Here is a 67281-nt window from a genome sequence, read left to right on the forward strand (position 1 = left end):
CAAACAGGCCCCCCACAGCTTGCTAGAGCCAATTTTCACGGCACTCCGCTTTCGCTTCATGGTGTTCCAAACACCAAGTTTCTTGATGTCGGTTGCAGGTGAATGTTGGTTGGTGGCTCTAGAAAGTCAGGAACAGCCTTGTGGGGTGAAAGAAACAGGCTTTTCTTATTACTTTCTCTCCCCCAACTCCCCCTTCCCACACTGTGGTCCTTGGAAAAACCGCTGGAAGCCTCGGAAAGTCTGGGCTCCTTGCTGGTCGCCCTTCCTCTCCCCAAGACGATGGCCTCCCTCTTTCTCAAGGGCGCCTCCAGTGTGGCTTTGGCCCTGTGTGTCAGCCACCAGCCTTGCTCTCCGCACACTCTTTCTGGATTAGGGAGAGTCAAAGGCCTGTGAAATGTGAAAAACGCGGGAATCCTGCTCTGCTTGGACACAGAACACACCAGTTTCTCTGGGGTTCACTTGCTTCTGCTTAGAGGTCTTTAGAGAAATCCCCCACTCGCCTGGAGGCCTGCTCGGGAACTTTGCGGCACTGGCTCAGGTGAGGGAGGAGCGCTCTTCGCATGCTCAGAGGCACCTCTACATACTTCACCTATTCCTGGCCCTGTCCTAGCGTTGGAAGAGCGGCTCTGGAAGGGAGCCCACAGCCCCCACATCCAGAAAGGAAGCGGTGCCTTTTGCGGGCGCCTGGACTGGAGGACTCCCAGCCAGATTTCAAGCTGAGCCGAGGGTGTGGCATCCAATCACAGCGGCTGCTGGCCGGGGCTCAGCCAATGGGGACGGGGGCCAGGGCATATATGCCGAAGCCCCCCGGACCGGACTCTCGGGTCACCTGTTGTGCTGGAGTGAGACAAGGCAGCCCCTGGGAATCTACAGGCTTTGCTTCTCCCTGTCAGGTAACCCCTTCCTCTGGTTGGATTTGCAGCGGGAGGGGGAGGGAACAGTGGGCAGCAACAGGTGGTGTGCTTTTGCTAGCACTTCAGGGGGAAATTTAAATGACTTTTTAAAAAAATGCAGCCACTGATGCGCTACGCTCTGTTTCAGTAAAACAAGGGTTGTGGTTAGCTTGGATGGCGCAGCGGAGAACGAAAGGCTCTTCTAAGCGGGGGGTTTGGGATAGTCCTGAATGGCGACAGTGACTGCAGAGCTTGCCGTGACCTTGTGATCTCCCTGCTGCTTGGCCATCAAGGGTGGGCACAGGGAGGTTGGAGACCGGGGGTGCCTGCAGAACCCCAATTTTCCCCTCTGCAGACGCTCTGTGCAGCGCCCACCCCCTGCCTCCGCAAACTCCTTCCCTCGCTCCCTGCCTGGGGATGGGGCACCGGGCTTCTCTCTGGGCTGCAGGGAGTGCTGACACTTTACAGAAGCAGCCCCTGGAATGCAGACTTAGCTTGCAGCCAAAGTGCTCCGCTGCGCCATCCGAGGCAATCGGGGCCCTTTTCTGGACAAAACCGGCCGCTATAAATAAACTTGCTTCCTAGGGGCTGGCGGCTAAAATTATCCCCAGCTTCCTACTGGTGGGAACTGGATGGGAGTGGCCGAGCCTGCACCCTTCCCAGTATCCTACGCCCTTGGCACCCAAGATGGTCTGCATGGTTGCTGCCCTCTGTGTCAGCTGACCTCTCCCCTGGTTGACCTTGGCGGTGACCCCACAGCTGCGGCTCAAAGAAGGAGCCCAGGATTTAAACTTGAGTGGGGATCCAGCTGGGGATTCAGCCCCTCTCCTGCATCCTGGGAAGCCTGTCCCTTTTGCCAGGAAAGTGAGGGGGTGTGTGGCTGGCTTTTCTCGGATGAGGAGGAGATGCCTGGAGGATCTCTAAGCTCTAGCCTGAGGAAGGCTCCACCATGCAGAGCCGGGCCACTGGGCTTTGCTGGCACAAGCTCCTTGCCTCCTGCCCATGTTGTCCAGGGCAAGCGGGGGATCAGCTCTGGACAGCCTCAGGTGTTGTTGGCCCCCAAACAAGTGGAACAACTGGGATGGCTTCCCAGGTGGTGACAGAGAGAGACTCAGCCTTGCCTGGATGGGTTGCACATTTGGTCCACGAATGAAAACTCTTTGTACCTCGGGAGGGCTGGCGTTCCAGCGAGGGCAGGGCTGACACCTTATGTTGGGTAGATGCCAACTCTGGCTGTAGAGCTTTAGGCAGGGCTCCAAACCAGATGGTGTCTGAGACCCCCCCCCCCCCCCGATGTTTCTGTAACTCAATAAAAGGCAATGTCTGATGTCCCAAATGCCATCGCCAGAGCCTCTGCCAAATGCAAGCAAGTAAAGGCAGGTCTGTCCTGGAGTAAAATATGGAACTTGGCAAAGCATGAAGCTCTGATCCATTTCCTTTTTAAAATATCCCCATTCTAATTGGACTTTAAATCTCATTCTCTTGCAAGGTGAAGCTTACCCTGTGGATTTTCCCACTTGAGGCCTTCCTTTCATGTCTGGTAGAGAAAATATTTTAAGGTGATGACCCCACGTACCTCTTCCCCTCCTCCTAAGCCCAGCAGCTCCCTCTGCTCTCAATACGCCTTTTTCTGGAACCTTCCATAATCCTGGTACCTTTTCACAAGCCGATTTTGAGTTGGATGATGCTTTTCTAACCGCAAAGAAATTCCGGCACCGCTCTGGATCTGCTGCCACGGCGCCAAACAGTTTCCTTCTTTCTTTCACTCTGCCTTGCAGGAATCGCCCACCAACTGCCACCATGCCTTTCGGGAACACCCACAACAAGTGTAAGATGAACTACCCGGCGGAAGAGGAGTTTCCTGATCTTTCCCTGCACAATAACCACATGGCCAAGGCTCTCACCTTGGAGATCTACAAGAAGCTGCGTGAAAAGGAGACCTACAGTGGCTTCACCCTGGATGACGTCGTCCAGACAGGCGTTGACAACCCAGGTGGGCCCGGCCTTCCCCGAAGAGAGAACATTTCCTCCCAGGGCTGCTGTGGCTTCACAGACATGGCTGTGCAGTTTTATTGGCAACAGCCCTGAGGCGTATGGCCACTGGCTTTGCTTTCAAAGCAAAGCACCAACTGTGCCCTCCGGTCCCCCCTCCTCTCCTGCAGCAGCCCAGCTCGCTCCCCCCTCTGGTGGCTGGCTGGCATAACATGGAACAAGTTGGTTGCCGGTTGCCTGTGGGTGAAAGTAGGGAGCAGAGGCCACATTGGCTTCTGTGGTCAGCAGCAAGGCCCTTACGGTGCAGTGGCCCCTGGCTGCCCCGGTGGGGTTTTGGTGGGGAGAGGAGAGCTAGATGGCAGCATGCGAAAAAGTAAAATGCATTCCCAGTGGTTCATTTCAGTCTTGTTATTCAAATGTATTCAAAAAGTTGATTGCATCCAGACATTTGCGGTGAATCGCTGAATTGGATAGATTGATTCTGGGTTTCAGGAAAAGCCACTGCTCACTGAAAACGTTAGAAATGATCCAGAAGCTTCTGACTTGATTGAGCAGTTCGAATCAGCTTTCTAATTGAGTTCAGGAAGTTGATTTGACTGGGGAGCTTGACTGCGTCCCCTTTGACTCTCCAGAGGGGATGCCTGCCCTGTGTCCACCCTTGCTGCCCTCCTGTTGCAGGACTGGAGGGAGATCTCATTTCCTGGAGCACGCCAAATAGTGCAGCACAAACGAGCGAGGGAAGAACGATCCGTGGCATTCATAGAGGGAATTGCATGTTATTTTAATTTTATTGTCATCATTTTTACTGTGACATTGTAACTGCCAAGAATGGCAAGACTGCATTGGGATTAAAGTCAAATAAGCAAACACCTAGATCCTGCAGGCTAAAGAAAGCTGCTGCTGTGCATGCCACAGAAAATGCCCCTTGAGTGCTTCTGCTGCACACTCTTCAAGGAGGCCTCTCTCCTGGCCCCCAGAGAATTAGGCAGTTGCCAGAAAGAAACACAGGATCGGCTTTTCGTTCCCTACAACGACGGCTGCGTTTCTGATGCAGATCTCATCAAGTACAACTAATGGAAACAGCCCATGTAGACTTATTTCACTAGGTGCAAAGTCTGGGTATAAATGCAGTCGCTCACACATTGCATTCAGCATTGCAAGAAGAGATGTGGAATCTTCTTTTTTCTTCCTAATTTTCTTCCTCCTTACAACTTGTAAACATTCTGGCGTTGGGCAAACGGAAAGGACAGAAAAATGGTCAGTTGCCTGAAAAGAAGCATTGCTAAACTGGGTTAAAAGGTTTGAGGAAAGATGTTTAGCCTGATAAAAGTTGCCAGGATCCAGGATGGCAAAGTGCAGGCATGCAGCTACTTGGGTACCTTCCGGGGGAGAAATCCTTGCTCGGCTTCCCATCGATCTATGCCAGTTACCCTGCTGGTTGTCAGCTAGCGATTAGCACATCCCTCCCCCCTTGGCCCAAACTGGTTCCAGATGTGTTGCTGGCAGCTGGAAGTGAACTGATGACAGGCAAGAGGTGACTCCAGGCCTGCCAGCCCCCTAGTCTTTCAGGGCCTCGGATCCCACCTGCTGAAAACCCCTCTGCCTTGCAGGCCACCCCTACATCATGACCGTGGGCTGCGTGGCTGGCGATGATGAATGCTATGACTGCTTCAAGGAGCTTTTCGACGTTGTAATCCATGACCGTCACGGAGGCTACAAACCAACTGACAAGCACAAGACCGACCTGAACCATGAAAATCTGAAGGTGGGGGCAGTGGGGGAGGTGGCTTTGCCAGGGGAGCATCAGTGCAGCCCTGGCCATTGGCAGGGGGAAAAGATCAAGTCTGCCTGCAAGGCTCTCTGGATGTACCTGGGTAGCCCCAGGCAGGAGCCCTCCAGGTATGTCCCAGGGAGGGGACAGGTGATTCAACAGACTGGGACTCCGTGGCCCAGCCTACCGGGACCCCTCCTGGGCTGGGGAGGCAGCAAGGTCTGTGTTGGGAGAGAATCCCTGACTCTGCCTTTCCTGCAGGGCGGTGATGATCTGGATCCCAACTATGTGCTCAGCACTCGCGTGCGGACTGGCCGCAGCATCAAGGGCTTCTGCCTGCCTCCCCACTGCAGCCGTGCAGAGCGCCGTGCTGTGGAGAAACTTGCCATCACTGGTAGGAGGGAAAGAATGAAGCGGTGGGGGGGGCGTGTCTGCATAGCCCAGAGTTTCTCACCCTTGGCCACTTTCAGATGCGTGGACTTCCACTCCCAGAATTCCCCAGCCAGCATGCTGGGTCCACACATCTTAAAGCATGCTGGCTGGGGAATTCTGGGAGTGGAAGTCCATGCATCTGAAAGTGGCCATGGGTGAGAAACACTAGTGTTGCCAGTTTGTCCAAAATGAGTGGGTCTCTACCCAAACTTTGGAGGAGTTTAGTTACCCTGTTTTCCAGGTTCACACAACAATACACCCCAAGCCCAAGTGAACCCTGGCCGGTCCACCATTGGCTGCTGAATGCAGGGCCAGGTCCCACCAGAAGGCTAACTACACAAAGCCGACCCACACTAGCTGGGTCTACCAGGTGGTGTGAGCCCAACAGAGAGCTTCCCCAGCACTAATGCTCCTCAAGAGGGAGGCTTGGGTTCTCCCAAATATTTCACATGCCCGTCGGGTGACAGTGCCCATCATTTGCCAGTGACAGAACTCAGGTCTAAGCCAGGAGGCCAGAAGGGAATCAACTGTTGGGATCAAACCTGAGGAGTGTAAAGTTTAGATCTTTCGTAATCCCATTTGAGAATGGATGGAAATTGATTCTGGCATCCAGTAGTGTTTGGGAGACCGTGTGACTGTAGTTTGAGCCAATGCCATGTCGAGCCTTGTTGCCAGGATAAAGCGGGGAGGGGAAAGGGGTAGGCACACTGGACATGTTGGCCTTTGCTAAGGATGGTCTGCGCTGCGTCCCCCTTTCTCCCCAGCCTTGAACAGCTTGACCGGAGAGTTTAAGGGGAAGTACTACCCCCTCAAGAACATGACCGATGCAGAGCAGCAGCAGCTGATCGACGACCACTTCCTCTTCGACAAGCCTGTCTCCCCACTGCTGCTTGCTTCAGGGATGGCCCGCGACTGGCCAGATGGCAGGGGCATCTGGTAAGCGGGTCCCTGCCAAGCCCCGGGTTGGCCCACTTGGCCTCCCTGCAGGGGACTGGCGGGAAGGGCAGCTGGGGAACCACCCTGCACCTGGGGTGGACAAAGGGCCGGGCAGCCGTCTTACCTCCCATGGCCCAAATGGTTTCGGTTTCTGAATTCGCTCCCAGTCTGCCCCTGCCCTGAACGCAGCAACTGAAAGCTGTCCTGAACGGTTGGTCGGAAGTCGGGGGGTGGGGCAGAAATGATCCCACAATAGGGCAACCTGGATATAGTTCTGTGTTGTCCACCTAATGCCGATTAACCCTGGACCACAAGCAGGCTGGTGGTGCTGAGGCCTCTGCTCCTCTCTCTCAGGCACAATGACAACAAGACCTTCTTGGTGTGGGTGAACGAGGAGGACCACCTCCGCGTCATCTCCATGCAGAAGGGCGGCAACATGAAGGAAGTCTTCCGGCGCTTCTGTGTGGGTCTGCAGAAGGTGAGCAGCCGGGCACCTGGCCGGGGGTGGTGGTGGTCCCTCCTGGTTGGCTCTGGGGTGGTGGTGGGCGGCACAGGAGAGGGCATCACGGAATCAAGGTCAAGGTCACCACAGGGCCACCAGGATGCTGCTGGCCAAGGTGGCTGGGTGGCCAAGCAGCATCCTAGTGGCTCTGTGGTGACCCCAAAAGTTCTGGGGAGTGGGGGTGGTATGACCTGTGGCTCCCTCCCATGTCAGTGGTGCGGATGGCGCCAAGACCCATTCCTCAGCCACCAGCACCGCTCGGCAAGGAGGTGCCAGACTCCCACTGGGAGAACCAGACCTTTTGAGTGCAAGGTTTGGGAACCCTTGCTCTGCTGCTAATCGAGTGCTGAACTCTGCTCCCTGCAAACCTTCTCCCTGACAAGATTGAGGAGATCTTCAAGCAAGCTGGCCACCCATTCAGCTGGAATGAGCACTTGGGCTACATCCTGACCTGCCCCTCCAACCTGGGCACGGGCCTGCGTGGCGGCGTCCACGTCAAGCTGCCTCACCTCAGCAAGCACGCCAAGTTTGAAGAGATTCTCAAGCGGCTCCGTCTGCAGAAACGCGGCACAGGTCGGGGGGTGGCAAAGAGTGTGCACAGGATGTGGCATGGAACAGGGATGCCAGTTTAATTTGGGCAAAGGGATGGCTTGCCAGTCCTTCCCCACTGTCTGGAGCTCAAAATAAGCATACCAGATGTTGCAAAAGAGGACTGGGTGCTCTGCTATTTTGCAGCCTATTGCAGCACCCCCCCCTCACCATTTCATCCTGGGGGGAGGAGGAGGAATCCGTGGATTTAATTCTTCCCCAAGAGCACTCCGTTCCACCTGCACCCAATCTTCTAACATTTTTGTTCTGCTCTCTGCCTCCAGGGCAGCTTAAAAGGCAGCATGTTTGCCTGCGTTTTTTAGCCAGCCATCTGTGCAAGGAGACCCACATGACAGCAGCTGGCATTTGTGCCCAATGTGCCAGGAAACTGGTGCATCTCTTGTACCCTGGACAGGAGTCTGGCCAAGCTGCCAACTCAGCTGCCATCCCCTGGATTGCTCCAGCCCTGACCCAGCAGCATGCTTTGGGGTCCCCAAGGGGTCTGCCCTTTGCTGGAGAGGGGGAGCTGACTCAGTGGGCGCTCTCCTCCTCCCCAGGTGGTGTGGACACTGAGGCCGTGGGTGCCATATTTGACATCTCCAACGCCGACCGCCTGGGCTCCTCCGAGGTGGAGCAAGTGCAGCTGGTGGTGGACGGCGTGAAGTTCATGGTGGAGATGGAGAAGAAGCTGGAGAAAGGGCAGGCCATCGATGACATGATCCCCGCCCAGAAGTGAGAGGCCGCGCACTGCCACGCCAACCCTGCGCGGACTGGGGCCTGGACTCCAGGGGTGGCCCCAACCCTGACACACTTGGCGGCAGCTCCCAGTGCTTCCCTCTCCCCCCACAAGGGCTGAGGGTGGGGGCGGCTGCCCCTTTGTCAGCTGGGAAGCTCTTGTCATCGGAGCCGCCAGGGTGAAGGAGTTAATAAAGCTCAGAAGTGGCCCCAGAGCCTTGCCTCCCCCACAGCAGTCCCTGTGCTTTTCTTCTCGCCTGCTGGGGGATGGGGCTGAAATGGCTGATGGCCGCCCAGAAGACCAGCATCCCTGGGCCGGCTAAGTTCCTTGGATTTCCCAGGGGTGGCACAGCTTCGAACCCTCCGCCCAGTGCCCAGAATCCAGCCAGCTGCCCTGCCCACCCACCCCCGCGCAACCCTTCCCAGGCGAAGCCCACCCAGCTCCAAGGGCCGAGTGCAGTGTCTGGGTGGCGCTCTGGCACAGGCAGGGGGCGCTGCAGAGGGGAACGCCTTGCCATGAGGCGGGGGGATGGTCCCGAGGGAAGGTGCTTTTATGAACAGGGATTGGAGACCCCTGCTCCTGGAGCAGCAGAAGGCCCTTCTGTGATGATTGCGCATCTGCCCTGGGGGAAATGACCCTACTTCAGGAGCAGAGGGGCTCCCGCTGCTTTCATCTCAGCCCGGGGTCTCTCCAAAGCAGGGGGCTGGTGTGGCTGAGCAAACCTCTCCCACGGGAGCAAAATGGGCTGGTCTTAATGCTGGCAGCCCTTGAACAGGGTCCTCTTTCCAACACCCAGTGAGAGACCGTGGCAGTGGCAGGGCCTCTCGCACCCAGGGGCCACAGCGTCTGCTCCCAAGCAGGAGGAACCCGGCGACCACTGCTGAGACAAACCAGGGCCCGTCTCAGCTCGGGTCCTTCCTTGTTTGGGGACGAATGGAGCGAAGGAAGCCAGGAGGGTTTCTACATTTATTAAGGGCTGGATACGGACTGTCATTCTGGGCTGGAATAACTTACAGTTGTCCCCAGGCGAAAGGGTGGGCTCTTAATATCTCTACCCAGTGATACAGGGCTAATGGACTATTATTTACAGGGGGTCTGTACAGATTGGGGGGCACCCAAAGAGGCCAGATTTGAGAGGGGAAGTCACAGCAGGGGCACCCAGTAAACAAGGTAAAGCGGGATGGAGGGAAACCCACTTAAACTTTTCCCACCAGAGCTGCCAACTCTCCCAGCAGCAGCAGCCCACCTCTCGGGCATGTCCGCCAAGCTCCACCCAGCCCCCCAGGGCTGGACGGCACTATCCTGAGCCCATTCCCCCAGTGCGCTCCGTGGCTCTTCCACCCCCTGTGCCTGGTCCCCCTCCGTGGCTCTTCCATGCTGTCGGGGCACCAAACTCTCAGGCTTGAGAGGTGCCCAACCGCCGCACAGAACACCCCTCCTATAAGGAGCTGCACCAGATGCTTCTTCGGCAGGCCGGCATTGCCAACTTGTGCCCACCCCAGGGAGATCACTGGCTGTTGGAGCGACCGATCCCCAGCTCTTCAACCCACCCCAGGAGGACCAGCCCCCTTCTGAGTATGGTCTCAGCACCAGGCTTCATTTTCTTCCAGGCTTCTGATTTTGTTTTCAGTCCAGCGGTGGGGCCTGTGTGGAGGTGGAAGGGCGGGAGGGGCCCGCCTGCTGCTTGGGATCTCGCTGCACTGCAGACAGTTGGACAGAGGGCCTCTGGTGCCAAAATGCACAGCTGCCTGTTGGTGCAAGGATCTCATTCCCACTGGGGTGACCAAGGACTTGGCACTGCAAAGACCCAGAGTGCCTCTGCCAGCCGGATGCGCACCCAAAGGACAGCTCCCCCCTGCCTACGGCTCGGCTCAACTACACCACTCTTTCCGCACTCTCCCCTGGCATTTGCTCCCTGTTGTCCTGGGGGGTCATTGGATTTCTTGGGTGGGTAGGAAGCAGCTCTCCCTGCCAGCTCTCCAGCCAGAGCAGAGCCGGACCCCCAGGGCCAGCCTTTGCTGGTGTCCGGGAACAGGAGGCAGGACGCCCTGTGGCAAACCCCACCCCCCTCCCCCTCCCCGGCTCCATCTGGGGAGATGAAAGGGTCTTGGCTCCTGGAGCTTAGTTGCCAACGAAGAAAAGGTGGGAGAGAATGACTGTGGTTTATGGCAACAGCACGATGGGCAGGGGGTCCCCTTTTGACAATGGATGAGGAGGAGGCACAACAGGGCCTTGCCCACGTTCCTGCCCCACCCCCAACATGACTCTGGCAAAGAGAAGGCAGGCCAGCCTTCCCCCACCCGAGAAGGGGCTGGAGAAGCAGGCACCCATCCCTGCCAGCCCCCTTTCCCATCCTCTCACCTGCTCCCCAACCCTAGCACCACTGACGGCTCGGCAGGTGCCTCCCGGGCAGCTCCTGGTCCTGGCTGGCAGCAGAGCTGAGCCCGAGGACCACCCAGGCCCTGGAGGGACAGGTGGGAGGGCAGCGGGGCCCTGTCCTCGCCCCATGAGGTTCCCCAGCCTGGGGGTCAGTCAATGCAAAGGAGCAGCCCCACCCCGCCCCAGCCCACCCCTAGAGTTGCAGCTGGTCGGTAATTTTGGCCACCAGGCCACGGAAGGCCAGGGAGGTGCCGGCTTGCCGTCGGAAGAGCACTCCGTGCAGCCCCCCCAGCCGCTGCAGCCGGCAGACCTCCACCTCGAAGCAGCAGAAGTGCTCGCTGGGACTGTTCTCATGGGTGCAGGAGAGGACGAAGGGCTCTGTCTGGCGGCGGCAGCAGTTGGCAGAGTCCGTGGCCTGGCAGAGGGCGGCCAGGATGGCCTCGGCGGAGCGGGTGCTGGTGAACTTCACATTCCAGGTAAATCGGAGCAGCCGGGGTTCTGCTTCCTTTTGATGCCAAGGTAGATTGCGACTGCAGGCGAGGAGGACCAGAGAGGCTTCTGAGTTTGCAAAAGCAGGACATGCCCAAGAGCATCCCAGAGGAAAGGGGGACCCATCTTCACTTTGGTCACAGAGATCGGTGGCCTTCACAAGACATGCGGAACCCAGATTCAGCACAGCTTGCGAAGAGGGGCGTGTTGAACTTTGATTAGGGTTTTCTGACCCTGGCTTAAGGCATTGTTAACCCAGCCCATCTTGTGACCTTTTATTGTTATTTATTTATTTAAATTTATTGGCCACCCATCTCCAGTGGACTGCAGATATTGGACTAACCCAGAAAATAATTTAGGTGAACAAGCCCTAAAGAGTTCTGGACTGATTCGTAGATCAGCGGCAAATCCAGCCACCTGTCCCCCGCCCCCCGTGCCAGCACCACCAGCAGAGCCACACACACATTTCATATTGTACAATCTTTTGCATCCCTAGCCAGCTGAATTCTGCATCTGAAGTGATTGTGCAAAATCAATGCAACTTGCAAGTCAAGACTTCCTGCTGCTGCTGCTGCTGCTGAGGGAACTGAAGTGCACCCCCAGCTCCCGATTATCTCCACTTTGGCCCTTCAGGATTCTGGAAGACATCGCCTGCCCTGCAGACAGACCCCTGTCTCAAAATGGGGCAACCCACCAGGGACTCACCTTGTGAGCGCAGGTCCCCTGATTCTCTCAGGTTCGTCTGCGACCCTGACGGACAAAAGACGGGGACAGCAATAAAGGCAAAGCGAACGTGGGGAGAGGGCAGCCAGCTTTTCCTCCCTCCCCTCTGCTGGATGGGACGCACCCCCTGGCTTCATCCCAGGAAGTGTTACCTTCACCATTAGCCTCCGGGCCCAAACCCTCCACGAGACGCTTGTCAAAGGAGACTGGGACGCAGGCCTCCTCAGCGGGGCCCCCGGGAGCGGCTGTGCCATTCAGAGCTGCCAAGGGGGGCAGCCCTGTGGCTGGGTACCACCCCAAAGCCTGCTGCCCAGAGAGTATGGGGGAGGAGGGCCCTGCCATGGCCCCCTCCCTTACCTGCCAGTCTTCTACAGGCAGAGGATGGGGAGGCTGCAGGGCTGTGTGCCTTGTGGCCAGAGCAGAGCAGCCGAGGCACAAGCTGGCCGCCTGGGAGAGGACGGGGAGCGGGCTGGACTTTTGCCCGGGGCTCCATGCTCCCTGTAGGCAGGCAGGCAGGCAGGCAGGCAGGCCCCTCGAGCTGCAAAGGCAGCACCTGGCAAGAACCGTCCTGGGACCGTCTAGCTGCAGGGGCTGGCCTGCCTGCCTCCCTGCCGATAGTGTGAGAGGGTCCGGGGTGCTGGCACTCATGCCCTCAGCTTGCCCGGCTGCACACCTGGCCTGGCTCTTATCCAGCCTCACTTAGAGCTCCCGGGGCAGGGGAGAACACGGGGCTTAGCTCCGACCTGCAACATAAGGAAGAGAGTGCTTCTGAGTATGTGGAAAAGGCCTTCCTGTGCCTCCAGGACGGTGGAGTGGGCAGAGCGGGGCCCTGGTCTCCTGCAGCAGCAATGACGCGCCAGCCGAAAGGCGTCCACCATTTTGGGGCAGGTCGCTAGGGCTCTAACCAAGCAAGGAGGAAGCAGGGGAGGGGGGAGTACAGCAGGAGGGGGGGAGGCAGCAGCGGGCACGAGGGGGAAGCAGCCAGACTTACTGATTTTAGATCCTTGAGGCACTGAAGCACCCGAGACGCACCTGTTAGAATTCTGCCGCTTAGAGGGGTCAAGAGTGACCCTGAAAACAGAGAGAAGCCAGAGTGAAACGGGCGTGGAGGGTGGACGGGCGGGCGGGCAGGTGGAAGCAAGAGGGGTTAGTGGGGAGAGCCGGTCCTGCCTTGCAGCTGCAAATGCTCTGGGTCAGGAAAGGGGCAGGCAGAGCCCAGGACGTGCCGGGCAGAAGCTCCCTCCAGCTGGCTTCAGTGAGAGGCCCCTCCCTTCACCTCAGACCTGCACCAGCAGCATCCCCCCATGCCTCCAGCTCAGTGTGCCCAAAGCAAATCTCCAACTCTCCTTTTCCTCCAAAGCAAACTGGCAGAAGCCCCACCGTCCAACCCCCGTTTTTCTTCTGCGGCCTGGCGTGGGAAGCCTGCCCCACCCTGCCCCGCCCTGCCGATCCCCACTTAAACGCTCCTCCACCCCCTGGCTGGCTGCCACAGGGACCAGAGCAGCCTTCCTCTTGAGGGGGCCCCCAGGCTCAGGGGTATCTGCTCTCCTTCTGCCTGCCACCTGTTCCTCATTCACGAACTCAGCACATCCTGACCCCAAGGGGCCTGGACTCCCCCCCAGCTTGGGGCTTTGGCCCCTCCCACAGTCCCCAAAGGCCTCCTGCTCCTGCCAATGCCCACCCATCTCCCTTTCTGCCCCACGTCCCCAGAAGCAAGGCTCCTCTGCCCAGATGCTCAGCCATGTGGCTGCCCTTCCTTTCCACACCCCTTGGTCTGGTGGAAGGACACTCCTGTCCTAACCAGCCTCAGGGGCAGAGTGCCCCGGGACAGGCGCGGCTCACTGCTGAAGCCTTCTGCGCAGTCCTCCTGCCCGGTGCCCCTGTCAGAGCCCACGGCTCTTCCCTGGCACCCCTGCCTCCCTCCCTTGCCCCTTCCAGACTGGGGCGGTGGCAGGCCAGAGCCACCCCTCCCCTCTTCTGCGCCTTCTACTCACACGGAGGGGTCTCCTGCTAAAAAAGCCAGCCTTCAGCTAAGCAGCGCTGGGCGAAGCAGCTCCAACAGGGCTCGCTGGGGGGCTCGAGAAGCCATGCGCACCCCCACGCAGAAGCCGTGCTCATTTGCTTGCTCCAGACGGTGCTCAAAGGGCTCTGAAAGGCTCCTGGGACAAAGCCCTGCTGGGGGGCTGCAGAAGGCCCCCTTCCTTTGGCCAGCTCTCCAGCGGGCCTCTCTCCCTCCGCTATGTCAGAAAAGCCTCCAGGGAAGACTTTCTTTGGAAACCATGCTGCGGTGGGGAGGGTTCCCAGGAAGTGAGGATCATCATCATCATCACCACCATCATCTTCATCTATTAAATGTATATGCCCCCCGACTCCCAGTTTACATTAAAAACATAGTTTCCTCCCTGTTTTGCTGGCAGTGTGGCCACAGCTATGCAGGTGGTGGGGGGAGACCCCCCCTGGACTTCCCTGGATGTCAAGACACAGAACAAAGCAGGCTGGGATGAAACCTGGAGAAGGGCCATCCTGGAGTTCTCCAAGACAGCCAAGGCAGGGAGCTTCAGGGGAGGCTGTGCGGGGGGGTCACTTGGGCCTCCAGCAGGCAGAAGCAGTTTCCCGTCAGAAAAGAGTCACTAAGCGGAGACGGGCAGCTTTTCTTGCTGGGCCGGGCATGTTATGCTCTTGAAAGTACTTTGCCAGCCTCCAAGAAATGCAGGAGGAGGCTTGGCACCAGTGGGGCAGTGCCACTGGAAGGGGGAAGGGGCAGGTTGGATGACCCTGGGGGTCCCGCTTTAGAGTAAAACATCCTTAAGCCCCCCCTTCGTTATTTCCTTCTTTAAAAGGCAAAGTATTTGATCTGCTGAGGGTGCAGGAAAGGTGTTGCGGTGCTGCCTGTAGCCCATGAATTGCCTGAATTTCACAAAATAATGCAGGAGGAGGGGGGAGAGGATTAAATGCTGCAGCCCTCTGGCTCCCAGCCTGCCCTTGCCAGAATTGGCCACTTACCTCCGTGTGAGTTTCGAGGTCAGTTTGCTGAACAGGTTGGACGTGGCCCGGCTGCGGCTCTGAGGCAGAGGGGGGGCTTCGTGGGAGAGGGTGGGAGAGGGGGGCGGCCCGTTTTGCACGCTGGTCCCACGCCGGTCCCGAACTTGGCCTCCGTGGAAGGTGCTGCGGATGTTGGTGCCGCGCGACAGCCGGGTGCGGTCGGACGAGGAGGAGGAGGTGGCGATGCTGTGGCTGGAGGGGGAGGCTGGAGGGACCCGACCGGTGCCTGAGCTGCAGCGGGGGAGGAGGAGAAGGAATGGGGACCACTCAGTTCAAGGCCAAGATGCGGGCGCCCTGGAAGGGCTTTGGGGAGCAAGCCTTTGGGAAATTACTCTTTGATTTTGGCCTCTGACCCCGACACACAGCCCGTCTCCTGCAACCCCTCGATGCCAGAGGTGCCATCCATCCTCCTGGGCTGCCCCTGTCCTGGAGTCTCAGGACATGAGGTGACCAAGGGCCCTGCCATCTCTGCAAGGTGCCTAGGAAGGGCCAGGAGCCATGGCGCAGGTGCTCACAAGCACCCTGTGCCCCCTTACATCCCTCTCAAAGAAAAGTGACTTGGGGGGCACTTCCAAGAAGGACATGGTGATCCTGGTCCTGTGGTGCTTCACACAGCTTGTTTCTCCCCTCTGAAGTGAACATTCATCTCCTCCCCCAATTTTCAAGCCTCGTCTCCAAAGAGTTTTCCACAACATCCGGAGGGACGATGGCACCCAGCCCTGACAGTGTGGCCACACCCGCCCCCTGCCCCATCCAAAGTCCACCTGTTCTCCTTCCCGTTCTGAAGCAGGGAGTGGCGGTCCCCCCCGGGTCTCTCCGTACACACGTAGGTATTCCGCCGGGTCATCATACTGGACGGGATGTTATTCTGAAACAGGAAGGAAGACGGCCGGCTTCCAGGTGGATGTCTGGGTGCTGGGAGCCAGGTAGCAGGTGGGGCCAGAGGGCACCGAAAGGATGGGAATGGAATGGGGCCAGCTGCCTCAGATTCTCGGCATCAGGATATTCAGCCACTTAGAAGCTGTAGCTACTTGGGTAATGCGTGAGCATATGGGGACACACGCAGGCCCTGTCCTGGCATGTGATCACAGAATTAGAAGAGGCTTCCGAGGTCACTTAGCCCAAGCCCCCACTCAGGGCAGGATCTGCTTCTTCTCAGAAGCAAGAATTGAAGCTCTGACCAGAAAACAAGGTCCTGAATTTGGCAAGGCCAGGCTGGGAGCCAGTTTTTGCCCGGCCCTGTGAAATCTGGGTGCAGAAGAACACGGGCAGTGCTCTGAAGCCACTTGGTGCCCTTCCCAGCCACTTTCTGCTCTCACAGGCGCCTCAGGAAAGCTTCCTGGTTCCGGCAAGAAAGGAACGCCACGCTCCCGAGGTGCCAGCACAGACCCACGTCTGCCCTGGCGGCACAGCAGCGTGCAGCAGCACCACCTGCCCACTTGGAAGTGGGGGTGGGGGTGGGACCTGTGCTGATGGGCGAGGATAAGCCTGAGAGCCCCCCATCCTTACCGTGTTGACGGTGCTATCCTTGCGCCGGTCAGGGATCTCCGACTTGTTGGGGTTATTGGCACTGCTGACCATGGGGCTGGAAGGAGGGATGCCCCCACGGCCGCTGCTCACCACGCTGCAGCTGGCCTTGCGGGGCGGCATCCGCTCCTCCTTCAGCTCCCCGTCTCCGGTGCTGGTCGGGCTCCGCTTGGGGTGGAGGGGGGCAGGGGAAGGGCCACCTGGGCAAAAGGAGGGAAGGGGTGGCTTTCAGAGAGGGCAGCCTCCCCGGGCCCCACTGACCTTAATGCTGGGTGGACCCATGGGCAATGTGGCTTTGGACAAAAGCTGCCTTGCATTTAATTTCTTTTCTACCTAATCTTAGATAAAAATAGAATAAACACCTTTAGTTTTCAGTCAGGTGTTTAACCATGGTCTCCTTCGCACCATAAATTACAGTTTGGTAGCGATCTTGGAGGTCTCCGAATGCACAATAAACCTTTGGAAGGAGAGCGCCAAAGCTCCTTGAATTCAGGGGAACCCTTGGGGCCGTTGGGCCAACCCCACGGCCGCCACAGGAATCCAAAGACCCCCGATGGACAGTCCTCCCGCCTCTGTGTATCGCACAGTCTCGGGTGACGTTCTGGTTCACACAGCAGCTCAGAGAAGGGCTGGCGGTTGCGGCCCCACCCGGGCGAGCCAAGATGCCACGCAGTCTTAGGAACCGCCCCGTGCCGTCCAGGCCGCCTCCGGGGGCTGCGCGCCGGACCCCTGGGTTCTTTTCAAGCAAGAGCCCCGTTTGGCCCAGCCCCGGCGTGAGGACCCGAAAGCCGAGGCCACCTACAGAAATCGCTGTGCCGCCGCTGCCGGTGGTAGGTGGAAGAGCTCCGCTGGCCCTTGGAGTGCGAGGAAGACTTGCTGGCGCCATTGGAGGCCTCGCTGGGTGGCCGCACCCGGGCCAGGGAGAGGCTGCTGCCCGTGCGTGGCTCCCCCCCGTCCACCTGCTGGAAACAGCAGAGCACCGGCCCGTCTGTCGAGAGTCCGCTGAAGCTGGCACGCAGCTCGGGGGCAACTGGACCCCTCCTGGGGCGCTGGGAAATGGCTCGCTCCTCCTCAGGTCAGCTGGACTCTGGCTTCTCAGAGGCCAGACACCCTCCCTTCGATGCCCGGGTGGGCCGTACAGCTGCTGAGCCCTCGGGCGACTCCAGAATCCAGACTCCCAGGGTGAATCCCGGCAAGCGGAACGAGCCCAGGTTCTCTGCTGCTGACTGCAGCTTTGCACCCTTGATGCCCCCCACTCCCGTGGTCCCACTCGCCCCTTGGCAGCAGCTGTACCTCGTTCTTCCTGCCCAGCAGGAGGTAGGTGGCAGTGACCTCGTTGTACTTTTGGTTGGACAAGGCTTCCTTGATCTCCTCTCGGGTGTAGCCCATGCCCACCATGACTTCTAGAATGGGGAGGAAGGGAAGAGCAGAGGCAGTGGGTTAATGCAGCAAGTCTGCCCCCTAAAAGACCCCCGCCCGGTTCTGCAGCTCAGGAGCTGAAGGCCAGCAGCCTTTTCGGGGATGGGCAACGCTGGCTCGGCTGCCCCTCTTCAGTTCCCCTGTGCCTATGAGAGAAGCTGTGTGTGGGTGGCAGACCTCCCCTTGGTCTGGGGCACCTGTCCAGGTGGGGAGACCTCGGGCAGCAGGAGGAGGGGCAGCAACTGTGACGGGGAGGGTCTGGAGGCCGCTCCCCCCACCCAGCACAGGCATGCCCCTTACCGATGCGCTTGGTGTCTGCGAAATCCTCTTCGGGTTCTCGGTAGGGCTTCAGCTCGTCCCCCTCGTAGCCGATATTGATCCACTTGTCCTTCATTATTTGCTGGGGGGTGGGGTGGCAGGGAGCATTAACCGGGGGCAGACCTGCTCTATCTCCCTCCCAATCCTGCCAGCCTTCTCTGTGCCCACCTGATGCCCTGAGCTTCAAGCCCCCGTAATTTCCTTGCTGGCTTGGAAATTCTGGGAGTTGAAGTCCACCCATCTTCAAGTTGCTATGGTTGAGAAACACTAATCTAGCCCTTAACACATGCTCAGAGGCACCTTGAATATTTCACCCTGGGTCCAGGCACCCCACCACCACCTTTTTTCCAATGTAGGTTGCCATTTCAGGGGAGGCACAAAGAACCCCAAAATAATTTAGAAGGAGCCTGCATAAGCTCAACCCCCCACCCCCCCGCCCAGCATTGCTCCCTGGAAAGCCCACTAAGCAGTGCTGGGAGGAGAGGGTGTTGGCTGCACGCTGCCTCCCTGACACACCATATAATTATCCTTGAGTCGATTAGGCTAATTACAGTCATTGGTGGTGGGGGGGGAGTCAGGGGAGAAAGGCTCAGCAGTGTGTAGGGCCAGATCCCACGGAGACATTTGCTAATTAAAGGCCTGGCGCTTCCTGTAAGGGAAACAGGTTTCTGGTGGGTGCCTGGGAAACTGGGGTGGGGGACAGGGAGCGCCAGCTGTGCTCCTTCATCCCCAGAGGGACTGAGGGAATAAGTAGCATCTGAAGCCACCTGGGGATGGCACAGTAGGGTAGGACTGGCAAACTGCCACTGCAGAGCTTGTGGTGGAGCTCGGCCTACACTGGGCACCCTCACCTCCAGGGTGCAGCGTTTGGCAGGATTCAGCACCAAGAAGCGCCTCAGGATGTTTTCACAGTCCGTGGACATGTAGAAGGGGACACGATACTTGCCACGCAGCACACGCTCCCGCAGCTCCTGGTGGGGGGGAATGCCAGTTAGAGCGCAGCCTGGCCCTCAGCCCCTTCTGGGCTGCCCGTCTGCTTGGGGTGGCAGTGCTGCCTGGCCAAGGGTCCCAAAGGGTTCATGCCACGGCCAGTCGCTACGTGCCTGGGAAGCCACCCTGCCCGCATTTGCTCCCCCAGGGGAACCTGGTCTTTGCAACTTCAGGCATTGGACAACCAAGCAGGGGGCGAGGGAAGAAACAGCAAAGAGCCACTGGTACGAAACCTAAACGCCCACGTGGAGACGCTTCATGCTCTCCCTTTCCTTCCCACACAGGCAGAGGGCTCGGCAGGTCCCGGGGTGGATCCACAGTAGAGGACCACCCGTCTAAGTGGCAAAGGGCCTCCCTGAGCATCACTGCGATGCCACGGTGTGCAGAGAGGGTTACACGGAAGAGGGTGACCTCGTGGCTCCCCTCCTGGTTCTACTCCCCACAAAGGGGCCCCCTGACCTGCCCCACCCTCTGCACCCAAAGCTTCTGCCTCCACAGCCTCACCTTGAGGTTCTGCCCATCGAAAGGAAGGGAGCCGCTGACGAGGGTGTAAAGAATGACCCCCAGGCTCCAGATGTCCACCTCTGGCCCGTCATACTTCTTGCCCTGGAAGAGCTCCGGGGCGGCGTAGGGGGGGCTCCCACAGAAGGTATCCAGCTTGGAGCCAAGTGTAAATTCGTTGCTGAACCCAAAGTCGGCTATTTTAATATTGGCATCAGCATCCAACAGAAGGTTTTCAGCCTGAGGGAGAAAAAGTGGGGGAATGAAGGGGGTTATCAGCAGTGGGTGGGGCAGGAAGGGGCCTTTGCTCCGCAGCCAAGCTAGAGAGGGGAGGTCCCTGGGTCAGGGGCTTGTCTGCTCATCAACCGAGTAATAAAGGGACAAAGCACTGCTGCAGCCCCCAGGGTCTTACAAACACAACAAACTTCTAGAAGTCTGCATCAAATGTCTAGTGACTAGCAAAACACAGAGCTGAGAAGCTGCTCCAATTTCCAGCAACCATGGATTCTTCTAGCTCTTATACTGAACTCACATCAACTCTGAAAGTAGGCGGTAATTCTTCCTATTTTATAGAGGGGACCACTGAGGCTCAGAGGGGGAGGATTTCTCCAAGGCCTCACAAAATCCAGCCCCTCTGTTCAAGTGCTGAGGGCTGGCCAGGGTGGCAGAAGCATTGCCCCCATGCCAGGACAGGAGTCGTGGGGGGCAGGGGAGGGAGAGACGGGAGCAGCATCGCAACTCCTCACCTTCAGGTCTCTGTGTACAATATTCTTCTGGTGGCAGTAGTGCACAGCCGAGACAATCTAGGGTCAAGAAGAAGAGTTCCTGGCTAGCAGGCAAGCCCCTGCATCTGACCCCTGGCGCAACAGCCCTTAACTCCAGGCTGGATGAATCAGCCCTTGCGCCCTGGAGACCAAACTCCTCAGCCACGCGAATCCACGCTGGAGAAGGGAGCGCCTCCCACAGCCCCCCTGCAGATGCCAGATGAGCCCATTTGCCTGGCAAGGCCAAGTCCAGGCAGCCGGAACAGTCTCCCTCACTCGCCCCCCCAGCCAGGCCTGACGGCCTGCCCCCTCCCCCAGAGCACAAGAGTAGGCAGTCTCGGTGGCCCAGTGAGGCCCAACCTGTCTGAACTTGGCCCGAGCTTCTTTCTCCTTCATGCGACCATGGGAAACCAGGTAATCAAAGACTTCTCCTGCAAGAGGAGAAGAAGGATGAGTGGCTTAGGCCATGCCTGGGTGTGGGGGGCAAGAAACAATGAAGCGCCCCCCTGGGGAGGCCACAGTGGGCACCACAGAACATTTGGACCTGAGCCCCAAAGGTCCTCCCACGCAAGCCGACTGAGGGCGGTGATGGCTGGATGCATCTGCGGCCGTTCATGAAGATTTGCAAGCAAGGCCCTTCCGGGTATCGAGGTGCGCACATGACAACTGGCACCAGAGAGCCGGAAGGTTCCTGAGCTTGTCAGCACAAAACAGTTGGATACAGCTGTAGCTCAAGGAAAGGCGTACTGGGAAGGACGTGTTTGTGTTGCTTCCCAGAGTTTTGTGGCACTGGAGAAACCAGTCCAGGCGACAGACTTTCCTGGAGGTGCAACTGCTGACCCCCAACCTCTCTGCAGGCTAGAGAGGGAAAGCAGGACCCCCCCCCCCAGCTTCCAATATCTGCTTCATCCAGCAAGTGGGCCCAGCTGCCAGGTAGCAGCTCCTGTGGGGTTGGAGGGCTGGAGATATTCCAAATTGACCGGGGCGGGGGGATAATTTTAGCAGCTCCAGGAGAGTCACAGCTGTGGCAAAGGGAGAGCTGCACCCACTTGAGGGGGTGGGCAATGTCGGCTGGCAAGTCCTTCACCGTGGTGCCTGCTGTCAGGGGTCTGCTTCTGGGGTGATCACCCCAAACCTGGCCTCCCTGGAGCTGATTTGCAAACAGACAGAATCTGGGAGACTTGGAAGGGTGAGAACACCAGGAGACAGAAGTGGGCACAGATGGGAGGCACTGGGTGCTTGGGCAAGGCAGGGCAGGGCAGGGCATGTAAGGCTTACCGGCACTGGCATACTCCATCACCAGGTAGAGGGTCTTCTCTGTCTCTATCACCTCAAAGAGTTTCACTGCGCAGGGGGCACAGAAGCAAAGTCACCCTCTCCCACAAAGAGCCTTTCTACCCTGGGAGGCTTTGCTGTGGAGGCTGGCGCTGCCCGAACCATCACCACTGCGCACCTCACAGGTCTCTTTCTTTTTAAGGGTGGGACATTTTGTTTTCATGTGGGTGTTGAAATGCTGTCACTGTCTCCATGTTTCGCACTTTGGGGTAAACACTAGTGAGAAACGCTGCCATGGGTGAATCCGCAAGAAGGCAGACGGCCACCGCAATCCACACCAAAGATGAAGGGGCATGTAGTAAACACAGGCTGCCCTTCCTTCCTGGGGGAGAGCAAGGCTTGCAGGGGGCATTCCCACAGCACTCCCTGTCCCCAAAACGTCTGCCCCTATCCCAGTTTCTGCTCACTTCCTGGGGGGAGTCCTTTTTCTGGCCCCCACAACTCTTTTGCCAGCCTCACGTCCTCTGGGCCCCCCATCTTCTCTCCAGCGGGCTGGCCGCTGAATCGGAAGATGCTCCAGTAGGGAAACCCCATTTTGCCCCCAGCCTCGCCTGCCCCCTTTCAGCTGTTGAAGAGCAAGACTGGCTTGGCGGGCAGGGGGACGTGTTTCTTACCGATGTTGGGGTGGTTCAATCCCTTCATGATCCTCACTTCTCTGAAGAGCTGCAAAAAGGCCCAAACAGGAGTTAGCTGACCCCCTCCCCAAAAGCTGCAACATAAACTTTTTTCTCCAACAACCCCCAGCAGCCATCAAAGGCACACACATTTTAAGTTCCCCCAACATTGTGGACGTTTCTTCGGAAAGGAAATGCTTGTCCAGTTCTGTTGGCAAAAAGAGACTGGGATTTCCCTCCATTTACCAACGCCCTCTGCTATCGATTAATCTTTATTGTATTGTTTCTTACAGGCATTTCTGTACCTCCTCTCACAGTAAACTCTCCCAAAGGGGGTTGCAAAATCCTAGAAACGTGTCAGCATAAACATAATCCTTTAAGACAGTGTGTCTCAACCTTGGCAACTTTTAAGAAGTGTGGACTTCAACTCCCAGAATTCCCCAGCCAGCATGTGTGGACTTCAACTCATGCTGGCTGGGGAATTCTGGGAGTTGAAGTCCACACATGCTGGCTGGGGAATTCTGGGAGTTGAAGTCCACACATCTTAAAGTTGTCAAGGCTGAGACACATGGCTCTAAGAGATAAACATGTGGGTGAATAATTTAGGTGTGCAATTCCTCTGCTCCTACCTGCCCCCACTCCTCTTAGGAAGGAAAAGTAGTGAGGCTAGAAAGAAACTTGGGGTCAATGTGGAAGCTTCCCTCCTTATTCTAGGAGACAGATGTGCTCTGCCAGTCAGCAGTGGCTGCTGGACACCCAGAGGCTCACTTCGCATGTTCAGCATCAGCCCGGGTATCCATTAATCCTGAAGCCAACTTTAAACCAGGCTTGAACAGAACATGCTGCTGCTGGCCCTTAGTTTCTGTGGCAGCCCTTCAAACCATGGTTTTCAGGGAGCTGCTTTAGGACCATAAAAGGAGATTAATTTCTCAACTTTTTTTTTATGTTGATGGGAGGTCACAGATGATGTTCAAAAAGGATGCCGGTCAGATTTTTATGCTGGGGATGTAATACATCTGAAGGCATTTTAATACGTATAATTTGGTTGCCTCCTTCTGGCATCACAGTTGCCTTTTTATTACAGAAATATGGCACTGAAGAGATTTGAGGGAGGAAGACGGGAAGATGAGGTCATGTTATGTACCAACAGTTTGGAATCTGACAAACTAAGAGGAAGTGCCCCGGCTTGGAATGCAGCAAAAGGATAAATGCGTAGGGCTGGAAGGAAACTAACCCCAGATGTAAAACCTTGGACTAAAGAAACGGGTTCACTTGAAATGGCCCTTTATAGCTGCGGAGGAAAGACGGATCAATATCACTCCGTGTGGCCAAGGTTTAATTTGCTGTTCCAGAAGAGAGACATTTTCTAAAGTGATTGTATTTTATATATGCATGGAGATGCATTTTAGAGGCTTTTCTTGAGATCTTTTTTCCTTCTTTTTCTATCTACATTAGCAATAAAACGATGACCATACTTTAAAAAAAAAAAACACCTTCTGGGGACTTGCCACGAGCTGGAAAAAGTGCACAGTCAGGCATCCCATTAAGGATTCTGGGTTGCGTTAAGCCCTCCCTGCATGCTGATCCCAGGCAGCATTTCCCCTGTGCTTGTTCTGTGCAGCTTGGCTCACTTGCTGGAGCTCTTTGCTCCAAAGAGTGTCTATATCACACAGCTTTGGGAACAGCCCTTAGGCTTGATCCACAGATATTGGATTACTGGGTTGTCTGGTTTAAACTGGCCATGGCTGCCTTGCCATGCTGGGTCAGGGGTTGAATGTCCTTCAGCTCATTAAGCATGATTAATAATAACCCTTTTCAAGAAAATCTCCCAGGGCAGTTTCAGCATAATTAGATGATAACAAATAACAATGGTTCAGAAACAAGCATGTTTGAAAGTCTGCTTGTCCTTTCCTTTTCTTCATTCCTTCTCTTCACTTCATTCCTTCTTACTGAATACAGTCCGTGGAGGATCCAGTGGGGGTCTGTGTGTGTGTGTGGATTCTGTGCAGCTGAAGGACATTTTCCTGCCAGTCCAGTCAGCTGGAGCACAGCTCCCCCATTCCCTTTGTGCTATCACTGACCACCCTTGGTCATTGATCTGGGCCTTGCCCACGAAGCAGCCCCTTCCCCACAAAGGAGAGCTGGGGCAACCAAAAGGGGAAGGGGCTGTGGAGTGGGGCGGGCAGCCTCTCTAATTCGCCCCCCTTCCCTGAGGCTCATTTGTCCTGGAGAATCCAGCCGCTAATTAGCAGGTCCACCCCTCCCCCCCCTCCTCAGTGAGATGCTGGCAGGAGATGCGTTTCCACAGCGACTGGCTTGGACTCTGAGCACTAATTAGGGGGGGGGGCGAATGGGAAGCAATGTCCCCCTCCCCTCCTGGCTGGCTGGAAAGGCAGGGAGCCAAGGGGGGATGGGGCAGGGAACCTTGCCCAGGCTGGGGGCCCAAGTCCCTTGCTCAGACGTGCCAGGTGGGGAAGGGGCTGTTTGGCCCTGGAGAGGGGGCTGTGTCTCTTCATGGGGCTGACCAGGGACCTTCCTGGGCAGGTCAGGACATTGGCCAGGTGTTAACTCTCTCCCTGCACCCGGTTTGCAGCTGGGCTCTGAAGCTCCCCCCCCCCACCTTCTGCTCACCTTCTGGAGACTTGTTGGATTTAGCTGTGTCTTGTCAATTATTTTTATAGCCACCTTGAGAAAACACAATACAGAAAATCAGCAGGGCTCCTGGGGTGGGGCATTACAATGGCAAGGCATGGCCCAGATCCAGCTGGGCAGCACCCTCAGTGGCTCCCAGAGGGGGGGCCCAGAGGGGGCCACGGACCCCTAGGCTTCACCTCAGCCAATTTAAAGAGGGAAATTCACAGGCACCCCAAATGCAAGGCGGTTCCCCTCCTGTGGGTTGGGCCTCCCTCTGCTGTTCAGAGCTGGCAGCTGTGGAGCTGGCCATGTCTCGGGGTCCCCCCACCCCGGGGAGCCTTTCCCTAATTCCTTAATGTGCCTGGGAACGCCCTCCCCGTGGGGATCCCTTCTGGGTTTTGGGAGAGCAGGGCAGACCCGGCTATTCCAGCAAGCACAGGAAGAGGGCATGCTGCGGCTGAACTTCTGATTTGTGCAGATGCACTTTTTGTACATTTTCCCTCTTTGTATAGTGGTTGATACTTTTTTTATGGATTTTTTTAGGGGGGGCAGGCTTGGTGATTTCCTTTGACTGTTCTTCCAGTGGCGGCAGGCAAAAAGCAGCTAAAAAGCCCCAACCCTTCCCTCTGAGTGTGTCAGAGTGCAATCCCCGCGTTCGCCTGCCAGCCGAAGGAGATGGTGGGAGCCAGCTGCGGCCTGAGCGACTGTGCCGAGATCCGGCCTGCAGACAGCTGGGTCAGAGCCCAGGAGGGGCTTGGCCAGCCGCTGCTGGTGAGGCACTGTGGGAATAGGGGCCTTTCACAGCACTGAACCCCAGAATCCCAGATGCACGGAGATCACCTTCAGCCAGAAGCCCAGCAGGGGGCCACCAGTGGGGGGCACGACGGCTGGGGCTCCGACTCCACGAGGAGAAGCCCCCTCCCCACCATGGGTATCCGCCATTCCACACCTGGTCGGCTCCCTGCTGAGGGACCGTTCCCCCCCTCCCCACTTGCCTGCTCTGCCTCTTCCCAGGCAGTTTTGGCTGTACTGGGGGAGGCAGCCCCCCCCCGCGCAGTCTTTGATCCCAGACACTGTTCCCCAGCCCCACGGCCTCCCAGGCCTGCTCTGCCTACTCACCTCCCTGCCCGTGAGGATGTGCCGGGCCAGCTTGACCTTGGCAAAGTTGCCCTTGCCGATGGTCTTGAGGAGCCGGTAGTTGCCGATGTGGGGCTGCTCGTCAGGACAGGAGGCGACGGAGTTGCGGCACCGGGCACCCAGGGAGCGGCTGGACCATGACGAGCCCTTCTCGGAGCGGCTGCCGGCCAGGGTGGAGGGCTGGGGGGACAGCGGTGGCGTGGCCGGCAGGGGGGCTGGCTCGAGGGTCACCACAGGGCAGCGCTGGTGCTACAGGGCAAAGGGGGGGGGCACTGAGGAAGGGAAGGGGCCTGGCCCTGTGCCAAAGCAGAATCAGGCCACCTGTGCTCAAATACGGCGGGGCAGGGGGGACAAGCCCTGCCTGCTGGTAGCCCCATGGGTTTGGGCCACGTGCCTTCCCTGCCGAGCCCTCGCCCACTTGTCCATGCAGCCCCAACTATCTTCTGAAAGGCCAGGGAATCCAGCTTCCTTAGTCCTGTATGCTGTCCAGCCCCCCTGCTCCTGGGCTAGGCTCAGTTCCTTGAGAGAAAAGTGCTGGATCTGCCCCGGCTCCCAAATGCCCCCTTGACCGCCTCTTCTTCTTCATCCCACAGCCACTGCTCTGAGGTGCCACTTTCATTCAGCTCTGGTTTCTGGGGAGGGGGGTCAGGAGCCCCCCACACCTAGCAAATGATCCCCAGCCTATTGACAGCAAATTTCACTTGGACCAAGCGTGACAGTTTCCAGAAGCCAGGCCTTCGGAGGCCCAAATTCTGCTTCCCCAAATTGCCCTTCAGAAAAAGCGGGTGGGTATGACGCCCACCTGAAAAGAGCCCCCCCGGATGGGGAAACCCCCAGTAGCAGCCCCTCACAGGAGGGGCCCAGGCATACCCTCCTTCTAAGCAAGGCTGGGTCCAGGGAGGGGTCCAGGGAGGCGTCCTGCAGGAGCTGAGTACTTCGAAGGCAGCCCTGAAATCCAGCGTGGCCGTTTCCCTTCTCTCCTGGGACTCCTCCCTGTCCTGGAAGACTCCGCTTCTCCCGGCCCTTCCTCGTCTGCAGAGCCAAGACAGCGGCTGGGTTGCACTTGGATTAAGTCACACACGGGGCTTTACAAACCACAGTGAGTCGGCCCACGCAGCACTACTGCACACACAGTGCCAACGGAACAACGTTCAGGCAGAGTGGACTGTAGGGAACTGCACTGCACGCTGTGCTGCACCACGGGGCCAGGGGCCAGTTCATCGGCTCAACCCTGGCGAGTCTGAGCTGTTCGCGTCCCCAGCTAAGAAAGCCCCCCTTTCCCCCCACAGTCCTCCAGGCAGGGTTGGCTGCAGCGGGTGACGGAGCCGCAGCCCAACACGTCGGAAGGAGCGATGACTCAGGGAACATCCTCAATCCCCTCACCCTCACCCTCTGCAGAGGCCCATCTCCCACCCCAGGCATGGAGAGTCCCCACCAGTCCAGGAAACCCACCTGGGCACCTCCTGCCCCACCTGCTCCCCAGGGACATCAAGCGGGAGGGCTGTCAGCCTCCGGGCTGGCTGCCCCCTGGCGACTCTGCTCACCGCGTGGTGCAATGCCCGGTTCATTCGCTGCAGGCCTGGAGGCTGGGCGAATGCACTGCACTGGGCCGTGTTTCCTAACCCACGTTTTGCTGGAGAAGCCGTTGTTCTCTGTGTCCTCGCATCATGCTAAAGCGAGACAGGCAGGGCGTAAACTTCATCTGCGCGCAGTGCTCAGTTCTCTCTGGCTTGCTGGGCAAGGAACCACGCTAACCTCAGGTCCTGCACTAACTGCCTTAATGGGGACTTGCCAGACTGAGTGAGTCCAGCCAAAACTGAAAGCGACTGAGGAAGTTATGCCTGGGAAGAGAGCGAGAAGCAACCGTGGCTCTGCGAGATTTGCAGGGCCGCAGACAGGGTCTGTGTCACCCAGGGCAAACATGGATTCCACATCCATTTTGGTGTCCCCCCTGTGCTCATTTTGGTGCCCCCACCAGCATGGCGCCCAGGGCACATGCCCCAGTTGCCCCCCTAGTTGTGGCCCTGGAGATTTGGGCCAGTCCACAGGCTGTCTCCTGAACTGCAGGGCTTGTTCACATAACATGCAGAGCTTGGATACTGAACTAACCCAATGCTTGGATTTGCACAACATGCTGAATCCTAAACTCACTAAAATGGAGTGGGTGCATACAACCCCTAGGAAGACCATCCAAGATTCAGACTCGCCACAGTAGGCAGCTGTTGATTCCTCAACTGGCCTGGTCTTGGGGGTAGCGTGAACCCAGCCTCTGAGTCTGACCACAGCCAAAGCCTTGCCACGCAGCCCCCCGCCTTGCAATCAGCCGGTGGCCTTCTGGATGCTGGTTGCTCTCCCTGGACTGGGCACAGCTCTCTGCACTGGCATGGGCCCAGCCATACCAGGGCCAGGAGGGAGAGGGCCATGAAGGAAGGCAGCCCGCTTGCCCCCAAATTCAGACCGTTTTCCGAGGTTGAAGTGGCCTCCCGCCTCCCTGCTTGCCACGGCAGAGAGCAGCACTGGCAGGGATTGGGCCCAGACCGTTCACATGCTGTGCCACAGCCCTTCCAGCTACAGAGCCCAGTTGCAGCTCCCCACTGGTGCCACACTGTGCCCTTGGCCACGCAGCCCGGTGCCATCATTCTGGCTGGCAGGCATCCTCCGGGCGTGAGGCGTTTTCCAGGGCTGAGAACAGAAAGGCCAAAGGCTGAACGGGGTCTTCCCTGTGGCGCAGCAGGGGGTGTTCGGCCGTCCACCCTCCCAGTTTGACTTCACAAGCCACTAAGACGGGTGCGCTGCTGCATGTTTCTGGGGGCACATTTTGCTGCTGCTACACCTTTTTGTTTCTGCAGGACTCCCAACAGGGTGCCCCTGAGAATCAACCTGCCCCACCGGGTGACTGCCGAGGGCCCCAGGAACAACCCCTTGGAAGCAGCCTTGTTTTCTGCTGGGTGGGCCGGGGAGGGGATTGGAGAAAAACCCCACAGGCTGCTCTCCCTGCTGCGGTGAAGGCTGCTGGGCAGAGACAGCCAGAAAGAGCTGGTTATGGGGCCTCGTTGCTTGTTCCCAGTTAGAACAAACGCCCTTTTGTGACTTGCTGCACACTGTGCTTTGTGCGGGGGGGGGGGAACTACTGATAACACGGCTGCTTCTTTGGGGGTAAGACGTTACACCTAAAAGTCTGTTCTCATATTCCCACCAGAAAGTAAATCTCATCTGCTTAAGAGTTCCGAATCCCTGCTTTGGCCTGTTACAGACATTTATTTGTAAGTTTTCTCCATCTTCTTAGGGGGCAGAACATAAAGCCTCCAGCCATTTTTCTAAGGGAGGCTGAGCCAGACTTCTCCAACCAGCTGCCCTGCAGACGAGTTAGGATCACAAGCCCCACAAGCCCCAGCCAGGAAACATTCTCTTTGGCCCAGGGCCTCCGTTTCATAACCAACAAGGCATCTGAACCCAGCATGGCTGCAATCATACAAACAGAGCTAGAACATGCATGCAGCACTGAGCCACAGACCCATCTCTTTTCCCAGAAGCCCCATCAGCTCTTCCCATAGCCTCCTGGACAGCTGACCTTCCACTCCTTTGGGAAAACTGCACAAGATGGCCATTGCAAGGGATGTGGGTAGAAGGCATCAAGCAGGGTGTTGCAAGTATCAATCCTGAATCCTCTCCTCTTCCTTATTTGTGGAGGGAACATGTACAGTCTTTACAGATGACACCCAGATGGAGAAAACTTACAAATAAATGTCTATAACAGGCCAAAGCAGGGATTCGGAACTCTTAAGCAGATAAGATTTACTTTCTGGTGGGAAAATCTGGTAGGATAGCTAATACCCCAGAAGACACAAATACATTTCAAAAGGGTATTGATAGGTTAAAACAGTGTTCCTCAACCTTGGCAAGATTAAGATGGGTGGACTTCAACTCCCAGAATTCCTCATCCAGCATGGTGGGGGATTCTGGGAGTTGGAAGTCCACACATGCTGGCTGGGGAATTCTGGGAGTTGAAGTCCACACATGCTGGTTGGGGAGTTCTGGGAGTTGAAGTCCACTCATCTTAAACTTGCCAAGGTTGAGAAACCCTGGCTGAAAGAAATGGGCTAAAGAAAGAGCTATTGTTTAAGAAAGAAATCAAAGGCACAGGGAAGGATGTGATATACCCGGCTTGGTAAAGGTATCAGAAGAGTATTTGATTGCAACTTGAACAGGAGGCAGCTGTGAGAAGCGACTGCCAAAAAGGCCAATGCCATTTCAGTTGCACCAGTTTGCCAAACCACAGGGAGGCATGCGCCACTCGATGCTGCTTCGCTCAGACCCTCCTTGAGTCCCGTGTCCACTTCTAGGCACCAAAAAAAAATTTCAGAGAAACCAGGCAGGTTCGGAGAAGGGCCCTGAGAATCATCCCAAGCCCCAGGAAGGCTGACTGAGGGAAGGGGCCGGGCACGCTCCCTCTCCTGAAACCTGAATGGAGGCACAAACCAAGCCTCATTTTCCCTCCTTCCAGAGGACCAGACACGGAATAATGGGCTTAAGTTGCAGGAAGGCGGATTCCGGGTGAACGTTAGGAAATTGCAGCTCATGGTGAGAGCGGTTTGATGGTGGACCCGCTGACCCACAGGGCTGGCTGCCCTTGCCGGATGTGTTTGCCAGATAGCCGTGGGTCAGGGAGACTCTCCTTCAGATTTCTGCACTGAGCGGGGGGACTGGATGGCCTCAAGGGCCCCTTCCCACTCAGGATTCTATGAACTCCTGTGTCACGCCACAGTTGCACAAATAATTTAGAGAGCCAACCAGCTGAGCTGACAAGAGCAGCCAAACCTACCCAGATGTGTTGGAACTACAATTCCCAGAGTTCCTACCCAGTCTGACATTCAAATCCTTGCTTCACTAGGAGAAAAGCAGAGATTGAGAAGAAGTGTGGATTGTGCAATTCCTGAATGGACAGCCCTGACTGACTTCCTCCCCCACCTGAACAAGCAGGGGGTCCAGCAACAGAGCAGAGGCGTCCCGAACTCTCGCTTGCCTTGGCAAGGCCAGCTGTGTGTCGAGAGCCGGGCCCCGATCCCCTTGTTCTGCCAAGATCCTGAAAGCGATTCCTTCCCCCAAGCAGGCACAACCCTGGACCAAAGCCTCTTGCCCACCAGGCCGATGCGTCTTCCGACTCGAGAGGGGATCTGTCCCTGCTCGTCCCTTCACCCCCTCTCTGGGCCATGGCTAAAGGCAGCCTCTGGGAGGACGGCAGGGAACACCCCCCAGCGCAGCTGATCTGGCACGGAAGGAAGCCAAGGGGGTCACGGGGGGGGGCAAAGACCCCAAACCTTGGCTTGCCTCCTCTCCCAGAGGGGGCAGAAGGGGATGGGGAGCAAGAAGGCAGGTTGTGCTCATCCTGGCTACTCCGGAGGAAGCGTCCAAAGAGCGCTTTACTGCCCTGCAGCCGGGAGTGGGCAGCGGGGGGGGGGGCGATGCTGGAAGCCTGCCTGCCACCAGAGCGGGCCTTTCTGGAAAGCTCCCTGGGTTTCCACGGCAGGCCGTGCAGGAATGCCTCGGTGCATTGTGGGATGCCAAGGAGAGCCGCTGTTCTCTCGTGAGTGTGCAGGGCAAGGGTGGGAGCGAGGGGGCTGTGGTGCCACCTCCCCTCCCCAGTGCTCATCAAGAATGCACTGGAAAACAGCACTGCATGCTTCAAAGAAACGGGAGGGTGGCGGTGTGCGTCCAGTGTGTAGGTCCTCTCACTCCAGGATGAGACCTTTATGTATTCCTGTGGCATGCAAAATGCTGGCTTCCTTTGGAAACCACCTTTCCAGAGCTCGAGGCAAGCTGCAAAACTTTGACCTAGTATGAAAAAAAGAAAAAAGAAAAACAGTCCTAAGAACATGGCCTGTTTTAGGCTGCAATAAAACCAACTGTAATGACTGGAGGAATTTCGGTGTGCGTTCCATCTTTCCATCCTACTGACCAGGCCAGAAATGAGCCGCTTGGCCATGACTGGAACAAAGCCAACGGAACCCAGGGCCTCCAGCCCATGGGGCACAGCTGCCCTGGCACCCCCAGCCCCAAAAGGGTTTGGCCTTCAGTCAATAGAACAGAAGGCCTTCTCCGGAGTCCTGGCCCCCAATGCATGTGGGGGGAAGGAAGCCAGAGACTTCTCCAGCTGCGGTGGAACCACACAGGAGGCCATGCTCAAGATGAGGCTGGTACCAGAACCGCCAGTGCAGCATGTGCCAAAGCGGTGGAGTGCCACCTGGGCTCAAGACCACCCTCAGCCATAGAAATCCACTGGGTGACTCTCTCCCACGCTCTCCCGGCCAGGTTTTTGTAGGGATATAAACCACCCGGAGCTCTTGAAGGAGAGGCAGGAGAGAAGTCTAACGTATGAATAACGAGTAAACTGGGACTAATTATTCCATATATTTTTATGCAGCTTTGGCTTGCTAACATTCCAATTTTGATTACTATCTTTAAGCTGCTAACATTTCTTTTGTTTTTACATACAGCTCTCCTTAATATATGCTCACTTCCGGATACTTTACCCCTCTGTTTTCAATATGGGATACCGAGGATGGTTGTTAGCAAACCAGCATTCACTCCCAGCATCCCAACTCATCTCCTTTCCAGAGGCACTGACCCAAACCCTGGCCAGATCCACAGCCTCACTGGCTTTGCCAAGGAGGGTCGGCTGTGTGCCCTGCAGGCACCAGCCCCAAGCCCCAGACTGGGTCAACCGAGGGCCCTTGTGCTGCTCGCCCAGGGCTCCAAGTGGGGCTCTGCATACAAGGCCGGGTCTGCTCATTGCCGGCCAGACATCAGCTGTCATGTGAGGCTCCACAGAGCTTGGAAGGGAGCACCAACCCAGTGAACAGGTTGGCAAGCGCTGTGTCCTCTCACTGACTCACGGGCAGGGCAGCCGTGGTGCTTCTCCAGGCAGGGGGCAGTGAAGTCTCAAGGACCGGGGAGACTCCTCCGAGGCCCCAGACCCAGGCGGGACTTGGGACTGGTGCTCAGCGGCTGCTCCTGTCAAACTGGCAGGCCACTTGCTCCCCGGAAGCCCAAAACGTTATTGACTTCTGATCCTGAAAGATTGCCACAACAACCAGGGAGGAGAGCTGAGGTGATCCAGGAAGTGGCCCTGCCCTGCCCCCTCATTCTCTGAGCGCCACAAAGCCAGCAACGGCTGCTCTTTCAGGGGAATGCGCTGCTCCGATCCGGGTGACCATCCCACTCGGGCTGGGAGGCTGGGGCACACCCAGGCAGCCTTTCTGTGGGGTATGTGTGCACAGGTGTGCATCCATGCCCTCTGTCTTCAGGCCCCAATGCCGGCTGTGCGGGATTCTGGGAGCATTCGCTAAACACTGTTTACAGCAACCGTGTGAAGTCATCCCAGAACTCAAGTGGCAGCCCAGGAGCACCAGTGGGCAGCTGTGTCCAGATCCTGGGGTCGGGTGGGGTATTCTCCAGCCCAGACTCCTCAGGTGGGGCCGAGGGGCTGAGCTGCACAAGGAGAAGTGGGGGCCTGTGCAGACGCCACAGGCAAGACAATCCACAGTGCTTGGGATTCGTTCCTTTCCATGCCAGGCAGAGCGCCCAGGATCTCAAGGATGCAGAAGCAGAACACGCACCAGGTGCCCCTCAGTCTCTGCCAACTGGCAGGGCCGAACCTCAGAGGCCCTGTGGCTCTTCTCAGGGGTGCAACGAGGGGCAACGGGCAGCAGCTTCCCCTCCGCCCCACCTTCATACAAAGCTCCAGGAGCCCCTTAGAAGCAGCAACGTTCAGGGCAGGGAGTGCCCGGCTGTCCCTTGGCTCCTCTGGAGCTCTCACCCAGGGGGACGGGCAATGGGCCAGCTCCCCCTCCTTGAGTCTCATGGAAGGGGGTCTCCGTCTTTTAGAGCTGGGAGGGGCCTGCAGCCTTCCAGCCAGTCTTCAGCCACCACTTGTCCCTGGCCTCTCCGGCTGGGGCCACTGGGAGCTGTAGCTGCCCAGCCCCGCTTGGAGGCACCTCCCATGCCAGGCTGTTCCTGAACTTCTGGTCTGGCACGGTCTCTCTCTCTCTGCCATTTGTGCAGGCAGCACTCCTCAGTCCAGGTGAGCTGCTGGGGCTGAAGCTGCTTCGTGGCCACACCCAGGAACTCCCAGACCGAGGCAGGCAGGGACAGGCAGCATTACTCACTTGCAGGCTAAAGGAGCTCACAGCACATGCTCAGAGGCACCATGGTCAGTTAACAGCTACTGGCCCTGAACGCAGGTGCCAGGGGCGATGCCTAGCTGGCTGCCATGGTGAGGACCTCGCTGCCATGGCAACACAGCGGTGCAGCACTCTTCAGGAAGCCTTGGCGATTGGCGACGTGGTTGACAGCAGCAGAGAGGGTGGGGCCTGAGCCAGAGAAGTGCCCAGCAGACAGCAGCAGTGGGCCCGGGGCAAGCAAGCACCACCGCCAGTGGCACTGAGGCTGGGAGCGGGTGAGCACCATCCATGAGCACAAGCGCGAGGAGAGGGATGCGACAGGAAGCTGGGATTTCAAAAAGAGGCTCTGGAAAGGAGGCGACATCCTTTGTCGCACAGACATAAATACACCCACCCACTGCAACTGGAATCCCACACAGTTTCAGAATATCCTGCTCATATTGCCAGCGTGTCAATCAAGCGTGCAGAAAGCGTGCGCTTCGGCCTCCCTTTGTGGCCCTGAGAATCACTGGGGCCCGGAATGTGTGGCCCTTGTGCATCCGGGACGCTTCAAAGGGCAAAACGCGTGCCTAGAGCCTTGCTGACACTTCAGACGGCCCCTTCCCCCTTAAAGCCCCTGAATCCGTTTGCTGACCGGCTCGCCCACTTTGACAGCCCTTGACAGGAGATGCAAATCCAGTTGCAGCCAAACAGATGGAGGTTGCTCAACCCCGCAGGAGAGGGAGACTTGCCAGGCTTCCCCACGCAACGCCACGCAACGCCACGCAAAGCACAACGTAGGAGCCACACTACACTCAAAGCCCACACTCTTGTCTGCCCAAGGACACAGCTGCTTCTAATGCCTTCTTGCAACGACCTGGTGAGGTAGAACCTGACTGTGTTAAAAACACACTGAGAATGAGCCAGCGTATCTAAGGGCGTTCAGCAAGCCAAAGTCTGCCCTGAAAATGGACTCCTGTGCAGGCTTCTCTGAAAATAAGCCCCAGGGAACCCAGTGAGTGCGCACACACGTGCTTCGCCCTGAATGCTGGGGGGGGGGGGGGGAGGAGTTAAAGGCACCCCTTATTTCTCTCCTTTGCCAACAGTTTGGCAGAGACCAGGTGACACCAAATAAGGAGCAAGCAAATCTGCACCAGGACAGCCACTCCCAGAAGGAGTTGGGAAGCCGGGTACTCCAGGCCAGCAAATCTCTCCTGGGGTGTCCCGTGGGGCAACTAGCAGCCGTGGGGGGAGGGGGTCGAGAAAGTTCTGGGGGCTCGGCCCGCAAGACCCCCCCTTTCCTGGCCGGTCTGGCCTACAGGCCACTGCCCACCCTTTCTGGGGTGGCAAGCCCTGGGACAGCGGAGGGCGCTTGGGCCGCCGCCGGGATGTTCCAGCCCCCCGGAAAGGAGCCACTTGGACCGCTTGCCTTCCGCTGCCCTCCCCACCCCGCGGCGTCCTTTCCTCCGGCTGGAGCGGGCAGGCCGGACGCAGCGCAGAAAAAGCAGCAGAGTCACTGCCCGGAGGCTGCAGGGCTCCGCACAGCCCTCTCCCTCCCGGGTATGCGCGGGGCGCTGCCGCTCAGCCGGGCGAGGCCCTCCGCTGACCTTCTGCCGACCAGCCCACCTGCCGCCCCCGGCGAAGGCCCAACGCCCGGCCCGCTGCCGCCGCCGCCACGGCCCCCCGCCTCTCGTGCCTGCCTCGGCCGAGCGCTCAGCAAGCCAAGGGGCGACGCAGGCGGCACCAGCGGGGTGACCTTCGCCCCGGGGCTCGGGTCCCGCGGGAGACTTGGCCCGGCTCACGTTCCGCTCCGCCCGAGGGCTCCGTGGCGAAGAACTCGCCTCGGCCGAGATCCCGGCGCCGATCGCCGAGGGGCCGGGCGCCGAGCCTGCCTTCGCCATCGTCCCGCGGCGTGGGAGCCAAGCCGGCGGCGGAAGCGCAGGGAGAGCCGCCGCCAGCCCCGGCGACCCGAAGCGCCCCTCCGATCCCCGCCCGGCCTTCGTCCAGCCCCGGTAAACAGCCTCGGGAGGACTCACCGGCTCGGAAGTGCGTTCGTTGCCCGCCGCCAGCGCGATGCGCAAAGACATCTTCTCCCGCGGCTCCTGCTCCGGCGGCCCAATCCCGGACGCGGCGGGGGCGACGACGGCCGCTTGCCTCCCCCCGAGTGGACACTCATGCGCCCCGGCGCGCTCGGGAGGGCGAGTCGCGGAGGGAGGGGGCAGCCGGTGAAGGGGAGTCGGCTGGGCCGGGGGGGCGCCCTCTGCGCCGAGACGCAGCTCGAGCAGCGCCTATTCCGCCAAGGAGGCCATGGGCGGGGGGGGGGGGGCGCGGGGCGAAGCGGGCGGGCAGTTGGGAGCTGCGCCCGCGAAGGAAGGCCCCGGGGGTCGGCTCCGCTCTTGGCCGCCGCCTCTCGCTCGCTTTCACTGCTGCCTCGGTGCCCGGCCCGGCCGCCGCACTCTCCCCGCAGGCAGGAAAGGGTAGCGGCGCTTCCTGCCACCCCCCATATGGCTGCGTCCCCGCGCTCGGGGGGGGGGAGGAGGAGGAGGAGGAGGGATGCGGACGCAATCCGAGCCCCGGGAAGCCCCCTCCCGTCGCCAGTAGCAGCCGCCTGAACGCCCCCCCTCCTGGCCAGGCGGGGCGCGGTTCAGCTAAGGCTGCTGCCTGGGGGAGCCGGATCCGTGGGGGGAGGCGCCGGCATCGGCAGGTTGGGGGCGATCGAAGGGCTTGAAGAGGCGAGCCCTCCCGGGCGGCTGAGAAGGCGAGCGTCGCGGGAGGGAGCAGGGGTGAAAGGGGGAAGGGAGAAGGGTGTCGGGGAGGGGGCTGGGCCGGGGTGGACGGCACACGGCAGGCGCCGGAAGCGCCCCGAGCTGCTTAAAGGCGCCGCCGCCCGTACAAGAGGCGCGCCGCGGAACCGGCGGAGAGCTTTCCCCCTTCCTTCCTCCACGCCCTGGCAGACCCGGGGAGGGGCCGGAGGAGGAGGGCATCCGCACCGAAGGACGTTCCTGAGCAAAGAGGGCCGGCGGCGGCTGCGGCCGCAGGAAAGGAGCGCCGCCGCGGAGGGAAGAGAAGCATAAAGAGCCAGACTGAATAATCCGGTTGCTGTTCCCGAAGTCAAGCCGGTTTCCGGCCCCTGAAATACCGGCAGCCACTTGAAAAGATGCTTTTCGGAGCGCCGCAGAGTCCTTGAAACAAAAGGCAGGTAGCGAAAGGCAGAAGGAGAAACCCCCACCCTTTATTCTGGAAAGGCTTTGTAGGTGAAGATACTGATCCGGATGGAAAGTCGGAGCGGATTCTTCTTGGAGGACCTACGAATCCTGGGGCGGGGGTCTTCTCCCAGACAGTGGGAGCATGTACATTTGAGAAGGTGCTTCGCTGAGGAAAGAGAAAAGCGCATCCCCCAGGCAGGCTGGGGCGAGGGGAATAGACGCTGGTGGTGCCCTGTCCCTGGCATTTCAAGGGGCCACTGGCTGGTGCCAGACCAAGAGCTGTTCCACCCCCTCCCCCAAAGCCTTGCCACCAAACTTCTTCCTCCACCAGCACAGCCAGAATTCAGAGCAGCCTGCAAGAAGAGCGCAGGGAGGAGTGACTGCCAGGGCAGGAAGGGAGCCCTTTTGTGGGCAGCTGAGTTCCTGCCATGCAGAGCCTGGGGTGCCAGCCTGTTCTCTTACCGAGCCAGGGGTGGAAGCCAAGAACAAGCCACGGCAGCCAACTCGGGCTTCTCGGCAGGGGAGCAAGCTGCAGCGGGCAGCAGGGCCACTCAAGACTTTGGGCCAATCTCCATGTCACGTTCGGAGGATGGCTGGGATAAATATACAATGAATTAAAATGTAGGCAGACACACCCGCCCCAAGTTGGACATATGTAAAGGTCATCGGAGAATGTGGCACTGAAGTTATGTGCAGTTGCCTTAAGTTAAAGCACGCTGGCTGAAAGCTCTCCCTGTATTTAGCTGGCCCTCAGGCCAAAGTACTTCCTTGTGTGAAAGTTGTGGTATTTGGAAGGCAGGGAGATCCATGCTCCTGGGCGGCTCCTCCTCAAAGGGCCATCACCAGGCTGCCTGTTTGGGCTGTTTGCTGAGGGAACAACTGTGCACAGCAGGAACCCTTTGCAGGCCAAAAGGGCAACCAAGTCGGCGGTGCAGATGCTCAGGCTAGCATTTACTCTTTGCCATCCTTCAGGAAGGAGGGAAAAGGGGCCACCTTTTTGTTGCAGCTGAGCAGCTCAGGAAGGAAAACTCTCGCACAGATTGTCTCTAGTCACGGGGGAAACTCAGGGAGCTTGTTTGCAAGAACGAGGATTGTGCACAACCCGGAAGGGCTGTTGCGACCCCCAAGGAGTGTGCGGCGGGGCCGGTCCACCGGGCGGATGGCCGTCCTGTGCCGCGTGGCTTATCCACGCAACCACGGCTTTCCGGGGTATCGGAGGCCAACAGCCGCAGCCGATCTCCGTCTGGCGACTCCCCCCCGCGCCCGTTAGGCTCCCCCTGCAAAGGCGGCCAGGAGCGCCCGGTTCACGCGCCCCTTCTCGGGCGTCTGGATCACGCCGCGGGGAGAGCGGGAGGGCCCGCGCGGGCGCCAGGGGGCTCTCGGGGCGCGCGGAGCCCCCCGGCCGGCCTCGCCTGCAGGGCGCCGCAGGATGCCGGCCCCGCCCTGCCTTCCCCGCCCTGCCGGCCAAGCCGTGCCCATGCAGCGGCGGGCGACCGCCCCCGCCGGCGGTGATTGGCTGCGGGGCAGCATGGAGACAGGCCGGCCGGCCGTTCCCCTGCCCCGAGGAGGCCGAGCGGCTCTCACGCGCGCTCGCCATTGGTCGAGGCCGCAGCCAATCCGCGTCCGCCGAGCACCGCCCTCAACCCTAGCCTGCTTCTGCGCAGGCGCGCGGAAGAGGCGTATCTCCCCGCCCGCAGCGCTTGATTCACCGGCGCTCGCCGCGGGCGAGAGGGAGGCTGGGGGCGTCCTCGCCGCTCCGATGCTCCAGGGAGGCCGCCGCCGTTGCCCAGAGCAGCCCCCGAGATGCTGGGCTGCGCGGCGGCCCAGCGAGGGCACTCCCGGGGGAAATGCGGCGTTTCTCGGCCGCGCCGGGGCTGCCCCTGGCACCCTCGCTGCCCCTCCCGCGGCGGCCGGCGGGAGCCCCGGCGCCCCCGGGGATGGGGAGGGTCCCCTTCCTCTCCCACGTCCCACCGCGCTGCTGTTCCCCACAGGGACGAGGGAAGCCTGCCCGTGCGGGCTTGAACCGTTGCTCGGTGGCCCCGGTGCAATCCGCGGCGGCTTCTTGAGTCACCCCTGTAAGGCTCTGCAGCCCCGCCGTGCCTCTTTGGGGTCCCTTCACGGAGCCGCTCCTGGAAAGGAGAAGGGCTTCCTGGGCTGCGCTGGCCGGGAGTGATGGGAAGCGTGGTGGGACGCATCTCGTTGGAGCGCTTCAACAGGGGAAGGGCTGAAGGGGGGCCGCTCGCTCGTCCCTCCGCCCCCCTCCAATAGGCAGGCATCGGTTGCAGCCTTCCTGCTCCTGTGCCCCATTTCTTCCGCAGCAATGGTTCCTCTGCCCCGAAGCTCAAAAGCCAGGAGGCTCTTCACCCCTTAGGCTAAAACATTGGCTCAAAAAGCTGCTATCTGATGAAGTGGGCTGTAATCCCCTGAGGTTCCTACCAGAATAAATTTGCTCTGCTCGTGTTCGGTCTGGTCATATGTGGTGGTCCTATGTTGGCTTTAGTAATGTACTAACGTGTTGTTGCTGATATGTCAGGTCACACCATACCCTTCTGCCCAGCTCGCAGTCTAAAATAAAATAGGCACAATGAAAAATGAATACTTAAAATGATTTCTGCTTCTGTTTGAAAGTCCAGATTGAAGAAGGCCCGGCCTCTTCCTGAAAGCAGAAGGAATGAGGGTTACACCGAGCTCCCAAGGAAGGGCATCACCTGCCACAGTGACAAAGAGGGTCTGTGCCCATACAGCTGACAGATGCCCTGCTGAGCGTGGGCACCTCCTTAAGAGGGCTTCCCCACAGGTCTTAATGGTCAGAGGGGTTCATATCCCAACGAGGCAAAGACGTTTAGGCCCTGAAAGTGAAGAAGCCAAAGCCGAGTTGATTATAGAGCTTAACGCCAGCATCTTCAACAGGGCCAGGAAGCAACGGGCAGGCAGTGCTGATCTCTCAGGATTGGGATCCTGATAGCCCGCTAATGGCTGTCTTTGGCTCGCAGTTGCAGCTTCCAAATATTTTTCAAGAGGACCCCCAAGCAGAGCGCCACAGAGGCATGGGTACCTGCTGTGGCTGGGTAAACAGGCATCTGTGGCCCAGGTCCACCTGCTCCTTTTGGATAGGGCCCAGAACCAGGGCTCCGCAGGGCTCCTTCCTGGTCATGGCACCCACAGCATTCTCACTGGCAAAGAAGCTCTTCCGGAGGGAAAGTTGTTGGTTCCAAAAGCTCTTTGAATGAGGCGATCTTGTGTTTTGAGAAAAGGTGATGGCCACATGGTGGCAGGATCGGGCTGAGAATGGGCAGCCTGAACAAAGGCAGCTGGACACAATCAGCCTGGAGGGACACCTCCACCTTCAGGCCTTCCCTGGATAAGTGGGTGAGTATGTCTGGAAATCAGGCCTGGCCTGAGACATTTTGGGAGCAGGTGGCAAGCCTGGCTTGACTCTTTTGCCCACTAGTTAAGATGGGGATCAGTCCGCCGGAAAATGCTCCTGCGGAAGGAATGAGAGTGGCTCGAGACAGGAAAGCATTGCCCAGAATGGTTCCCGTGGGGGCTGGACAGGGCTGCCTCCTCAACAGCACCCATAACAGGTCGGAAAGTTTGGAAAGCCCAGGGGTTGAAAGTCAGGGGTTCACAGACCACAGTGCCAGGCCCCAGACCTGCTTACCTTATACAAACCACAGCTTTGTGCAAACATGGTGTATTAAAAAATGTAATTGGCTTGGTTCACATATCACACTATATTATAAATCATGGCTTGTAAGTGGTAATGGCTGAGTACCCAGAACGTGCTACGCCCCAACCATGATAATTATCCCGCAGCTTAATAAAAAAGTGCAAAACTGGCTTCTGGGTTACAAGAGGGTAAAGACAGAGGGCAGGTACCAGCCCCCCCGCACCTGGTAGGCCCTTACTCAATGACAGAAGGCTGGCTACACTCCCCCAAATTCGAGGCAGGTGGGGGGCATCTGTCATGGGTCTCCCCCCTTCTTGCTGGTGCTGGAATTCAGCTGGGCTCAGCCTGAGGCTCTCTGGCTTGTTTTCCTTTCTGAGCATGACCCCCATCTTCCCTGTCCCAGCCCAGACCCCGCAGGGAGAAGAGTCACAAGATTGACCAGATTACATAAAGCCGCCTGCTCCGAATCACCTCCGGCCTGGCGGGGCTGGGAGGGGCTTCCTTTCAAAGCCTCTGCTCTCCCTGGCCTCCCCAGCCCAGCTGCCCAGAGCAGCAGCAGCAGCAGCAGCAGCAGCAGCAGCAGCAGCAGCAGCAGCAGCAGCAGCCGCCGCCGCCGAGGCGGGGGAGCGGCGGGCGAAGGCACCAAGGTAGGGACTCTGCTGTGCTGAAGGCGCCCTCCCACCCAATCCCCCTGCCTTGGGGAACCTTCCTCAGGCAGGGGCCCTTCAGGTGGGTCGGGCTGCAGCTTCCATCCATGGAGGTGCTGATGGGGTTAGGGTGGTGGTGGTGGTCCTGCACTTGGAGGGCACCAGGTTGGGGAAGTCAGGCCCATGAAGTGGACCCTGGAGAATCACTCTCTCCTTTTCTATCTGCTCCTGATTTTGAAGGTTATTTTGGCCAACCTTCCTAAGAGTGAGATGGGTTGTCATGCCACCTCCATTTCAAGGAGGGGGTCCTCAGGAAGGGGGGAAGCTTCTGTGTGTGCTGTTGTGAGCTGCCCAGAGTCACATAGATGAGATGGGCAGCCATACAAATTGAATAAATCATCATCCTCATCATGATCCTCATCTGTGTTTTGCCTCCAGCCCCACGCTATGCATGGCTTGCAGCTAGCTGGGCTGTGGATGCTCCACTCAGTCTGGGCTCTTGGGGTTCCTGGGGGGCAGCTGCATTTGGCTGCTCCGTTGTGGACAGTTCTTCCTTTAAAAGCAGCGGAAGGCAGGCCCCTAAGGAAAGCCCATCGAGATTCCCCCTGAATTAATGGGAGGGGGTGTCAGGATAGTGGGGTCCCCATTTCCATCCGGGCAGGGTGGCCAGGAAGCTTTCTAGTGTTCAGAGAAAATGTTCTCCCTGCAAACATGAATCTCAGGAAGGGCTGGAGATGTTCTTTGCATTTCTGGAAGGCAGAAGACCATCAGTGGACTCCTGCTGGATCAGGCCAGGGAACGCCTTGAGGAAGCCTGCCAGAGGGTGGAGGGGGAGCGCCACGTCCTGACCCCTCTCCAAAGGGCTGACATCAGGAGACTAATAACTTCTCTTCACTCCTGGCAAGGCTTTTCTGCCATGAGCTGGTCTAGTCCCTTTCCGAGCTGTCCAAGTTTGATGGTCTCAATCCCATCTTCTGGGAGGGAGGAACTCCGTGAAGAACTATTTAGCTTCCTTGGATGAATCCCTAACACTTTCCTTAGGTTATAAAAAAGGGAGAACCCTGTCCTTCCTATTCTCCACCCACTGCTTACCCTGACACCTCTCTCTCTTGTCCTCTGCCCCTTATTTGCTTTTTGGGGGGTGGGGTTAAATTCTGTGGTCTTTCCTCTTAGGGGACTTTCCCTAAGTTTTATTTTTGATCCCTTTTCCAAGGACCCCCAGTGGATTTCGCCCTTTCCATATCCACAGCTTGGTTGCTTCCCCTTTAGCATTCATCCATTTATCCAGGACAAGGAGATGTCATCTTAAACAACCTAGACTTCCCAGAGCTCCAGGTTTCCCTTTAAAGTGGTGCTTCTCAACCTTGGCAAGGTTAAGATGGGTGGACTTCAACTCCCAGAATTCCCTAGCCAGCATGCTGGCTAGGGAACTCTGGGAGTTGAAGTCCACACATGCTGGCTGGGAAATTCTGGGAGATGAAGTCCACCCATCTTAAACTTGCCAAGGTTGAGAAACACTACTTTAAAGACTGCCTATTCCATTGTTTGTTTCGCCGTTCCTCGATCCAAAGGCTAAGACAGACTTGCTTCAGAAGATCAGCATATCCACATTTGAGGTCTGTACAATGTCATTTGGGTTCATACATTATGGTAAATCTTAAAGTAGCCTGTTTGATTTGGGCTTGGCAGGAGGTGTGGACTACCTCTGTGGCAGGCTGGTGCCCTGCTGCTGGCTTTGGCTGGCTCTGGCTACAGATTGGCTTCAGCATTTCAACCTCCTGCTGAAGACCTTCCATGGATCTAGTCTGGCTTTGGACTCCTGTTTGTTTCTGGATTATGGGTGATTGCATCCCTAATCTTGGTTGCTTGACTGCTTAGTGAGACACATGATGGGAAATCATGTGGAACCTTCAAGTCCAGAGACAGCATGTGTCTGATCCAGTTGGGTGGGGTGCAGAATAGGGCACCTACATCCTTCAAGTTCAGCTGCCTAGCAGGGGCCCAGAGAAAGCCACTATGGAGAGCAAAGGGTTTCCATTCCACTTGAAGACATCTTCTGAGGTGCCTTGTAGGTGAGCTTTTTCCTGCTCTGTCCTTTTCAAGGCATACTTTATCTCTGACCCACATGCCAGCCTTCCCCACCAGTTGTTCTTTGTCACTGATGGTCTCCAACTCAGACCTGTGAACAGAGCCTGCCTGCACACCCGTGTAGCATAAGACCCAAAGGAGGGAGCTGAGCAGCTAAGAGTTTCCCATTCTTAACGGTTGCTGTCAGCCTTGCGAGATTGACCAGACAGGAGACATGGCCAGATGGGCTAACTCTACTTTATTGTAAGGTTACATTAACAGAACCTTGCAAATTGGGAAGTACCTCTCTCCCCCTGCCCCCTTTACAGTCCAAGAAACTAGGGAGGGTCCCTTGTTTGTCTGAGGTTTGCCAGGTCCCATTCCTGCTGGGGGCTCAGCTGCCTCTTATCTGACCGTTCCCTTGGCTTCTCTCTTCGTCCTGTCTCCCAAGGTCATTCCCACAGACTGTTATATCTGCCCAAAGCAAGCGCAGGTGAACCTCCTGGTAAATTTGCTGATAAGACAGTCTGATTTAGGACAGTGGATTTATCTACCAAGTTGCCTCGACTGAAGGTTCCTCAGGCTGCATGCTGGCATTTGGTGTAAAGGGGTCTTAATTTAAATGATCACCATCCAGATCATGGCACCACCCTCAGCATGTGCCTATTTGCATGCACAAATACACATATTTAAATATAAAAGCTGCAACAAGGGAAGACCCACCTCCTATACAGAGTTCTCTCTAGATGGACCCGCACAGCCAGTCATTCCGTCAGTTAGTTTGCTGGCAGCCCGGCTGGCTGAGAGAGGGAAGAGGAGGCAAGGGAGATAACATCCTTCTTGGCCGTCTGGGGATTCAGGGAGGCTCTGTGCTGGTCCTTGGCAAGCTCTGGGGCCTTCCTGGAGAAGGCATTTCCTCCTCCTGGCTTGCGGGGCAAGTCAAGCCGGAGCTCCTCACCCTCCTGTCATCACCTCGGGTCCAGTGCAAAACAGATGTGCTGGGGATGAAGGATGGGAGTGTGGTCCAACAGAACTGGAGAGCCCTGGTTCAAGGGTTGTCTTTTGGGGAGGGTCAGTCCAGAGTCAGGAGGCACCCTTGCTTGGAACCCCCTTTACTAGTGAGGTTCCATCATCACTTTGCAGGTTTTCTGCCAACTGGGCATTTCCCCCCTTCCCCAGAAAGTCATTCCTCACTTAGAGATGGGCATTGGAGAGAGAGATAAATGCTGGCCTGCCCCAAGTTACCCCGTGCCCCGTTGCTTGAGCTTTTTGCATATGGAGACATCCCACTCTCCTTCTCACTGGTTCCGCCTTCATCGGCAACCTGGAACCAAGAGGCTGAATAGCTCATTTTGGGGAAGCCTCACCTTCCGTTCCTCTTCTAAGGGGTGCCCTTTTCAGGGCCAATTTTATTCTGTGTCCAGAAGGGAATTGCTCTCCCCTGCCCTGGGCGCTCCATGGGGCTCAGGGGCCGGCTCTCTCCACTGGCAGCTCTCGAAAGAAAACAAAAAGGTTACTGCTCCAGAGCGCCCCCAGAAGGAACCCCCTGCCAACCCTTCTCTTCAGAGTGGGCTTTCAGTTCTGGGGTCCCCGCGGTAGCCCGGTGACTCTCAGTTGGGTGGCTCAGCCAGCAGTCAGCCAAGGATGTCTGAATGCCGCCTCCCCACGTATGGTATTAGGCCAGCTCAAGTGCTCTGACTGAGGGCTGCTGCGGTGGTGGTGAGACCCAATCCCCGGTGCACTACCTTCCCAGGCTGGTGCTGCCTGGAGGCGTGCAGACTTCGACTCTCAGCAGCCCCAGCCGACAATGACAGGCATCAGCTGCTGCAGCTCTGGAGCTTCTAGAGCAGTGTGTCTCAACCTTGGCTGGGGAATTCTGGGAGTCGAAGTTGCCAAGGTTGAGAAACGCTGTCCTAGAAAGCCCCAGCTTGGAGGAGGTTGCTCAGACAGATGGCTGGGGCTTGACGGAAGGCCCTCCTTTCTCAGGTGGCTGCAGCTGGTGAGGGGGAAAAACTTGGCCGTAGGGTGAAGGGACGCGCCGAGAGCTGTCAGGTAATGCCAGGCTCCTCCTCCCCTTCGGAGACCGCAGCTTGCAGGCTCTCTGGGCACCTGCTGACAGATTAGCAAAGGTGGGGCTGGGACAGGAAGCAGCGGAAGGAATGGAAAGTGGAAGTGGAGGCTGCAGGGCCGCCCCCAGAGGAGCCCTCTTCAGGAGTCTCCTTGCCACCTCCTGCCCTCAGGCTGCCCAAATCCTCTGAAACCCTCGGCAAGGGAAGGCCCACCCTCCCCAGCTTCCGAATCCAGCCTCGGGAGGAAGCAGTGAGTGGACGTTCCGAGGGCTCCTCGGCTGGGGCTGGCAAACAAGACATGCTGACCGTTCTTGCTGGACTTTGATCCTGGAATTCTTCCTTTATTTTTCTACTCTTCCTTTTCTTTGTGAATCTCTGTTTGAGCTGAGAGTCTGACGCTTCAGGGCGACCTTTGCCCCCTCCCTCAGCCTGGCTCCTGTTTTGTGTTGCTCCTTGTACTTGCAGGATCAGCAGCCAGACCTCCATCCGTGGGGCCCGCTGTGCTTGCCTGGGAGAGGGTTGTGCAGACAGTCCGGGGCCAGAAGGGATGGGTTTGGCTGTCAGGGGCGTCTGCCAGAAAACATTGACTGCCACCCCCACTTTCTCATTTTAGAAGTGGTCGTAGAGAGCCAAAAAGGGATCAGGTAGCCCAAGGTGTGCAGTTGCACAGAAGGGGGGAGCAAGGCCACGAGATGTGCCTGCCTGGCACCCTTCCCTGCATTCTGCTGGCACTGGCTAGTTCCGTAGGCCAAGAGTCCATGGGAGGTGGGCTTCTGCAGTTCCGCTGTGCCCCCCTGGCGTGCCAAACCCAGCCTCCAAAGCAGTGGTGGTAAAATGCCTGTGCTGAGGGTGGGTGGGGAGAACCCCATCAAGCTCCGGGCTGCATGGCAGTCCCTGGTAGAGAACCGCTTTGGCTGGGGAATCGCGGCTCTGGTCGGACGCTCCTGCTCTGGAGCAGCACGGTGGTCTCTCTCCTGGCACCACCTGTTCTCTCTCTCCCCTCTGCAGGGGGCACTGCGGGGTCTGGGCTGGGCCTCTTATTTGGGCTCTAGCCAGCCTCTCCTGCCTGCCTGCCTGCATTTTCCCCTCGGTCCACTGGTCTTCCACTCACCCCACACCTCAGGATGCTCCCAATCTGTGTCACAGAGGAATTTTACCGTCGGCTTCCTGGAAGGTTGCTGCCTGGAGGCATTTCCGGTAGAGCTGACACTTCTGTCTTCTTTTAACCCAAAGGCAGAATGAAGGCTCACGATTTGAATGGGGGAGCAAACATATCCATGGTTTGGGCAGAGCCAGACATATTCTTGCTTATCCGAAGAATAAGCAAGAATATCGAAACGTACTCTTGCTTTGGGCAGAGTCCACCACTGTAAATTATAAACCCTGCCTTAGGGCTTCGTATGTTGTGTAAACACAGCCAGTGGTGGCTGTTTCAAAGCAAACTACAGCCTGGCTCGATATTTGGCCCCAGAATTGGGAGGCCTGGGAGGGCCTGCTCCCTTCCCAGATCCCTTGTGCCAGATGTACCCCCGTGGGCGCGTCTGTGCGATTTCTAGCAACAGCTGAGCATCTCTTTCCCATCCGCAGGGCTGGGAGTGCAGCTGCCATGCCGGTCCTCAAGAACCCCAGTCGGCTCAAGATGGCCAGCAGAGGTCCTGGGGGCAGTGGTGGTGGCAGCAGTGGGCCACTGATTCTGGTGAGGGAGAGTCTGGGTGCCAATCCCTTTGAGGAAGACCTGGAAGAGAACGGGAGGGACTCCTTCCTCGGGGAGACCTCCCCTGGCCGAGAGAGAGCCCTCCCAGGGGACGGGGTGGACTTTGAGCGGGGCCTGTTCAGCGGGAGCCCCGAGGAGCGCTACAGGCGCCGGGCCACCCTGGAAAAGCTGGTGGGGCTGAGCCCCTTCCGCCTGGGCAAGGGCAAGAAGACTGGGGAGAAGCGGTCCCCCGGCGGCGAGCACGGCTCCGACAGGCGGTCCTTCCTGGAGCGCATGATGCTCCCCTTGATGGAGGGCAACCTGGGGCAGCGCACGCCGGAGAAGAGGAAGCCCCGTCGCTGCTCAGAGGATTTCAGCTTGCTGCAGCGCTTCAATGGACGGCGCAGGGAGGGCCTCTACAGCTCAGACTGCGGCCTGGCAGAGGAGAATGGCAGCGGGGATGCCACAAAGCTCATGTCCTTCCTGAAGATCGGGCTGGGCGGGAAGGTGCGCCGGGCGTCCCTGGTGGAGAAGCTCAACCAGACGGAGGGCTCGGAGGCGACCCTGGTGGCTGAGGAGCGCGACCTCAAACCCAAGGAGCCCCTCTCGGGTGAGTCTAACCCAGCCGGAATGGGGACCCCGGCTCCCTCCCCCTCCCAGCGCCCCTCCTTCCATCAGAGCAGCCCAGGCGACTGACCGGCCATGGCAGACCAAGCCCATGTGGGAACCCGGCGAGGATGCTGAATCCAGGGGACTAGCTGGGGGGCTTCAATTGCGAGGTGAAGGCTGGGGGGCCAAAACGGCCTAGGCAGACTGTCCCCCTCCTTTCAGGGTGCTGCTGTCCCTGCTTATTTGGGGTAACGTCTCAGAAGGCTGGGTACATATGATTCCTTGTTGATCGCCAAGCAGGCAGCTAAATACAAGGCAGCTGGAGGCATCGGGCAGAAAAATGGCGGATCAGCCATGGTGCAGCCAGGCACTCTCACCTCTGTTGCAAAACTGCCTATCTAGAAACCTTCTGAAAATCCAGCCCATTTAGCCACAGCGCCTCAGGAGCCTCGTGGGCACCCACTTTTGCACAAGGGTTATTCCAGCCCTCTGTTCCATTATTGCCTGTCTGTATCATTACCATCACATTTTTCATTTAATTGCTTAATGTTATTAACCACACTGAGTACTCCTCTGAGCCGAAAAGCAGGCTGTAAAGTCTGTCCGTAAATAATCTCAGGGTGGGATTTTTGCGCACGGACCGGGTGTGCTCCAGCTGGCCCAGCTCCCTCCAACCTGTCCCTCCTAAGCCCTGCTTGCGTTCCATTCAAGTCTTACACGCAGAGGAAAAGACCTCTGGCCCAGAGTTCTGCAGGGGGTGAAGTTCTTTGCAGTGCGGGTGCCCCGTGCAACAGTCAGTGTGGCAGCACCGCAGACCTGAAGGAGCTGCGTGGCCTGGCTGTGCAGGGCGTCCGACTGGAAGGGGAAAGGTTGAGGAGCAGGCAGGGGACTCACTCACTCGGCATCAGTCAGCCGCCACTTAAAGCAGCTGTGTCCTTGCCCAGGATCAGGCAGGTGCCTCTTAGCGATCCTGGTTTGGTTTAAGGAATTGCCCACCCACGCGGTGTGCACACCCAGGTGCATCCCAAAGCGCTGCACCGCCTTCGTGTATCTTTGTACTGTGACTTCAGTAATAAGAAGAAAGGCCATCTCGGCTTTGTAGACAGCCGAGGACAGATTATTGCAGAGAAAGCAGCCAAAGTAAACCAAGATCAACAGAGCCCACACTTTACGCTAAGCCATGATTTGTTTCAACTTGTATTTGTTTGTTTCTATTACATCATTTGTGTGCCAGCCACTTCACCAGATTCCGGACAGCTCACAACAACTACATGCTAATAAGATCTCCTAACTATAACTTAAAAATCCTGGGAAAACCCCATTTCCTTCTAAGGGAGGGTTAACCATGAATAATAGTTCTGCAAACAGGAGTGGCTGGTTCAAATCTTGGTTTAAGCCAATATTGCGTTACAACACCCTGGGCACACACAGAGACTTGGGCAGTGAGTCTTCCAATTCCGGAGGGTCCTGCGCGCAGGTTGTTTAGATTCAGGATAGAAACTGTGATGCTGAGGCTCGAGAAACCCTGGGTCCCGCGTGCTTGCTCTCTGACAATGTGGTCTCTCACTTCCCAGGAGTGACGTTTGGCTGTCGGAAGTGGCACGTTGCAAACTCTTGCGTTGTGCAGTTCCCCTCACAGGACTGAAGGAACCGTCCTGGGCATCACTGACCTTGGCCAGCCTGTTTACTCAGGCTATGAGCGTTGGGAGCTAATGAGTTTCTCTTTCCTTTGTCCATATATTTTTTAAAACTCGGGCTCATTGTTCCAGTTTCATGATTCAGCTCGTGATTGCAGGAGCGTCTAATGAGCAATGGCCTGTGACCTTCCCGGAGAATGCGCCAAAGAGGGAGTCTTGGGGAGGCAGAGCCAACATGTGCAGAAGCAATTCAGCTTCCTTCCAGAAGCCTGGAAAGACCCTTCCTTCCCCGCCCAAAGTTTCAGGGCCTGGACCAGTCAGTCGGCGAGGCCCTCCTCACCTGAGAGCCAAGGCTGCAGCACCTCCTCCCTCCGCAGTGACCCCTGTTCCTTTTCCAACAATGCCCAGAGCCCTTGTCTAGCTGGGCTCAGCAAAGGAACTGGCGCCGGGCGAGGATGGTAGGAGGAAGGGAGGGGAAGGACGCCCACCATGCCCAGTGCTGGGGAAGAAGACTTGCTCGGCCCTCCCCGCTTTAAGAGAATCTCAAGGTTATCTCTATGTCACCAGCAGACGTGGGGGCCAAGGGAGAAGCTATCAGGCAGGGTGCAGGGTGTGACTTGCATTCTCCTCTCCCACAGCTGCAGTTAAAAGTTGCAGTGCTGTCCTGATGAGTCTGACATAGAAGCTACCAACCAGACAGCAGCTGGGTCCCCAGGGAGGTCACACCCCAGGGGACTTCAGCCACTGGGGGCCAGGCTGCTTTTCCACCAGAACCTGGGCGCCTGGCAGCCTTCTGCCACCTCAAGGGATCCTCTGAGCGGAAGCAGCTGGAGGGACCCCTCTTGGCAAGGCGAGGAGCGATGAGGCCCCCACCAAGAGCCTGTGGCTTGTCCCATCACCTCCCAGGAGCCACACCCAAGCCCTGTGGCTTTGAAAGGCCTGGAGGACAAATTCCAGGAAGCTGGAACATGGTTGTCTCACTTTGTCCCAGCCCAACACGTGAGCCGGCCAGCCATTGTGGTATTTAAAGCCTTGGCTAGCACTTGCCATTCCAGCTTACCCACCAAATCATGACTAACCCATCCATGGGAAATGGCTGAGCCCAGGCAGCAGGGGCCGAGCTCTTTGGCTAAAGCAAAGGCCCCGGTGCCCCTTTCGGTGCAGCGGGATGTGGGATGCCAGCCAGGGGCTTTCAGGTACTAGCTTTGGCTGCGCTGCCATGACTCAGGGCCCTTTTCTCTTATTTCTGTGTGACGCCTCTGCAGCGCATTGTGCTATGTGCCTGGGCAAAGGGGAGAGGCATTGCTGCCCTTAGGGCTCCAGAGGGAGACTTTGGTAGACCTCACCTTTCTTTTTCCAAACCATTTCTGCCTCCTTTCCTCTCCCGGGGTTGCAGGTCCACGCTTTCAAATCGGAGAGTTCACCAGGAAGCTGTGAAACTAGACGTGTATTTATGGTGCAATATTTTTACCGTGAGGAACTTTTCTCAGATGCTGCTGTGACCTTCTGGGCTGTTTACTTCCCACATTCCTTGCCCTCAGTTGGCACAGCCATTGGTTCTTTTGGCTGGGGATTAGGAAGATTGTAGTCCACTCTTGTTTGGAGAGCGCCAGGTTGGGGAAGGCTGAGTGAGAGTCGCTTCATGCTGGCTGATGATGGTTCTTGGTGCTCTCTGAGCGTGGTTGTTTGTGTGCAGACGTTTCATCACCCGAATAGGGACCATCATCGGGGCGAAGGAGTTCTTCCAGGTCTCACCTTCCAGAAGATGCCAGGAACTGAGCTCCACAGCCATTGGCAGAGAGGGCACTCTGCTTTCTAAAAATCAGAAATAAGGGGTGTGTGGGTGTGGGGTGTCTGTGTGGGGCTGTCTTCTCTTTCCCCAAGTCTTCCCTGGTCTTTTCTTAGGCAGCAAGGCAAATTGACCGGGAAGGACACAATACCTTGGGCCACCGCCCGCCCAATTCTCGCCCATTTTATCAGTGATGTAAGAGGGGCTTGAGACCTGGAAGGGGGCAGAAAGCAGCTTCACCCCTTTTTGATCAGGGCAGCCGCATTTCTAGGTTTCAACCCTGAGGAATCAAACTGTTCAAAGCAAGAGCCCTGCCCCCTGCCCACCCCCCCACCAACTGATTGCTGCAGTTAAGCTGATAAGGTCAGGTCATTGTCGTGGCAGGAGAATGCGTCACTTCGTCTGGGGCATTTCCCCTTGGTGGAGGGCAGGGAAACGGAAGAGGCTGCTTTTAGCCCAGCCAGACCCTCGGCCCTCCAAGACCGCAGGCAAGGAAGGTTCCTTCCCACGATGGGCTTCTTGACATCCTTGCAAGGCCGGACTTCAGCCCAGGACTTCCTGCAAGCAGAGCACGTGCAGGGTGGGGGAGCAAGAGTCTGAGTGCCCATGGCCGCCTGGGCCCCTTCTGGTTCCAGGGCATCTGGAGCCTCTTCCAGGTGGCCCCAGGTTATTCCACCTCTCGTATTGTCACCTCTTTAAATGTCGACCTCTGGCACACGGGAAAGGTCGGGGTGCGATGTGAGTGTGGGCTGTCCCTAGAAATGGGTCTCACCTCCCAGGATGGACGCCTCAAGTAGGCAAGCCTTGGAGAGTGGAGCCAGGTTGCGTTGTCCTCGGACAGCCAACAGCTTGACCGTATGGCTATTATTCCCTTTGCATTTCCATTATTTACGTTTAGGAGGTCACACCAGAGTTCTGCTAGCAGCGGGTTCTCCAGGATCTGGGTCTCAAGACCCATGTACGCTCTTAAAAATGATTGAGGACTCCACCAAGCTTTGGTTTATGATGGTTATATCTATCACTGTTTACTGTTTTAGAAAGTAAAACCGAGAAATTTTAGAATATTTATTTGACTTTGCGGACCCCCTGAGACCCCCAAGAACCGCTGTGCCAGAGGAGAGCAGCCACTTTTTAGAGGCCAGAGAGCTCACCTGGAGTCTGGAAAGCCTCTCCCCAGGCCTCACAAACTGGCTGCCATCGTGGGTGAGGCAACTGGAGAGCTCCCCAAACGCTGACGGGGCTTTACTGCCTGCAGCCCCCCCAGAAGTTTTCTGACGCCCAAAAGTTCTTTGGCCTTTCCAGGGGCAGGTGGGCAGATTTCTGGATAAGAAGGACCTGGCTGCAGCCACCCATCATTTCTGACCTGTGGGGAAGCAGAAGAGGCTTGTGGACAGTCCCCCATGCTTTAACTAAAGGGATGTGCAGAGGTGCTGGTGGGCCCTGAGGGAGGTGGGGCGGGGCCGCGGACTGCCCTGCACTGAAGCTCCATGTCCAGGTCCTCCTGGAACTCCAGGTAGCTGCTGCCTGGAAGCTCCTAGGGATGCTGGTGGAGGGTCAGTATGTCCAAACCAGGGCCTTCCCGAACTGGGGACCCCCAGGAGTGGAGTGCCCGGGAGACAGGATGAGGCAGACTCAGAGAAGCCCTAAGCTAGAGGGTTGAGGGGGTTGCCCAGGAGGGGCTTGGAAGCCCTTTCAGCCCAGGGGCTGTCCATAGTGGAAACCACCCTTGCTGCGCCCATGGCAAGGGGTCTGGCCCATGTCAGACTATGAACCCCCCTCCCAGCTCCGCACCCCCAAGCAGATGTGAGATGGCCAGATCAGCTGTTTGACTGCAGAGGATTCCGAAAGGGAGCCCTCCCTTGTCTCTCTGCCTGCCTGGGTCAGTCTCAAGTTCCGATCCTGGGCTTTTGGTCCCTTGTGCAAGCCATTCTTGCCTCAGCCAGGAAGGTCTTTGCCACCTCTCCCCTGGACTCTGTGGCTGCCTGGCACGCCATTCAGGGGCCCTGGTCTCGCTTCCCCACTTCAACCCAAACGTGGAGCTGCTTCTGCTCAGCGGATTCTTTGCTGGAGGGGAGTCACAGCCTTTTTTCATTTAGGAGCATAGCAACACATACAGTGCCCCCTCGTCTTATTTCCCCCTCTCATGACAATCCTGTGAGGGAGGTTTGGCCAGAGACAGAGCGGCCAAAGTCTCTCTCGGGCCTTCTGTGCCTGCGGGGTGGGGGGGGAGAGGTGGTGCCCAATCCCTCCCAGCCTCATGCTTCCTTTCCCCTTGTGTCCTGCCCAGTCCTGGAAATCCTGAACTTGATTCATCAGAGGGACCTCCTGGTGGCTGACGAGCACATCATTGAGCTGGAGGCCGAGTGCGCCCAGGAGAGTGGCACAGAGAGCCAGAAGGACGGCAGCCGGAAGGCCAAGGATGTGGCTTTGCTTTATGAGGCACTGCAGAAGGAGCTGTGGGCAGTCCTCGCTGAGTCGCTGGCTGCCAAGGGTGCCTACCTGCCCCTGGAGCAGATGGTGCGGGTGATCGAGCAAGAGGAAGATGCTGACCGCAAGTGGCTGGAGGCCCATGGCGATGTGGTGGGGGGCCCCGTGGCCCGGCCCCGGCAGATGAAGAAGCAGTGGGCCGAGGCAGTAGGCAGGTTGGTTGGCCAGAAGCTCTGGCAGTGCATGGAAGGCAAGGCGGGCGCCATCGCCCCCCAGATGGACCATCTGGCCAAGTGCGCGGTGGAGGACCTGAGCACTGTGCGGTTCCACCTGCTGCACGCCTACCCCAAGGAGTACGAGGCCTTCAGTGTCTACCTTGGAAGCTACCACCGGGGCCTGGCCCGCTGCCTGGCAGAGGTGGTCCAAAGGCAGCTGAGCGTCGCTGAGCTCTACTTTGTTTTGGACTGGAACAGCAACATCTACCAAAGGTAAGAGGCTGAGAGCTGGAGAGAGCCCCTTGGCTGTTTGCTGGTGGCAGGCTTGCTCTCCGAGCATGGATCCTGATGGAGTCCAAATGGAAATGCTGGCAGTGGCTGGCATATTGTCTGTGTTGGAGGGGGGAGTGTCCCAGAAGAGGACATGGCCGAAACAAGGCACAGGGTGTCACGCTGCAGTGATTTCTTACAAGCTGAATTACAATTAAGCCCATTTGGAAGTTTATAGTCCCACAAAACATCATGGGCATATTCCTGTCCTTGGGTGCAGTATTTTAAGTCTGCCAAGGAGTGAAACTGTTGGAGGAAAATTCTGAGAGTGCCTTGGACTGCCAGAAGATCAAACCAGTCCATCCTCCAGGAAATAGCCAGATTGCTCACTTGAGGGAATGATATTAAAGGCAAAACTGAAATACTTTGGCCACATAATGAGAAGACAGGACACCCTGGAGGAGATGCTGATGCTGGGGAGAGTGGAGGGCAAAAGGAAGAGGGGCCGACCAAGGGCAAGATGGGTAGTTGACATTCTAGAGGTGATGGATTCGTCCCTGGGGGAGCTGGGGGTGTTGACGACCGACAGAAAGCTCTGGTGTGGGCTGGTCCATGAAGTCACGAAGAGTCGGAAGCGACTAAACGAATAAACAACAAAAGGAGCGATACGGAGGTCTGGATCCTCCCTGGGTCTCTTTTCAACAGCAGAGCTCAGCTGCCAAGCAAAGGCCTTTGGCAATGCTGTCACTGCTCTTGCACCATGTCCAGCAGCTTCAGGTCCAGGGTTAGGAAGGTGGCATGATTCAGAAGCTGTGGAGAGACCTGGATTGTGCAGAAAACTGCCTCTTTCTCTCTCTCTGCTTTACAGGGAGGTCCTCAGCCGGCCAGAAATCTCCCCTCTGGTCAAGCCCCAGGAGCTTGGCCCCCTCCTGTCCCTGGAGATGCAACAGAGTCTGGAGGAACAGTGCATTGCGGCTGTGAAGGTAATGGCAGGCCAGGGGGTGAGGCAGAGGGGATAGTTTGACCCCTGAGGCTCCAGAGCAGCCAGATGCAAATTAAAACACGCTGTCCAAAGTGTGACACGACATCTCCCCGCTTGCATTTATTGTGACAGTTGTCTGTTCCCCAGCTGGTGCTCCAGAATCACTACATGGCCCAGGACCGTTGGGTGTGTTAATTAGGCATTCTGGGAGCTGAAGTCCGACACGTCTGGAGGACCCAGACTTGCGGACAGTGTGTTGCTCTCCTATCTGGCCACCTTTTGTGCAATAAAACTGAGAGCTTCTTCAGCCAGGCTGCTCCAGACAAGAACTGCTCATCCAGGGCCAGCTATAGATCATATGGTGACTGTAATAACTACTGAACAAGATGCTTTCATACAACATGTAATTCACTGCAGGGTAGAAGGTGGGATTCTAGGCCAGGGGCAGACATGAAGTCCCTCTCAGTCTGGCCTACCTCACAAGGCTGCCCCAAAGATAATACCAGCTGGCAACCCTAATCCTAAAAATGGTATTAGCCATTAAAAAGTCGTCTTCTGGGCAGTCTCTGGGAAAAGATAACAAGACGGCCTCAGGAGTCTCCTCGTGTTCCACGTATCTCTGGACTGAAATCCTGGGAGCTGCAAGCAATGGCGGCCCCCTCGAGATGGAGTCCCTCCTTGCCCTTCAGCACCTCCAGCCCACCCATCTGTCGTCGTCACGCTTCCCTCTCGCTGCTGTGCACGTTTGTGGATTCCCTCTGTTGATTGTTGTAGGTGAAGATCGTCAGCGACATGAATCAAGAGCTGCAGAAAGAGGAAGAGAGGTGGGCGCAAGAAGACAAGGACGACAGCTCTCAGTTTGGCTTGTCCGGCAAAGTCATCTTGGTAGGTCAGGCGCTCCACCCCGCCTTGGAATTTCAACCCCCGCTTCTGCTTTGGGCAGCCTGTTTCCTACCGAAATGCCTGGCCACGCAGGAAGCGGCCACACACCGGCAAAGCACGGGAGACTTCCCTCCGCTTTCCTGCCGTGGACTGAACCTGCCGCTGTCCCTCAGCGGGAGGAGCTCCCATCCATCGGCCCTGGCTGAAAAACCGGACGTGGATTTAGCCTACCTGGGGTTGCCAGATCGAGGCTTGGGCGAGATGTAATGCCAAGCGTCGTTTGTTTGCCTTTGGCTTAGAAAGATGGGGGAAATCACCCCCTGCCCCATGGCTTAGCACAGAATGTGGAGCAGGCCTTGTGGCTGGCTTCCCAAGCAAGGATGGAAAACCCAGGCTTAGTCTCTGTGTGAACGCAGCCCTAGTTTGGAGGAACGAGGCAACCCGGCTGGGCTTCTTCCTGTCCTGGAGATTCACTGGGGGCAGTTTGAGGAGACGTCCGTCCCACGGGAACGGCCCCAGCTCTGTGGGTTCATCCTCTCCCTGATGAACCCCAGGGTGCTGGGAGCCGCCATCTGCCCCCCGCCCTGGTGGTCAGTCCCTTCCCTGTAACACTGGGCCATTGGCATTTGCCTGACCCTGCTGGCTGGGGATGATGGAGACTGCAGTCCAAACCCATTGGAGACCACCAGCCCGGCGCATCTATAAATGTAGACAGATGGCAGCAGAGGCCAGGGCATAAAAGGCCTCCCTCTGAGGATGGTCTGTTGGCCCTGGCAGCAAAGGGGGCAACTCACCTGAGCCCCGCCCTCCCATCCCCCTCCCTCCTCCCCACAGGAAGCTCCTCCCTCCCTGGCTGGGAGGTCACCCCCTGGCAGGGCTGCCCAGGCTGAATCTCCAGGGGGCTTTGAGGCTTTGCCCACTGCTGAGTTCTCCTCTTGCCTTGCAGGTGCTGAAGGCGCATGCCGACAAAGCCCCCCAAATCACTGAAGACTTTGGGAGGAGGGTGGCCCACTGCTGCCTCACCAGCCTGGCAGAGCTCCTACAGAGGTATTGCCCAGGAGGGCAGTAGGCAAGGGGTGCAAGAGAGCCCCCCAACTGCTGGACTATGGCAGCTCTAGCCAGACCCTCGATGGGATGGGAGCTGTAGTTCAGCACTCCTCAGATTGTGTGGGCAATCTGGCATAAGGGTGCTGCATCCAGGGCACCTGTTGACTTTCCTCAGAAGTTACTGCCACCTCAGACAGCCTGGGTCAGCTTCCCCATCTGAGCTGGGAGGTGCTTCCTCTCCAGTATTTCAGCACCGGTGCTAAAACCATGGCTTCTCTTCCCCAGGATGCGGTGGGGATCCGAGAGCCCAGGAAAACTGGTGCAATGCTAGCCCTTAGGTTTAGACTCTAGAGGCCTCCACAAAGGAAGAAGGCAGATCCCTGAAATGCGCACCGTCATTAGCTAATGCGGGCGCCTGATTTAATGCCACGCATCCTGCTTTATTCTAAGCCACTCGAGGCAGGAACGGGCTTCCTCTCCCCCTCCCATTCTAGGAGCAACCCTGTGAGGTGGGCTAGGCTGGGATCACAATGGGCCCCAAGGGAGAGTGTGCCCTGCACAGGGAGGCCGGCTGAGGACCTAGAAGTGGCAGGGGCTGTTGGCCCTTCGAGGCGGGCCAGGCCAGGACACTGGCCCCAGAGACACACTGGCACCCCCCCCCTCGGATCTTGGCCGGCAGAGCAGAATCGGGCAGGCCTGGCAGCGCTTCCCTCCCCTCCCTCTGGTGCCATAGAGAGCCAAGCGGGGGTCTTGAGTTTCTCTCGCAGCCCTCCTGCCTCCCTGGGCTGGACCTGCGGTTTGCTAACAGTTGCCGCATATTTGTACCAAGGCTCTCTTGGTACTCCTCCATGGGCACGGATGGGCAAAGCAGAGGGGAAAGCAGATGGTCGGGTGTCTTTTCCCCCACCAGGCAAGGCCTCTGGGAGCTCCGAACGGGCTGTTCTACCCGGGGCCGAGTGGAAAACAAGAAGCGCCACCACCAAGAGCACTCCTGGCTGTCGCCACCACATCCGGGCCCCCAGAGGACCCAGGATCCACCAGCACCTGACGCTCCCGTTGGAAACACCCCCTGCTTGCGTGCACTTCCCGTGGGAGAAAAAGCATGGGAGGTGCGGCGGGAGGGCACATGATCAGCTGAAGAGGAATGTGGCATGCCATTTCCATCTCAAAATGGCTGCCGGGAATAGGGTTCACCTCAGGGTATAGACAGCCGCTGTGGCCCATTTATAAGGAGAGGCCAGCAAGGTGGAGCCACAGAACAAAGGGCCCAGCGGTCAGGGATTCTGGGGTGGACTGTCAGAGCCTGGCCAGGGGCTATTTTTAGCTGTCCACTTCCTGGCATGCCTATTTTTGAGAGCTCTGGCTTCTGAGCATGCCCGGTGGTGTGTCTGGATCGAGGCTGCATCCCCAGGGAGGCAGGGCCCCTACGAAGCGCACTGCGCAGGGGGTGGTCTTGCAGGGCCCCCGAGCACAGGCAGGATGAACAGGTTACAGAGGGGGCTGTGGCTGCGTGTCCCACAAGGCCTCCCAGAGTGGCTGCCCCCGAGGGGGCGGGGCCTTCTGCATTCCAGGGTGGCCAGAGGACCCAGGTGGTCATGGGCGAACTGGCCCCAGCTGGAAGCAGGTCCATTTCTTAGATTTAGTGGGGTCTTGATCCAGGGTTGCTGCAAAAATGGAGAGGAGGGAGGGTTTCCCTGAGCCAGAGGGGTGAAAGTCAGGGCAGGGAGGTGGAGCTGACAGTCACGCAGAACAGGTTCCTTGAAGAGGGAGCTTCTGATACTTGGCCCCCCGAAGGTCTTCCATACTGGGGTCCTCTTTGCCCCCTGCAGTTTCCAGAGGAAAGTTGAAAAGTTCCACGAAGGCCAGATAGACGGCGGCCTCGCCCCCGAGAGCTACATGGGCCGAACCATCATGCTGGTCAACTGCTGCCCACCCTTCAGGTGAGTGGCTGTCCCTGCCCCGATGCCAAGGAGGAAGCCCCTCCGGCTGTGCCCTCCCACCTCCCTCCCAGCCTCTGGTCATCCCCACCTTCAGCCTTCCTTCAGCCCAGTCCACTTGGATTTCAGCGGCTCAGCTTTTAGGGTCGTTCGTGGACAGGACAGGCCACGCCGTTCTTGTTCAGCACACACAGTGTGATGAACCAGGACTCCAATGTTAACAGCTGGAAGCCAGTGCCTTGCCAGGCTGTGTGTGAAGCCAGCCGGAGCCTGGGCCAGATCCCTCGCTCAATGCCAGAGAGAAAGGCTGGATGGGAGGGCCAGGGCCTGCCTCAGCCCCCCTCACCCTTCAGGGCTTGTGCGGGCTTCCCCTAACCCCCCCTCCTTGATCGATCCTCCCCGAAGCCTCACCCAGCCTCCCGTCAGCCTTCTGCCTTCCCAGCCATCTTCCATCTGCCACCGCTCCAATTCTGGGAGTTGAAGTCCATACATCTTCAAGGTGCCAAGGTTGAGAAACATTGGCTTAGGCACTGGTTTTTCCCTAAGGGAAAGAGCCCTTCCATGGCTGGAGCAACTGTGGGGTTTACTTACTTATTACATTTATACACCGCCCATCTCATTATAAAAGCGACTCTGGGCGGCTTACCAATAAAACCTTGCCCCTATTGCCAGTATATTCTTGTTGAGCGTTTTTGGACCCTCCGTGAGCTCCAAGTGCCTTGGCCAACAGCTGTGGTGGAAGATGGAGTTGACCAGCAACAGGAAGAGTGGGCTCCCTGACGTGTTTGACTATAGACATCCCTGGAATTCTTATGTTGGCTGGGAATTGAGGGAACTGTAGTTCCGATATATCTGAAGGATCCACACAGGGAGAGGCCAAGGAAGATGGGGATGTTGGCGACAGTGCAGAGTGCCGGCATCCCCAATTTCTTAGCTTCACCTCCTCTCCACGAATAAATGGGGATGGAAAGGATGTTGCCCCCCTCCCCCCGTGAGCACGTAGCTCCCCTGATGAGACTCCACCCCTAGAGACTACGTGGAGCACCTGGCACGGTTCGGCCACCCAGACAGTGAGGCAGTGCGGCAGCTCGCAGGCTCGTCCCTCGACCGAGTGATAAGGCTGTGCAATCGAGTGCTGGCTGGCCACCTCTTTCAAAGCCTCAAGGTAACGAGAGTGTCCCCCAAGGGCCCTTGAGGAGCAGAGATCTGGCGGTGGAGGGAGGGAGGCTTGTCTCCCGGGCCCTTCCAAGCTTCTGTGCCAGGAGAGCCCCTGGCTCTTGACTCCCTTTGCATCCCGTCCTCCAACCTCAGTGAGGCGAGTGGCACCAGGTTGTGGTGATTGCGCTTGTAGGAAGGCACGAGAGGATGCTACTTGTCCAACGCGTGGACGGAGTGAGGCTGGAAAAAATCTTGTGAACCCCCCGAGAGCCCAGTCAGATAGGGGGATCACACTTCACATAAACCATGGTTTGTTTCAATCATGTTTTGAGAACAGCCATATCGGCCTGGCTGACATAGTAATGCACTAACCCATAAACTTGGTCTGCAAACATCAGTAGGTGGATTCACTTGTGCTAAGCTGCAATGGGTGGGTTTTGCTTTGAGCTTAGTGGGTGTGTAAACTCAGTCGGTGTGCTACTGGGCTCAGTGCCCCCACACTGGACCCGCCCAAAAGTTGCATCTAAGACATTCTCCCTTCCCCCAAACAGCCCTATTTCTACAAGCTGATGAAGAGGAAATGGCTGAACAACCCAGAGGCCTTCTCCACCATCATGGTTCTACTTGCAGAGCATGCTCAGAAGCTGAGGAAGATGAAGCTGGAGCCCTACCAGGTAAGAACATGGAGAAAGAGGGTGCCAAGGGGCACCAGAGAGACAGGCTGAAGAGCCTGCTCTTTAGCAAATCTTTATCTCAATGCAATAAGATGCTTGCAGGCCTTCGTCCACCCTGGTTTGGTTTCTCCTGGCCTTCAACCGAACAGCCTGTGTGAAAGGAAGTGTGTGGCCAACTTCTCCCAGCAGTTGGTGCCCTGCCAGAAGCCAGTTCCCCTCTTAGCTCTGGTGCACCAGATTGCCACTGAGGGCAAGCAAAGAACCTCTCACATTCTTGATGCCAAGGAGAAACCAGGGCTGTTGGGCTGCCCCAAGACTCCCTTTTCCTGCCTGGGTAATTTCCTCAGGCCCACCTGCAGCCTAACCAAAGTCCCAGAAGCCCTGGTTCTCTCTCAGCCCTGATCTTGCTCTGCCACTTTGACCCCCAGATGCTGGTGCAGGACGTGCACCGGCGGGTGCTGATTGAATATGTCCGACCTCTGATGCGCGTTCGGATCATCTGCACTTCGTCAAAGATGAGAGCCAAGGTGGCCAACAGACTCCGGAGTGAGGCGAAGCAGCTGCAGGAATTCTTCATTCAGCTGGTGAGATGGGGGCAAAGGGAAAAGTGGGGCTCACAGGCCATCCTTCGGGGTGGAGGGCATCAGGCAGGACTCCCCTGCCCCATGGCCTTCCCCACACAGACCTGGAAATAAAAAAGCATGGACTTCTGTGCCTGAAAGTCAAGCCACAGAAGGCTGGAAGATGCCCGTGCCCTGGGGGAGCTTGCTAGGCTGGTGGAGATGTCTCTGTGGCACCCCTCTCCCTTTGCTCTGGGCTTGGGGCCATCAGCAAAGGGGGCAGAGAAACCGCCCCTCTCCTTGTCTAACCTCTGACTCAGGGGAGTATTTGTCTGCTGGGGCAGGCCTGGTTGTTTTGTACTTCCCAGATCGTTGGGGACTGCCCTTCCACCTCCTCCTCTCCCAGCAGTGAGTTCCATGGGACAGGCTTTTTGAAGAGGCCATTTCCAGAGGGTGTTTGTTTGCAAGTGCAGCTCAGGTCTCCAGCAAGGACGGGTGAGGGACGATCTATAATTAACCCCATCCTCACTTGGGGCTCCTGGGCTCTCCTCCCTTCCTCCAGGAATCCTCCTCATCCTGGCTGGACTCCGTGGTGCCACACCTGGCTGGGATCCTTGAGCTGGAAGACACGCCGGCCATCCAGATGGAAGTGGCATTCCTGGCCAGAGCATTTCCTGACGTGCAGTGAGTCAGAAGTCAGGCCAAGGGGAGGGGAGCCTGGTTCCTCGGGGGTGGCCTGGTGTCCCCAGATGCATTTGCAGAAGCTCCTGCACTCTGCCAGCCATAAAGACGCCACCAGGAGCCTCAGAGAAGCCTGGCTGGATCCGACCAAAGGTCATCTTGGCCAGGACGGTTATTTTGAGTAGCTGCAGCGGCCAGCGGAGCAGTGCCAAGGCCTCTAACGTGGGAGTGATGCAGAGCCACAGCAAGCTCTTTCTCCTCCCTGGCAGCTGGCCTGCTCCCGTTCTAAAGCCGTAGAGGCTGGCCTTCCCCAGTCTGCTGTCCCCCAGGTGTGTCAGACCTCGATTCTGGCAACCCTTCCCTTTGGTCATTCTGAACCTCTTTCCCCTTTGTTCAGCTGGATGATTCCATGGGTTTCTTGATGGCCTGGACCACATGCTCTCTAGGCCAGGCTGTTTCTCTATAGATGGTACCGTGAATGGCCTTCCTCCCCAGTCACTGGAACTAACACATGGGAATTTTGGGAGTTGCAACCCAGCCTCCTCTAGGGGGCCACAGGTTCCTCCCAGCTGCTCAGGTCCACATCCTCTTTGCCATTGTGGCCAGAAGATCCAGGAAAGTGTTTGAGAAGGAGATGCAGGCAATCGCTGTCAAACCGAGCTTGGCTGCTGAAACTTCTGCAGACAGGTTGCGGCTGGCCTTCACCTTCTCATGCTTGGCTCAGAGCTGTTGGCTGCTCGTTCCTGGGGTGGCTCTTCTGACTGAGCTTGGCACCAGATTAGGCAATGCTTTTGCCTCTCCCTCCTATGCCTCTAAACATAGCCACAGAGAACGTACCATATTCCAACCTGGAGCATTTACTTGACTCCTTTCCAAACAGCTGGTGTATCCTTTTGAGGCTCCACTCTGCTCAAGCCTCTGGGCCATGGTGAGCCAGGTCTGGCCCAGGCCAGGCAGCCACACTCCCTCCTGTGTTCCGTGGCTCTGCCTGTCGAGAGCCGGGATGCTGTTCTGGGCCAAAGAACAAGCCCAAGATCCATCCATTCTGTGGTGGTGAGGCTGTCGCTCTGCTCAGAGTTGGAAAAGGGCGTGGGGGGGGGAGATATGTGCCCCCAGAGGAGAGCCAGCAAGGACACAGGGGCAGGAGCCTTGCCCTCATGAGGGGCCACCTCCCAAATGAGCAGACATTGCACCAGGTCAGGGCCACGCTGCTGCCAGGACCCACATCCTTTGCAGAGACCTGCTACCCAGCCTCAACACAGTGGCGGCCACGTCTCTTCGAGGAAGGAACAATGCTGTGGGGATAGATGGAGGCAGAACCCCCCAAGAGGAGAAGACCCTCCATGAAAGGAAGCCTCTGACGCGTCCCAAGCAGGCCCCCACCTCCCTCGTTCATGGGCTTTCACAGGCAATCCAGATGTCCTGCTCTCCCCCTTGTAAGCCCTTGTATTTTTCTCCTGCTTCGCCCATCTTCTTTCCCCCACAACTAATCTGTCAAGAGGGGAAGGCACGCGAAGCAACCTTGGAGCTCTCTGTCCAGTTGAGCTGTGGCCTGGGAGAGCTCAGACCGTCTCCTCTCAGGCTGCTCCTCAAGGTCTGAGAAGAGGCTGGACCTCCCAAGCGTGGCTTGGTGGCCCCAAGGATGCTGGCCAGCCGCAGTCCCAGCCTTCAGCCACCCTGTCCCTTGGCAGCCTCTCTCTGCTCCCCTCTCGCCTTGAGGACCTCCTTCTGCCTATCCTTCCTGTTCCCAGTGCAACCTCCTAACTCCGTTTGACCTCTGCGGGGGAAACTGAGGCAGGTAGATTACGCTCCTGTGCTTCCTGCGGGTGCAGTCCGTATCCTCCTCCCTCCCCCAGAATGGCCTGGCGCAACCAGTTCTTGGAAGCCAGGACTGTCACTTCCAGTTCCCAGGACGAGGGGAGGCTGGTGAGTTATAAATACCCTTCCCTTCCCTACTGCCCACACGGCTCTGCTCGCTACCAGCTGACTGCGTCACGCGGGGAGGGCAAAGCGGAGCCTTATCGTGCGTCCCCCCTTTGTTTTTCTTTCCATCTTCCTGCTGATTGCATCCTTAGGAATTGTTTCGGAGGCGACAGATTGCCCGTTAAGTGTGGCTGATGGACGTTTCCTGTTTTATCTGGACTTGTTGTTTCTTGAAAGAAAAAAAAAGGTGGGGGGGGAGTGAGAGAGAGAATGAAGATATCCAGTAAGACAAAAACAAGTGGCTGAGCTTCAGACAGGAAGCAGAGTTTGGTAGCCATTTCCTGCCAGACAGCCATTTTGGGCTGGCAACAGGACAAGAATCACACTGGCCCTGCCAGGATGCCTCGGAATCTTCCCTGGGGCATTAGGGGCCCTTTGGCATGTCTTCGGGGAGAGAATCTTTCAGGAGGCGGGCGCTGGCCCAGTGCCTCCAACCAAAGACAGCCACCCTGGTCCCAAGACATGCCAATTGCCATCAATTGTGTGGTGATTCGCCCCCACTCGTGCCCAGCCTGGTTGTATAGCATCATTTGGAAGGGAAGAGCATGCCTGCCAGCCTAGCAGAGGGTACCAGTGCCCCTTTCTAAGCTCCCCTGGTTGGGTGGCCTGCAGGAGCAGAAAGGCCCACACAGCCTGTCTCCCCCCTTTGGGGTCCGCACAAGTCCTCTGCTGCCTGCCAGGGCTTTCTGACTTGGGGGGGGCAGGCCTTTCGGACTTTGGACACCAAGGAAGCCGAGGGCCTTCGAGGCATGGGATGGGGAGGCCAGGTAGCACCAGAGGAAGTGCCACGTGGCATTGCTTCTGTCACTGTGGCTCTTCTCTTCCTTGGGGGAGGGCACGGCTGAGGGATGGAACCAGATGGGCTTTATCTAAGGGCCGAAGGCTAACTTGCAGTCTTGGGAGGGCAGAGCGCAGCCATTGGGTGATGGCGTCACTGGGCTCCCTGGGAGCGAAAGAAGGCCCAGCCCAAGGAGTCTAAAGAGAAATAGCCCCCCGCACCCTTGGACAACAGAGACGTGGCCCTTTGGGCTCCTGCTCTGCTCTGCAGCCAAACTGCAGCTGGGTGAAGCGGGGTTGGGGTTGGCACCTTCCTACCCACACGGGGACCCTAAGCAGGGGAGGCACACCCCTGCTAAAGATTGGGGGAGGGGAGGAGAGCCACGTGATCAACCCCCGGCAGCGGCTGCTTCTGATGGTTTTCCGCTCCTTCCCGGGAACGTCTGAGGAAGGAAGTGGGGCGGCTTGCCAAGCCAGACTCCCCCAGAGCTGCTGGCCTCCTCGGCTGGGGACAGGGAGAGAAGCCCGCTCTCTGGCCAGGGCAAGCCAGCTGTGATGCATTGGCATGGGATGGAGGTGAGCAGCTAATCAGGAGGCTGTGACTCCCCCTCTGTGCCACGGGCCTCTGGTGCTGGGAAGGAGCCCCCCCAGGAGCCATTAACCCCCGTGGCAGCAGGCGCTGCTGCTCTGCTCTGCCGTCCCCACCCTCGGCGCTTTGGGGCCTGCCTGATTGCGTGGCCCTGTGCCAGCTTCCTGAGGTTAACAAGACATCCGAACCAGCAGGGCTTTAAATAAACTCTTTTGCAGGGGAGCAGAGCTGGGCGGCTGCTGTGCTCTCTCACTGGGGCCGGTGGCTGGCGGAGAGGCTGGGGGCTCCCCACACAGCCCTCAGGCGTGAAAGCTTGCAGGACTGCCAGCCCCCACTGGAGAAGCTCCCCAGAGAATCCCAGAGGCTGGGTATCCTCAGGACGGCTCTCCCGCCCAGCTTCTGCTTCTTCTGAGGGGTCACCCAGAGGGTCAGCAACGGCCTGGAGCCACGGAGAACACCCCCACCCCTGGGATCTGTGCAAGTTAGCCACGATCGCCACGCCTGGTGGCTGAGTTCCCCGGGCTAGCGATGGGTCAGTGCCCCTCCTGCTCTGTCTTCCTAGCCATCACTCTTCTTGCCCCACAGAAAGAAGCACCTGTCGGCCCTCCTGGACATCCGGGGCCTGCAGAGCCAAGCCCAGCGGCAGGTCATCCTGGCTGTCTTGGAAAGCCTGGAGCTGATGGAGGCTGAGGCGGCCGCCTGCCAAGGCCGGGCCTTTTTCTCCGAGATCCCCACTAGTGAGGTCTTCTGCGTCCGGGTCCAGCTGCATCGCCTCTCGCATCTTGGGCTCACCTGCCTCTCCCACATGCGCCGGAGGCCCCAGCAGGGGCAGCTGCAGCGACAGAGACGGGGGCGGAGGGGGAAGGGGGCTGAGGCCCAGCTGTGAGAACGCGTGCTCTGCCCCACCCAGGCTTTCTCGGCCTGGAGAGTTGTGCCAGCAGGCTACCTTATCCCCTCCCAAAGACCTGCCGGCAGAGGAAGGTGACCGCGTACATGAATGCCACAGCTGGGCTCTTCAGCCGCAGGCCTCCTCCGCATTGCCAAGAGCTGGACGGGGCGGCAGCTCTGCGTCAGAGCCACCTGGCGTGCCGTGACGGAGAGCAGCATTGTTCCACGGAGGCTGCATTTAAGCCTTCTGGGTGATTGCTGAGTGGGGTGGGGTGGGGTGTGCGGAAAGGGCGGTTGGGGGGCTGGGGAATGAAAAATCCAACTGCTCTGTAGACCAGGAAAAAGGGAGACCCAACCATCGTGCCAGTTACAACCAACAGCACGGATCTGAAATCTGGATGCTCCTCCTCACCAGGTTAGGGCTCAGGGCCAAGAAAATTTAGGGACTCTGAGTTCTTGCACACAGCAGGGGCGTGACTCCCTTTCCCAACTGGCCCTGGAGATGGGCGGCAAAGCAGGCCGAGGCCAGCGGTGGCTTAGGAGCAGAAGCCAAGCAAGAAATGCACATGAAACATGCCCCTGGTTTGATATTTGGGGTGCACAAGGCCCTGAGCTGCACAAGTCAGGAGAGAAGGAACAGCAGGAGGCCTTCTGACACCAAGCCTGTCTTTCCTGCCCTGTATGAGCAAGAAAGCTTGGGTGCCCCCTCTCCTAAAGGTCTGTGGGGCTCCAAGTGTGGAACGTATATCCAGGGACACGTGGATACACATGAGGGGGCGACGGGCAGGATGCACTGACCCTTTGCCTGGCTCGCTCCCCACCGCTGAAGGGTGGATGAAGAACCCTTTGCAAGGCGGGATTCGGGGATCCCTGGCCCACAAAGTCTCCTTGGACAAGTCCAGGCTTTCTGTATTTTGGTTTCTGCAATATCCCCCCCCCCTTT

General features: G+C 57.8%; 3 protein-coding genes across 9 annotated transcripts; 2 read left to right on the forward strand and 1 right to left on the reverse strand.

Annotated features, from left to right (window-relative positions):
• Positions 1–797: 797 nt before the first annotated feature.
• On the forward strand, positions 798–8076 carry CKM (creatine kinase, M-type). Of its 2 annotated transcripts, XM_063312444.1 has the most exons (8): positions 798–906; positions 2683–2886; positions 4496–4650; positions 4918–5050; positions 5853–6024; positions 6379–6502; positions 6910–7099; positions 7672–8076. In XM_063312444.1, exons 2-8 carry the CDS (start codon positions 2694–2696, stop codon positions 7848–7850), a joined length of 1146 nt encoding a protein of 381 aa, XP_063168514.1. In that variant the 5' UTR covers positions 798–906; positions 2683–2693; the 3' UTR covers positions 7851–8076. The 2 variants fall into 2 exon arrangements, with proteins under 2 accessions (XP_063168514.1, XP_063168515.1); XM_063312445.1 differs by lacking the exon at positions 798–906 and having other exon boundaries at positions 2643–2886.
• Positions 8077–9920: 1844 nt separating this feature from the next.
• On the reverse strand, positions 9921–36164 carry MARK4 (microtubule affinity regulating kinase 4). Of its 6 annotated transcripts, XR_010068514.1 has the most exons (19): positions 35918–36164; positions 25705–25971; positions 24583–24636; positions 21952–22000; positions 21281–21346; positions 20363–20433; positions 19985–20041; positions 19242–19478; positions 18599–18718; positions 17730–17829; positions 17304–17413; positions 16813–16972; positions 15993–16210; positions 15248–15351; positions 14445–14714; positions 12433–12512; positions 12115–12184; positions 11424–11468; positions 10696–10759 (listed from the first exon to the last, which is right to left on the reverse strand). XR_010068514.1 is itself a non-coding variant. In XM_063311880.1 (18 exons), the coding sequence occupies exons 1-18, from the start codon at positions 35966–35968 to the stop codon at positions 10695–10697; spliced, it is 2121 nt and encodes a 706-aa protein (XP_063167950.1). In that variant the 5' UTR covers positions 35969–36163; the 3' UTR covers positions 10560–10694. The 6 variants fall into 6 exon arrangements, 5 of the variants coding, with proteins under 5 accessions (XP_063167947.1, XP_063167946.1, XP_063167948.1 ...); XM_063311880.1 differs by lacking the exon at positions 12115–12184 and having other exon boundaries at positions 10560–10759; positions 16813–16969; positions 35918–36163; XM_063311879.1 differs by lacking the exon at positions 12115–12184 and having other exon boundaries at positions 10560–10759; positions 35918–36161.
• Positions 36165–45440: 9276 nt separating this feature from the next.
• Positions 45441–66432, forward strand: EXOC3L2 (exocyst complex component 3 like 2). The gene is made up of 12 exons (XM_063312435.1): positions 45441–45523; positions 47128–47843; positions 53556–54183; positions 55049–55163; positions 55937–56047; positions 56991–57091; positions 58921–59031; positions 60058–60193; positions 60738–60860; positions 61289–61444; positions 61983–62104; positions 66036–66432. The coding sequence occupies exons 2-12, from the start codon at positions 47147–47149 to the stop codon at positions 66334–66336; spliced, it is 2601 nt and encodes an 866-aa protein (XP_063168505.1). The 5' UTR covers positions 45441–45523; positions 47128–47146; the 3' UTR covers positions 66337–66432.
• Positions 66433–67281: the final 849 nt, after the last annotated feature.

The sequence above is a fragment of the Candoia aspera genome, chromosome 10, assembly GCF_035149785.1.
Source record: "Candoia aspera isolate rCanAsp1 chromosome 10, rCanAsp1.hap2, whole genome shotgun sequence".
In the NCBI taxonomy this organism is placed as follows: domain Eukaryota; kingdom Metazoa; phylum Chordata; class Lepidosauria; order Squamata; family Boidae; genus Candoia; species Candoia aspera.

Excerpts from the sequence above, each read along its gene's own strand:
- CKM (XM_063312444.1), top strand. The coding sequence starts at position 2,694 with ATGCCTTTCGGGAACACCCACAACAAGTGTAAGATGAACTACCCGGCG. Across the intron at positions 5,051-5,852 it reads GGAGAAACTTGCCATCACTG|CCTTGAACAGCTTGACCGGA; the intron begins GTAGGAGGGAAA and ends CTTTCTCCCCAG. Across the intron at positions 6,503-6,909 it reads TCTGTGTGGGTCTGCAGAAG|ATTGAGGAGATCTTCAAGCA; the intron begins GTGAGCAGCCGG and ends CTCCCTGACAAG.
- MARK4 (XM_063311876.1), bottom strand. The coding sequence starts at position 35,968 with ATGTCTTTGCGCATCGCGCTGGCGGCGGGCAACGAACGCACTTCCGAG. Across the intron at positions 21,347-21,951 it reads ATTGAACCACCCCAACATCG|TGAAACTCTTTGAGGTGATA; the intron begins GTAAGAAACACG and ends CCCCCTGCGCAG. Across the intron at positions 20,434-21,280 it reads GATGGAGTATGCCAGTGCCG|GAGAAGTCTTTGATTACCTG; the intron begins GTAAGCCTTACA and ends CTCCTCTTGCAG.
- EXOC3L2 (XM_063312435.1), top strand. The coding sequence starts at position 47,147 with ATGCCGGTCCTCAAGAACCCCAGTCGGCTCAAGATGGCCAGCAGAGGT. Across the intron at positions 61,445-61,982 it reads AGGAATTCTTCATTCAGCTG|GAATCCTCCTCATCCTGGCT; the intron begins GTGAGATGGGGG and ends CCCTTCCTCCAG. Across the intron at positions 62,105-66,035 it reads AGAGCATTTCCTGACGTGCA|AAAGAAGCACCTGTCGGCCC; the intron begins GTGAGTCAGAAG and ends CTTGCCCCACAG.